Genomic DNA, 72089 nt, shown 5'->3' with positions numbered 1-72089 from the left:
AAAAAACATACTGCTATGTAGTGCTGACATTAGCGCATCGCTAATGTCAGTCAGCTACATAACAGTATTTCTGGTGGTAGAAAACCTTTAAGACAGTCTATTCGGGTGCAGATTTGGAGAGGTGTCATGCCCTGCTCAGATGGTGTGCGGAGGTCTGTCAGATGGGCAGCACGTGTCTAACCTTTTGTTTGTTTTGGAATCATGCTGGATCCGCCTTCCTTCAGGTGCTCTGGGTGGGATCATTGGCTTAAATTGCCTTCTATCCCAGAGGGCTGTGCGGGTTATACAATTCATTCTGGTCTTGGATTCAGGAAGGAAGGATTGTCTGTTCCAGCTCAGATAAGTTTTGTTTCTGTTTGTGTTGTTTGTGGTCTAGGCTATTTGTGTGTCTTCTGCCCCTTCTCCCCTTTCCCCAACTCAGGGATTCTAGGGTGTTTTGCAGTCCAGGCACGAGGACACTTCATACCTATCATCAAGGTCTGAATGTGGGCTTAGCAGCATAGGGAGAGAAGTCAGGGATGTGCTAGGATGTGACCTAGACACTTGTGTATTTGGTTGTCTGTGTATCTGAGTTCCTGTCCGCCGTGACAAGAGGGTGATGAAGCCTTTCACAAATTTGGAATGGTATCTGACAAGAAAGGTGGCAGGAACACTAGATAAACTCCAGATAGAATAAGGATGTACAGAAAATGTATCTACCTATGTCTAGGTGTTGATGAGATAGCATAATCTGGGAAGTGGGGGATGGGGGGGGGGTTATATTGCAAAATAGTGATGTTATGCATTTATTGACTAATGATTGTTAATATGTCATTATATCCTGATCATGTACAAAATGATGCATACATGATTGTATTTCATTTACTAATAAGTATAGTTGGCGAAAAATTGAATAAAAATTATATTTAAAAAATTAAATAAAATTAAAAAAAAAAAATTCTCAACATGACTAAAGCGTGTACACCATTATAAAATGACAGAATTTTGAAATGTATCCTCATTTGGAGATTTTTCTTATGAGCCTCACTTTGATTCTATTAATTATGTCCCAGTAATTACATTCAGTAAAATGAATAGCACTTAGATTTGCTTCAACCAACATCTAAAAAAGAGCATACAAAAATGCCAAAATTGTTAAAGGGTCATTGAGTTTCAATTAAAGTTTTTATACAGTATGTCATAAAAGTACCAAAAGTTCAGGAAATCCATTTATTGGGAACGGGGTCACTGGCGTTCGCAAAGCACTGGTTCCATTCTGGCCAAAACTGCGGAAGTTGCCATATTAATAGCTAAGACGTGCCTTTTACAGGTTGAGAGGACAGAGGCTGACGCACAGGGTCGCTACCTCATCCTCCATGGTATCTTACTGCATATGGCACGAAGGTGACTTTATGCAATGTATATGCGCCTAATTCAGGACAGATCTCCTTCTTTACCTCTGTCTTCTCAGCCTTGAGGCCATACCATAACACGGCCTTAATAATTGGAGGTGACTTTAATGTACACTTCTCAGATATAGCCGATAGAGTAGCGTTATATTCCTCCCCGCCTTCTCAAGCTTCCTCCCGTTTAGCTAGACAATTCCGTAAACTCATACTTGCCCATTCCCTATATGACTTATGGAGAATTGATAACCCCACTGCGCGTCAATACTCCTTTTTCTACCATCCACACCAAACTCATACGAGAATTGATTCTTTCTTTGGGAATATACTGACCCTCCGAGCGCTGACTTCAGCGACATTAGGTCCCATCTCCTGGTCGAACCATGCACTTTTGAGCTTGGATCTAAATTGTGAGGCTCCGTCCCCCAAACGCACCCATTGGCATTTAAATGAAACTCTATTGTCCAATGTAATCTCGAGGGAGGAACTGAAAACTCAATCAATTATTTCCAGATTAATGCACCCTCAGTCTCCCCACTTGGAACTCTGTGGGAAGCCCATAAGGCAGTCTTTCAGGGATGTGTCATGGTCTTACCTTCTTGCTGTTCTCCTTCGTTTGACATGTGCTGGCGGCCATCTTGGTTTCTGGGTTTCTTGTAGCCTCCCACCCTGCGGCTTCTCCTTCCCACTGGGAGGAGCTGAATGCCTAGCTCATATATATAGGAGGTCTGTGGCTTCAGTTCCTTGCTTGGTCCTCCTGTGTTCACATGCTTCTAAGACTGCTGCTGCTTCTGGTTCCTGATCCTGGCTTCGTCTGACTACCCTGCTGGTTCCTGATCCAGGCTTCGTCTGACTACCCTGCTGGTTCCTGATCCAGGCTTCGTCTGACTACCCTGCTGGTTCTTGATCCAGGCTTCGTCTGACTACCCTTCTGGTTCCTGACCTCTGGCTTCGCAAGACCCTGCTTCGGTTTAGCCATCTGTTTGGACTTTTGCCTTACAGCTTGATTTTCAATAAAGCCTTCTTATTTCCACTTATCTCTTGTTGTACGTCTGGTTCATGGTTCCATGACATTAGGACCAAGCCATGAATTCTGACGGTACAGGGCCATCCTCGCTACCTACGCTGGTTGCCAGACTTGATCAGCAGGATCACCTGTTGGGTCGGTTCGCTGTGGCGTTGCAAACCGTGCTTGAACGCACGGCTCATTTAGCTTCCGTTGCCGATGGGTCGGTTGTCGCTCCTGGGCCCGCTCCTACTGCCGCTCCGGTTGTTGCGCCAGAGTCTACCCCGACACCTGTTGCTGCGCCTGCGGTGTTTCGGGGTATGACCGGTTCTGCCCCCCTTCCACAGCGCTTTGGGGGAGAGCCAACTCAGTGCCGAGGTTTCCTTAACCAGGTGGGCATTTATTTCCAGTTGCTGCCACATGCCTTTCCTACTGAGAGATCAAAGGTGGGCTTCTTGATCTCGCTGCTCTCGGACAAGGCCTTGGCCTGGGCCAGCCCTTTATGGGAGAACAACAATCCGGTGGTTGCCGAGTTTTCCGGTTTTGTTGCTTCTCTTCGGAAGGTATTCGATGTGCCGGCTCGTGCTGCCTCTGCTGCGAAGCTCCTTATGTCCATCAGACAGGGTTCACGATCCGTAGCTGAATACGCCATTGAGTTTCGTACCCTGGCAGCAGAGGTGGGCTGGAATAATGAGGCTCTGGTCGCTGCTTTCTCTCATGGTCTCTCGGATGCCTTGAAGGATGAGGTTGCAGCTAAGGACCTACCAGTGGAGCTCGAGTCTCTTATTTCTTTCCTGATTTTGATTGACACCAGACTCAGGGAGAGACCTTCCTTTAAGGAGAGCCTGCGGAGGTCTTCTAACAGATTGGCGCCTACGTTTGCTGTCCCACCCGTGCCTCCCTCTCCTCCCATGCCTCCTGGGGATGACTTGTCTGGGGGTGAACCCATGCAGCTGGGGTTTGCTCGCCTGTCCGAGGGGGAGAGGGTACTCCGGAGACGCGAGGGCCGATGCATGTACTGTGGTCTCGGTGGGCATTTTCGGTTGGCATGCCCGAACCGTCTGGGAAACGCTCGCACCTGAGATCCTGTCGGGGGCAGATCTTGGGTGGAGTCTCCTCGTCCCCGGTTTCCCGTGTTGACAAACCACTGATTACTGTTGTCCTCTCCTGGGTCGGGGGCTCGGAGACGACCCAGGCGTTGGTGGACTCTGGTGCTGGTGGTTTGTTCATTGATAGTGTGTTCGCTGCCGCCAATTCCATTCCTCTGCAGCCTCGAGGTTCCCCACTGGCTCTTGAGGCGATAGACGGCAGACCCCTTCTGCCGCCACGCGTGACTCAGGAGACCCTTCCAGTGGGGATGGCCATTGGTGCCGTTCACAGAGAGTCGGTCTGTCTCCAGGTTATTTCGTCTCCACACTACTCGGTGGTCTTGGGGTACCCTTGGCTCCAGAAACATAATCCGACTTTCGATTGGAGATCGGCCGAGATCCTCTCGTGGTCCCCGCAGTGTGGGGCTAGTTGCATCCATGGGCCTGTCAAGTTGCTGTGTACTTCCTCGGACTCTCTGTTGCCTCCTGAATACGAGGAGTACCGGGATGTATTCGATAAGGTGCGTGCGGTTGCCCTACCTCCGCACCGCCCATACGATTGTGCCATAGAGTTACAATCTGGTGCCGTTCCTCCTCGTGGCAAAGTCTATCCACTGTCGGTAGCGGAGAATGAGGCCATGGAGGAGTACGTGAGGGAGGCGCTTTCACGCGGACACATTCGCAAATCCTCGTCCCCGGCAGGGGCTGGATTTTTCTTTGTGAAAAAGAAGGGCGGTGAGTTGAGGCCTTGCATCGATTACAGGGGTCTCAATCGCATCACGATCAAGAACGCTTACCCGATACCCTTGATTTCCGAGCTGTTCGATCGCCTCAAAGGGGCCACGGTCTTTACCAAACTCGACCTGAGGGCGGCATATAACCTGGTAAGGATCAAGGCGGGCGATGAGTGGAAGACCGCGTTTAACACCAGGACCGGTCATTATGAATCCTTGGTTATGCCCTTTGGGTTGTGCAATGCGCCCGCAGTCTTCCAGGAATTCATCAGCAATGTTTTCCGTGACCTGTTGCAGCAGTGTGTGGTGGTCTATTTGGATGACATCTTGGTATATTCTCAATCCATGGAGGCCCACATTCTGGATGTCAGACGAGTGTTGCAACGGTTACGAGAGAACAAGCTGTTCGGTAACCTTGAGAAATGCGAATTTCACCGATCCCAGGTAACCTTCTTAGGTTACATAATTTCCGCTGAGGGGTTCTCCATGGATCCTGAGAAGGTTTCGGCTGTCTTACAGTGGCCCCAGCCCAGTGGTCTTCGTGCCCTGCAGCGCTTTTTGGGCTTCGCCAATTATTATCGGAAGTTCATCAGGGACTTTTCCATGCTAGCCAAGCCTCTCACGGATCTGACCAGGAAGGGCAGTAATCCCCAGGTCTGGCCGCTCGAGGCCATCCGAGCTTTTGAGGCTCTAAAGTCCGCCTTTGTGTCGGCTCCGATTCTGTCGCATCCCAACCCTGGGTTGCCTTTTGTCCTCGAGGTGGACGCGTCTGAGACGGGAGTAGGCGCCCTTCTGTCTCAGCGTAGAACACCAGAGGGTCCTCTGCTTCCCTGTGGGTTTTACTCCCGGAAACTGTCTTCCGCGGAGTGCAACTATCAGATTGGTGACAGGGAGTTATTGGCCATCGTGCAGGCCCTTAAAGAATGGAGGCACTTGCTCGAGGGCTCGGTGGTTCCGGTTCTCATCCTGACGGACCACAAGAATCTGACCTACCTCTCTGAGGCCAAGAGATTGACACCACGTCAGGCCAGATGGGCTCTGTTCTTGTCACGTTTTAATTACGTGGTCTCCTACCTACCCGGTTCCAAGAACATCAGAGCGGATGCCTTATCACGGCAGTACTCCGAGCTGTCCGGGGAGGAGTCGATTCCGACTTCGGTCATACCTCCGAATCAGATCCTGGCCGCTATTCACACCAGCCTGACCTCTCCCCTGGGTGAGCAGATTTTGGCGGCTCAATCTGGTGCTCCCTCTGGGAGACCCAACGGCAGATGTTTTGTGCCTGAGGAGTTGCGCACTCGGTTGTTGCGAACCTACCATAACTCCAAGGCCGCGGGGCATCCTGGAAAGAATCAGCTGTCCTGGGCTGTTTCACGTCTGTTCTGGTGGCCTTCTCTACGTTCCGACATCGCCGCATATGTAGCGGCATGCTCCGTTTGTGCCCAGAGTAAGTCCCCTCGGCACCTTCCGTTGGGCCTTTTGCAACCCATAGCCACCGGGGAGCCTCCATGGTCACACCTGGGGATGGATTTCATTGTGGACCTCCCTGCATCCCGAGGCCATACGGTCATTCTCATGATTGTGGATCGGTTTTCCAAAATGTGCCACTGTGTTCATCTCAAGAAGTTACCCTCTGCACAAGAGTTGGCCTCGATTTTTGCCAGGGAGGTCTTCCGGTTGCACGGTTTGCCCAAGGAGATTGTGTCGGATCGGGGGAGTCAGTTTGTGTCCAGGTTCTGGCGCGCCTTTTGCTCCCAGTTGGGGATTCATCTCTCTTTCTCCTCGGCCTACCACCCTCAGTCCAATGGGGCCGCAGAACGATCCAATCAGGCCTTGGAGCAATTCCTTCGTTGCTATGTCTCCGATCACCAAGACAATTGGGTTGACCTCCTGCCTTGGGCTGAGTTTGCCAGGAACACGGCGGTGAACTCTTCCTCTGGGACGTCTCCCTTCATGGCCAATTATGGGTTCCAACCTGCCGTGTTACCGGAGGTATTCTCTCCCCAGGATATTCCGGCTGTGGAGGATCACCTTTCTGTCCTACGTGCTTCTTGGGTACAGATCCAGAGGTCCCTTGAGGTCTCTGCGCAGCGCCAGAGACTCCAGGCTGATCGCAGACGAGCACCCGCTCCTTCCTACCAGGTCGGAGACCGCGTATGGTTGTCCACCCGCAACCTCAACCTTCGAGTGCCCACTCCCAAGCTGGCGCCTCGCTTTGTTGGTCCCTTCCGAGTGCTTCGCAGGGTAAACCCGGTAGCCTATGCCCTTGCGCTTCCTCCTGGCATGCGGATCTCCAACGTGTTTCATGTCTCCCTGTTGAAGCCACTGGTGTGTAATCGTTTCACTTCCTCGGTTCCTCGGCCTCGTCCGGTCCAAGTGGGCAATCGTGAGGAGTATGAGGTGAGCAATATCCTGGACTCACGCCTGGTCCGCGGTCGGGTGCAGTTTTTGGTCCATTGGCGTGGTTATGGTCCAGAGGAGCGTTCCTGGGTTCCCTCCGCAGATGTCCATGCTCCTGCCTTGCTCCAAGCCTTCCACGCACGCTTCCCTCAGAAACCGTTCTTTACTCCGCGGAGGAGGGGCCCTTGAGGGGGAGGTACTGTCATGGTCTTACCTTCTTGCTGTTCTCCTTCGTTTGACATGTGCTGGCGGCCATCTTGGTTTCTGGGTTTCTTGTAGCCTCCCACCCTGTGGCTTCTCCTTCCCACTGGGAGGAGCTGGATGCCTAGCTCATATATATAGGAGGTCTGTGGCTTCAGTTCCTTGCTTGGTCCTCCTGTGTTCACATGCTTCTAAGACTGCTGCTGCTTCTGGTTCCTGATCCTGGCTTCGTCTGACTACCCTGCTGGTTCCTGATCCAGGCTTCGTCTGACTACCCTGCTGGTTCCTGATCAAGGCTTCGTCTGACTACCCTGCTGGTTCCTGATCCAGGCTTCGTCTGACTACCCTTCTGGTTCCTGACCTCTGGCTTCGCAAGACCCTGCTTCGGTTTAGCCATCCGTTTGGACTTTTGCCTTACAGCTTGATTTTCAATAAAGCCTTCTTATTTCCACTTATCTCTTGTTGTACGTCTGGTTCATGGTTCCATGACAGGATGCTGCATCTCAACGGCTCCTAAGATCAAAAAAGACAGAGATAGTCACTATAGAAAATGCCTAGCAGATCTGCACCAGGCAGAGCAAGACCTAGCAACTAGATCATTGAAATCCTTACTGAGGAGGATTCTGGATCTCAGAAGCCAACTCAAAATAATTGCACTTAATAAAACAGAGAAGTTACTGAGATATTCCAAACAGCATTTCTTCGACTTCGGCAATAAACGCCACACGTTATTAGCGAAACAATTGCGTGACCGGGAAGCTACTACTACCCCCCTGGGTATAAAGGATGCGCTGGGCACTCAATACTTTGACCCGGAAAAAATAGCAGCCATTTTCTAATCTTATTATACTAAGTTGTATTCTCTCCCTTCATAACTCCCTAGAGATCCTGATGTCAGGACCCAGATGTTGGACGAATATTTGTCTGACTGTACTTTGCCCACCCTATCCCCAGAGGCTTTAGCGGACCTGAACCAGCAGATCACACCGGAGGAACTGAAGAAGGTAATAAAGGATATTCCGGGAAACAAAGCACCAGGACCTGATGGTCTCACGTATCAATATTACAAAACGTACATTGAGATTTTACTTCCACATATGGTCACCCTATTCAACTCCTTTTTAGCAGGGGAACCTATTCCGCAAACTATGCTTCACTCTTCTATTACATACCTAAACTAGGAAAAGATCCCTCAGAATGTGCCAGCTACCGCCCAATTGGTCTGCTAAACTCGGATCTTAAGATATTTACCAAACTACTGGCGAATCGATTGAGCTACTGGCTCCCCCAGCTGATTCACAAAGACCAGGTGGGGTTTGTCCGGTTCCACCAGGCAGAGGTTAATACATGTCGGTTGGAAGACTTGATTGATGCGGTTAATAAGGTGTCAACAGAGGCTCTTCTCCTCAGTCTTGACGCAGAAAAGGCCTTTGACCGCCTTAGCTTGCCATTTGTTTTTCATACTCTGCAGAGGTTTGGGTTTACAGGCCCATTTCTGCAAGCACTTAGAGGACTCTACTCGGCTCCTATGGCACGTATCACTCTACCCCATGCCTGCTCCTCGGTGTTCCCTATTAAAAATGGGACCCGGCAGGGATGTCCCTTATCCCCGCTTCTTTATATACTGAGTATTGAGCCCCTAGCCTCTCGGATTCAGACTAACTTAGACATCACGGGCATTCAAATAAGGGACCAGTCCTTCACCAGCTCCCTTTTTGCAGACAATGTCCTTTTAACGTTAACAAATCCAATTATCTGGCTCACTAATTTTCATGCCACCATAGGCAAATATAGTAGGCTATCAGGTTATAAAATAAATAATACAAAAACTGAAGCATTACCCTTAAAAATACCCCCACAAACACTCTTATGCTTACAACACTCGTATAAATACTCCTGGCAAAACCGCTCTCTTAAGTACTTGGGTGTCCATATCACCCCTACTTATCTTGCTTTATATGGAACAAACTTGCCGCCGGTCATAGCTACTTAATAAGTGGAGACCCCTACATATATCCTTACTGTGTCGCATAGCAGCAATTAAGATGTCTATCTTACCTAAATTGCTTTACTTATTTGAAACGCTCCCAGTTAGAGTAACGGCGGGGACCTTGCAGCAAATTCAATCTGCCTTTCTTACATTTGCATGGCATAACAAGCGACACCGTATTGTAAGTCTGTCCTGACCTCGAATAAATCTCAGAGTGGCCTGTCCTTACCTGATATAGCCCTATACTATCAGGCCACACATCTCAGACACCTAGCCTCCTGGACTACCTTACATTTCTTCAATAAATGGATAGAAATAGAGAGTCTTTGGTTATCCCCTAATCATATGGGAGCTATGATCTGGGGACATCCGGTGGACATAACACCCCAGAGACTGCTAGGCCCAATGACATTCACTAGAAACCTATGGCTGACCTGTAGGATTAAATTCGGCCTCTCTACATTAAACTCCTCTCTCACACCGTTTTTGTTTACTCCGCATTTAGGTAATAGTAGCGAATCAAATATGGCTAACCCATGGATTCGGAGCAGACTCTTCAGTCTTCATGATTACGTAATCCCCTAACAAACCACCTTTTATCCTTTGCAGATTTACAAACTAAATATAGCCTACCCTCCTCCTCCAACTTTCACTACAACTAAATAGCAAATTTCTGCCATTTATTCACCACCTCCGGATCAATATCCCCCCTCACCTCTTGTGAAATTGTGCGTCCGTGGCCCATCATTTAGAGGTCTCATCTCGAATATATATGATCTGCTTCTCACCCAGACTTACTTACTGGGGGGAAAGCACTTATATATGCTAAAATGGGAGAAATGGCTAGATAGGGAAATCTATAAACCTCTGGTAGGTGATATGGGCCAGAGCTTTTGCTAGCTCATCTTTCATAACTTATACAGAACTTCAAATAAAATTACTGATGCACTGGTACCACACACCAGAGGTGCTGCATGCCTTAAATGGGAATATCCCTAATGTTTGCTGGAGATGCTCAGCCAATGGGGCTTCCATATATATCACATATTCTGGACTTGTCCCCTGGTAATACCCTTTTGGAGGATGGTAGCTTCTGTACTGCAGGACGTTTTAGGGCATTCAGTAAGTTTGGATCTCCTTTCATACTTGTTGAATGTCCCACCTAGGGATTGGAGGGGTTGCAACTCCGGGCTGCTCCTGCATCTTCTCACGGCAGCGAAGGGTTTGATAGCCCTCTTTTGGAAAAGAACCACTCCCCCGTCTAAGGCGGATTATTACTTCCGTATCTAGGTTATTTGCTCTTTAGAATATTATACGGCTTTGTCGCGGGGAACTGTGGACAAGTTCCTACAAACTTTGTCCTGTTGGGATCTCCACCACGAAGAGCTCCGCTTATAATGAGGGAGAGAACTCCTAGCTTCTTATTTTCTCCCCCCCTTCCCTTCTTTGGTCTCCCCCTTTATTTTTGTTTCTACTCTTATCTACATAGACTATGGATCGACTCTATCCATTTTTTCTAACAGTTGTTATTATGTAATCTTATATTTTGGCTACATTACCATAGTCATGTTGTCTGTGGAAGATTTTGCTTCATATTTTAAAACTTGGAAAATGAAAATAAAAATAAACATAAAGTTGAAAAAAAAAATACCAAAAGTTTTTATTGATGGGGGTTCATGCTCTGAGACACCCCCAATATCTAGAACGCGGAGAGAAAAGGTGTGTGCACATCAGACTTTCTATTGAGCCTGTGTCCTGTAGCGAGGAGAGAGAGTGTGATATGCACGTGCTTCTCTCTCCTCATTCTAGTTCAGTGTTTCCCAACCAGTGTGCCTCCAGCTGTTGCAAAACTACAACTCCCAGCATGCCCGCACAGCCAAGGCTGGAGGCACACTGGTTGGGAAACACTGTTCTAGTTTATCGGTGAAGGTCAGAGCTCGGATTCCCACAGATCAAAATTTTGATGTCTCTATAATGTATGAAAATTTTTACCAAACCTCAGTGAACCTTTAAACACTTGCACATTAATGGGGTCATTTATTAAACTGGTGTAAAGTAGAACTGGCTTAGTTGCCCATAGCAACAAATCAGATTCCACTTTTCATTTTTTGACAGCTCTTTTGGAAAATGAAAGGTGGAATCTGATTGGTTGCTATGGGCAACTAAGCCGGTTCTACTTTACACCAGTTTGATAAATGACCCCATAAAAGTTTTGGTTTAAGGAGTGTAGGCGCAGGTTTAATGTACATTGGATTTAAACAGTTAGTTATCTATTGATAGGATGGTTCATATTTACTAAGCCTGTAGATGGCGTAAACTTAGACAGGCTGTCTAGAGATGTCAATAGATTTATCATACCGGTTCATACTGGATGATAAATTTGGTGCACGGATGAACATGTTTATCTATCTAACTCTATACTAACTATAGGTTGGCTTACTTTGACACAGAATTTTACATAAAATTGATGTACAATTTTGGTGTAACGGCATCCCTTTCCTTTAAAGCGACGCCCAGTTTCCAATAAGCCACACCCCTTTTTGAAATAAGCACACAAACATTCTGATGTTACTTTTTAGCACAACTTATGCCAAAATCCAGGTGCACTCACATAAGTAAATGTGGGTCATTGTCTTTAAATGTATTTGGACTTCACTTTTCATATTATAGAATTTATTTACTCACAATTTGCAGTCAATATTTTGTGCAGATTCTGATTTACAGTCTGCGTTACAGTCAAGAGCTGCATTTAAAATTCTGCTGGCTTCTTAAGTAAAGGCTCCCAGGCTTCTCTGCTCGTTCAGTGTCTACACAGTTTCTTCTAGTGATTTCAAATCTAGGATGTCAGCACAGTAAGCCGGAGACATGCACACAGCGAGCCCTGACCTAGCACCCAACCTGCTTTCCCTGCCTACTTGCAGTGCAAGCCCTAAGCGGCAATTCCACAACTAGTTGATGTTCCCTGTTCTGCTAAGTGCAAGACAGACAAAAAGACGCAATCACACAGAGATTAGTTTTATGGAAAAAGGTCAAAACCAGGAGGACAATAGGAGTGCAAAATCAGAGGATGGAGGGTAGTCAAAATAGACAAGCCAAAGTCAGACCCAGGTGGGTATCACAGTAAAAAATCACAAGACAGATGAAGGTCAGATGCAAGCCAAGGTCAATATACTAAACAATCCATAACACTTACAGATACTGTAGAACCAGGAGCACAACAGGGAAGTAAACCTATCAGTGGCATTGGTGAATTGCCAGCAAAGGAAATTTTAAATTGAGCACCAAGTCCAAGGATCCGAACCTGATAGGTCATGACTCCATAGGTTGTGCTCCATTAGGCCTCGTTCACATCAGCGTTCAGTCCTCCGTTCGGCTTTCCGTTCTGACTTGCGTCCGTTTCAAAATTGAAACGGATTCATTCATAACGGAACGTAACGGACATATTTTGCTACGTTTTTAAACGGATACCATCTAACGGATACGTTAATAAACGGATTAAAAATGTCAGTTAATGTCCGTTCAATCCGTTTAGTTACTCCGATAACGGATCCGTTTTTTTTCCTTTTTTTTTTTTTTTCAGTTGTCCCTCCCCTATCTGCATGCTATATAAAAATGGTGCCATATTGTGACATCCAATTGCTGGAAGAGGAACAATGCTGCCTGCTCATGTCCTTTTTTCTGTGGACTATATGATATGGAAACTTCGAAAGATGCGAATGTCATCCATGAAAAGGAGACGGCGATATTGGGTGCATCCCATTACATCATGCCGAATGACACGAGGTGTATATTCGACCCTTTATCAAGAACTCCGAAAACACCCTGTCAAATTTGCAGAATATCTCCGTGTAAGTGTCGCAAGCTTTGATGACCTTTCCCAACGTTTACGTCGCCGATAGAGACGGAAGGATATGAAATTTCGTTGAAGTGTAACTCCAGAAGAACGACTCATGGTCACTCTGCGGTATGTATGCTACAACTTTCCATTATTGCTTCTACTGTGTTTCAGAGCCTTTTTGTTTTTATTATTATTGTGAGTATATGATTAATCTCAAGAGAAAAGTTTTTAAATATAGTAGTTACCTAAAATATGTAAATGCATCCAAATTTGATACCATTTTCCGTTCAACCGCTAGGTAATGTTGATCTGTTTGCTGTGAAGGATCTTGAATTAATGCTTGTGGGACAATCCAAAAAGTTGTTTTGCAGCAGTTTTTTATTGTGAATAGTATTTGTGTAACAATTATGTTAAATTTTTTTTTTTTTTTTTTGTAGGTTTCTGGCTAGTGGTGAAAGTTTTTCCAGTCTTCATTTTCATTTTCGACTAGGGAAATCTACAATATCTTACATTGTTAAAGATACCTGCCGGGCAATTTGGAATCTTCTGCGTGAAGAATTTCTTCCCCATCCTACTTGCCAACAGTGGATCAGCATAGCCGACAAGTTTTATGAGGTGACACAGTTTCCCAATTGTATTGGTGCAGTGGATGGGAAGCATGTGAGGCTCTTGAAGCCCCCACGTAGCGGATCCTCCTTTTTTAACTATAAAAAGTATTTTTCTGTGATCCTAATGGCAATTGTTGATGCAAATTACAAATTTGTGGCTGTTGATATTGGAGCTTTTGGACGAACAAATGACTCACGTGTTTTTAAAAATTCTAATATGGGAAAAAGGCTGTACTCCGGAAACTTTGGTATACCAGAGCCCAGGCCTTTACCAGGTACTACAAACCCTGCACTTCCATTTGTTCTAGTTGGAGATGAAGCTTTCCAAATGTGTGGAAATTTACTGAAGCCATATGCCAGCCGTGGTCTAGACTATCGCAAAAGAGTGTTCAATTACAGACTGACTCGAGCAAGAAGAATGGTCGAGTGTGCTTTTGGCATATTGACTGCAAAATGGCGAATATTCACTCGTCCAATACAATTGAAAACAGATACTGTGGATGATGTCATAAAAGCATGCGTTGTGTTGCACAATTATGTACTGACCAAAGAGCCTTTGCCTACGGAGCCACTGGCATTAAATCCACCAGGAGATAACATAGAAACTGGCCCAAGATCAACAGTTGCTGTGAGTCGCATGCGCAATCGATTTGCAGAATATTTCATTTCTTCAGCTGGATCTGTGCATTGGCAGGATGAACATATTTGAACAAATATTCTCTATTGTTTGTTACTGTTTGTTTATTAAATATGTACAGTTGAAAGTTGTAATTAGTTATGTACATAATAGTTTATTTTATTGTTTCTTCTTAATATATTGTTGTTTATTGTTGAGTCAACCATGATGTATCGGTCTACCTACATTTATTGCCTTGGATTCAGCAAAAGGTAAGCCTCTCCAAGCATCTCCATATCCCTTGTTTGTCGTTTTTAGTCTTGAAAGTATGAAAATCACTGACAAAGAATATTTGAAATTATAAAAGTATTTATTTAGATAAATACTTTTTTTTTAAACATATTTTTATATTTAAATAATCATTTGCATAAGTTTACAAATAAACTTCCATAAAAGCACGTAGCTCAACACAATGGAACTAGAATTCACATAAGAAAAGGATAAGCTCTACCGTACATGTAGGAATAACAAAATGTCCATTGTGAAAAAGTTGTTCTATCTGTGACTGAAGTGTACACCATTCTCTTGATTGCACATGCTATGTGATAGCATCATCATACCAAGTTCAGAATAATCACACTACAGTATGCACCGCGAGACATGTCTTCCTTGAGCGGGCAAGAAGTTATATGGTGACATGAAACATGCAAATGGAAGTGCACATCATCAGTTATTTCAATGCTGCTATGCACCAAACACAGGGCTACTGTGCATCATCAATATGATGTAGAAAGTGCTAGACTACAGCCATGTGGGTGGCACAACATGCAAAGAATCAGTGTAATCACTGATGGTGTGTCCTCCAGTACCCCTTTAAATTACATCAGCAGGTACAATTTTTTTTGGACAAACACCATGTCTCTGAGTGTGTTCAGTCTTGTGCATGAGACATTATATCAAAGAAAATAGTAATGACATATGCCATTTCTATTATTGTATTTGCATTGTTTTCAAGCAAGTGTACAATGGAGGATCACGATAGCGAGACAATAGCAATGGAACAACAACAGGTGGGAGACTGAAAAAGTCATCAGCTTTGTGCAGACCACGCAAGGTGGTGAATAAGTGACAGTATATAGATTTGTGTACTGTGTCACTCACTCACAAGTGGTAAACAAGAACTATCATCATAATCATTGCAGTCCATTACCGTAAAAGAGTTGAACCAATCTGAGTCTAGTCATGGTAGCTAATCTCTGTGTCTCTGACCCATGTGCTGATGAATGGCATTTTTCTCCTTAATATAAGGAAAACAGACTAGTTGGAAAACTGTAAGTCATCAGCACCTTGGGCAGGAGATAAAGAAATCATGAATAATAAGGCCAATTACTCTTTTTAGGGTCCAATCTGCTATGATTATCATGTTAGTTCTTGAAAATCTAAACGTCCGAACGAGGAAATCAAACCACCTGCCTATATTTAGCAGCTTGTATGGGCTTCTGAAAGCTGATAAGTGCACAATAATTACACACATATCTGAAACCTCCTTATTAATCTAATAATATAAAAGTATAAAACATATAAAATCTTTCAAGTTCAACATCATTAAAGTGCAAAAGTTGACACAGCGGTCAATATAAACCTTGTGAGGTACTTATTTATAAACTTCAACAAATTGACACAGTGGTCAATATAAACCTTGTGAGGTACTCATTTATAAACTTTAAAACATAATATATATTTTGTTAACTAGGGTGGTGGTTGAGTGAATGGAGCCTTTCCTGGGGCTGCAGTTGGGGACCCAGCATCTTCTGCACTTTGGTCTAGAAGTGATTGCATGAACGAATGTTGTGGTCTGACATATTCACCCTGTTGTTGATGTTGTGGGGTATGAAGGGAATATGAATCAGTATCAGATTGGTATGGAACAGATTTGTTTGAGAAAGGGGTAGTAAAAGTGGTTGGAGTGGGAAAAACGGAGGTGGAAACACCTTCGTTTATGGAGATTTTATTTTGAGTTGACATAGAAATCACATCTGGACTTGGTGTCTGTAGACGTGTTTGGGAACTTCCAGTGTTGTTGGATTGGAAAGGTGTTTGTGCAGAGACATAGGAAGGTAGCTGTGATTGAGATTGGCTTAAAGTCTCTTGAAAGGTTGATGCAGGTTGATATCTGACGGATGTGCTATGGCTTTGAGAAGGTGGAAATGTGTGAGCCGTTGGGTATTGGTGGGACGTAGGTTGTCTTTGGGACGGTGGATGGCTTTGGGATGGAATAAAGATGTGGGATGTTGATGGAAAGTTCTGTAAAGCTGGAAAGTTTTGTGCAGTGCCTACGTTTTGGGCCTGTGGGAAGTTGTGGTACGTAGGTAAAGTTTTGGATGGGGGAAAGTTTTGGGAGTGGCTAAAGTTTTGGGATAGGGCTAAGTTTTGTGACTGTTGAAAGTTTTGTGACTGTTGAAAGTTTTGTGACTGTTGAAAGTTTTGTGACTGGGGAGCGATATGTGGCTCAGAGTATGAGTGAGCAGGTGGAGAAGTCATGGATGTTGGGTAGGAGGTGGCTGGTGGATACGACTGAGCCAGAGGAACAAAATTAGAGGATGGTGCGTGTTTAATATTCCAAACAGTTTTGATCAATGTCACTCGACAATCACAATTCTGCTCTGGAGTCATGTTGTCCATCCAATGACTTAACGTTAAGAGAAACTGCTGATTATGGTTAAGGGGTTCTGGACGACAAACTACCTCGACATGATTGATCATGGAAGTTAACTCTAGCTTATACCGAGTTTGCTCCTCCTCTATTTTTAATAAACAATCTCGGAAGATCAGTGCAAGATCCTCAAAGACTCTATGTGGTCTTCGAAGTGGCCTCGGCCTACTTAAAACTCTGTCAAAGGCAGAAGAAATGAACTGTTGAGTATCTTCAATCTGAGCACATGTCTCAGTTTGCCGGCCGCGCGACTCCAGAGCAGAATCCTGTGACTGAGATGGTAATGAAGTTTGATCGGTAGATCGTCCAGACAATTGTTCGGTTGAGTCCTCATGTTCAACAGGTTCTGCTTCAGGAGGGAGTGTGCTTGAATGAGTCCTAAAATAGATAGGGAAATAAAAGGTATAATTTCTATATTCATAATTTTTTTTTGTCTTCTCTTTAGGAAATTTAACTCACATGCGCTGCTGAAAACAACGTTGAAGAAATTGAAGATGTAGTGCATATTGGTAAGGTTTCCTCCGAGAAGTACCCGAACCACTTGGCGCCGTTCGTTCATGATTGAGGTCACGCATAAACCTATCGCGTATTGACCTCCAGCGTGTTGATATGATTTCAGCTAGAAAATAAAGAACAATTTTAATAACCGTATATAATGTTATATATTCTTTTCTGTTGACATCGGATTGCATAAAAAACAGTTGCCCCAGGCAGTCCAAAATTCTGCATTGTATTTAACTGTTATTTTGCCCGGTACCTGAATTGGCTGTATCAGTTGTTGAAACAAAGTTTTCCAAACATAAAACTTATGCTCACTTTACTATTCTTCCAACTAGAAACATCACTATCAAATCTTCTAAAACCAAATGATTTAACAAAAGGATTGAAATTAATGTACCACAATTTTTTTTAGCCTGACGACTCAAATCGTTCCATGTGGGAACCAAATTGGCATAGACCTCTTGCCATTGTCGACGATTCGTGTTGTGGTCCGAGTGCTTGGGGTCTGTTTGGTCCCATAGAGCTGGCCTTGCTTCTACTAGCTGTATTAGCAGTTCACAGTTTATGATTGGGAGAAATTGCCTATCTTCCTCGTCCAATTCTTGCTGTCTACCCTATTTGGTTTAAAACAAATGTTATCATTACCTATAAAAGCTACCTGCAATTCCAATAGCACTTAAGTCTTTTGGATAAAACTTGTATAGCGAATATGTTGCATGTGCCAACCACTGCCCACTGCATCTTTTGTTTTAATAAAAAAATATAAACATTTTTTGTATTTCCTTGTATTTGGTCTTTGGGTGTGAACGGCTATAAAGATATAGACTTGGCGAGCGGGTCATTGCTTTTTATTTTATAAGAGAGTAGCCCCTGTTCATGGTATGTCCATTATGGCATAAGCAACCCTTAAACTTTGGTTTGGGTAAAACAAATGTCTCCAATCCTCATGGTCATTTGTTCTAATAATAAAAAAAATTTGAGGTATGATGGCCACGTTATCTTATAGGTGATATAAGATACTGTATACTGAGGGCAGTGTGGACAGCTCACATCACAGCACATGTGCTTACTCACACGGCCTACACGTCCACCACGACTGCCACGACCACGTTGTCCGCGACCACCACGCCTGGAAGTTCTTTTTTGAACAGGTGATGGATTTTCAATTTGACTGTTTGGCTCCTAATAAATAATATAGTTATCACAAAAGAAAATTGATTTAGTTAGAGAACCTAAGTATAGATACTCACATCATCGTCGTTATGACGTCTACTTCGCGGATTTTCTATTGAATGTGTACCCTCCTGTGTCTGAAAAACAAACACAGTTTTCTATTCAGTGAAAATTGCCATCTGCCTGCCCTGCAGCAACCAAAATGCCATATACACTATTTCAAATCTTGTTGCCAATACATTGGCCTATCTATCCTTTTGCGGTGTTGGCAAATCATGTACCTTTCGAGTTTATATCCATTATACCAATTATGGATGTGTAGAAACCAAAAAATCTAAATATAACATTCCACACTTACTGACTCCATTGGTTCAGGAGAAAAACGCAATTCCTCGCCAGCAGAGGATTCAGTGTCGGAGTGTCCCTGAAATATATAAATATGTATTGTGGTTCAAACATATTTATTATTTGGATCATTAATAATAGATTTTTATTTAAAGATTTTTACCTGCATGTGAAAGGAGGGGGTACTTCGACTGCAAACCGAAGGACAAGGCGAAGACATCTGAAAACGTTACAGAAACATTATAGACAAGAGCTTATAGACATATTTCAACATACACATTGGCACAAGATGCAACAAGGGTAAAAACAGGGATTAGTCAAAACACAAAATTGCTCCTCTGGTCATTAAAATTATATCAACCTTATAGCATTCCCCAGTAGCATTATAGCATCCCCCAGTAGCCTTATAGCATTCTCCAGCAGCCTTATAGCATCCCCCAGTAGCCTAGTAGCACCCCCACAGTAGCCGAATAGCATCCCCCACTTGCGCAATAGCATCCTCCAACAGGCTTCAACAGTAGCATAATAGCATTCCCCAGTAGCCTTATAGCATCCTCCCATAGCCTTATAGCATCCACAGTTTAAAAATATTTGCCCCCAGTAGCCAAATAACATGTCCCAGTAGCGTAATAGCATCTCACAAAAGACTAATAACATCCCCCATGTGCCTAATAGCATCCACAGTTTCAAGATATTAGCCCCCAGTAGCCATATAGCATGCACCAGTAGATGATCGAAGTAAATACTTTTCAATTGCATCAATTCATACCCTTTTCTTGAGACTTTCTCCAACTTGCACATCAGCCTTCAGAAATGGTGAGGAGTAGCGCTCACGTGACTGTCACATGACACTCCCTTGTTTCCTGTCTTCGTTTGTAAGTTCCTGTTTGTTCTGCGCATGTTCAGCAACAAAAAAAACGTACTTTAGGAACGCTATGTCCGCGAAATAAAAATTGAACAATCCGTTTCTCATTTACTACAATGAACGTGAATGGACGCTCCGTCAAGAATCCGCTTTTCTGAACGTAGAAAAAAATCCTGCAAGCAGGATTTTGTTTTCCGTCTGAAAAAACGTATTCCGAATGTATTACCAACTAACGGAGTCAAACGTATGCATACATACGTCAATTAGTTTCTATGGGAGGTTGAACGGATACGTTTTTAGATTTTTTTTTCTACTTCCAGACGGACTACAGGAACGGAGAGCTTGAACGCAGATGTGAACATAGCCTAAGTCAGACACAGGAACAGAACAGCTGAATTATCAAGCACTGCTAGTTTTCCTCCACCACACGCCTGCTGCAAGAGAAACCATTTTACATTTTTTTTGCCTTTGTGATACGTATTTCCTCTGTGTTTCACCTGTTAAAGACACTGTCTCACTTCAGCAAATATAATTTATTATGTAGGGGAACTTAATACAAGCCACTTACTAATCTATTGTTATTATCCATATTGCTTCCTTTGCTGGCTGAATCTTCAATAGAAAATGGATGATCAGGAACTCAGATGAGGACCCCACACCAGCTTTTCCAACTCCAACCAGATATATCAACCGCATGGTATGAAGTGTGAGTCCAGACTAAATAGAGGAGCAGTAATGACCACAAGTTACACCTGAGACAAGAGGTGTGTTCATTACCAACAACAACAGTGCAACAAGTGAAAACAGATGGCTGTCAGATAACCTAACGGGCAGCCAGTCTTTCAGATCTTCTAACCTCTGTCACAGAAGGGACCGTGACAGTAACTAAATTGAACAGAATGCATTCTGGAGCATTCCGTTCTGTTCAGTTTAGTTTTGTCCCCATTGACAATAAATGGGGACAAAACTGAACCGTTTTTTTCCGATTTTGAGCCCCTATGACGGATCTCAATACCGGAAAACTAAAACAGTAGTATGAAAGTAGCCTTATGCACTTTTCCATGGTTATGACCACCCTGCAATCCAGCAGCTGTGGCCGTGCTTGCACACTATAGGAAAAAGCATTTTATTATAGTGTGCAAGCACGACCACTGCTTATGTATTGCAGGGTGGTCATAACCATGGAAACAAGCAGCGTATAATGTGATGGAAAAATGAATCCAGCCAGCAAAGGAGTCAATATGGATAATAACAATACATTAGTAAGGGCCTTGTATTATGTCAGAATGGAGAACTATGATTGGATGTACTTTTTTGGGTAAAAAAAAAAGACAAAAACATACAGATTTTTCATGAGGGTAATACCTGTTTTTCAGTATTTGACTTCCAGACCGGGCCATTTACCCCCTTCCTGATTTATTAGTCTACTTTCACACTCACCTAATTTTGCAAATCTGATATGTGTCACTTTATGTGGTAATAACTTGGGAACACTTTTACTTATCCAAGCCATTCAGAGATTGTTTTCTCGTGACACATTGTACTTCATGTTAATGGTAAATTTGAGTCAATATGTTTTACCTTTATTTATAAAAAAAATACAAAAGTTGATGAACATTTAAAAAAATTCACTGTTTTCTAAATTTTTATCTCTCTGCTTTTAAGACAGATAGTGATGCCTCATAAAATATTCATTAATTAACATTCCCCATTTGTCTACTTTATGTTGGCATCATTTTGGTAATGTAATTTTATTATTTTAGGACGTTAGAAGGTTTAGAATTTTAGAAGCAATTTTTTAAATTTCCAAAGTCAACTTTTTTAAGGACCAGTTCAGTTCTGAAGTCACTTTGTGGGTCTTGCATAATAGAACCAACCCATAAATGACCCATTTTAGAAATGATACCCCTCAAACTATTTAAAATAAATTTTGTTAACCCTTGTTATTTCATAGGAATTAAAGCAAAATAGAGGTGAAATTGAAATTTTTGTTTGCAGATTTTCCATTTTATTTTATTTTTTTCCTAGAACACAGCAAGGTTTAACAACAAAACAAACTTAAAAATGTATTAGTCTACTTTCACACTCGCGTTTCAGTTTGTGATATCCGCTCAGGTCTCATAAGCAGTCCAAAATGGATCAGTTTGCATTCTAATGCATTCTGAATGGAAAGGATCCGCTCAGAATGCATCAGTTTACATCAGTTTGCATCAGTACAGTCTCCATTCTGCTTTGGTGATAGACACCAAAATGCTGCTTGCAGCGTTTTGGTGTCCGTCTGATGAAACTGAGCCAAACAAATTTGTCCTAGCACACAATGTAATTAAATGGGGACTGATCCGTTTTCATTGACACAATCTGGCACAATAGAAAATGGATCCGTCCTCTATTGACTTTCAATGGTGTTCAAGTACGGATCTTGGCTATGTTAAAGATAATACAAATGGATCTATTCAGAATGGATGCAGACAGTTGTATTATCGGAACTGATCCGTCCATGACGGATCCGCACCAAAGTGTGAAAGTAGCCTAACCCCGATTCTGCAGTTTGCAGAAACACCCCATATGTGGCCATATACCACTGTTTGGGCACATGACAGGGCACAGAAGACAAGGAGTGCCATATGGTTTTTGGAGGGCAGATTTTGCTGGAATGGTCTTTGGGCACCATGTTGCATTTGAAGAGACCCTGAGGTTCCCCCACAGTCAAAATCCCCTTAAAGTGACCACATTTTGTAAACTACACCACCCAAGGAATTTGTAAGGTGTGTAGCAAGCACTTCACTCAACAGGTGTTTCATAGAATTTTTAATACTTGAGCGTGAAAATGAAAAATCTCATTTTTTTTATTTTACATGAAAATGGTGTCTTAGGGCTAAACTTTCTTTTTCACAAAAGATGACATGAGAATATACCCCCAGAATTTGCTACCCACTTTTTTCTGAATACAGTAACAACCAAACTGGTCGTAAACTGTTATTTGGGGATACGCCAGGGCTCAGAAGAGAGGGAGCGGCATCTTGATTTTCTAACATGGAATTTTCTGTCAGGGTTTTTAAGAGCGTCTTTTTTATTTTTTGTTGAATGAGCTGCGTGAGGGCTTATTTTGTGCGGTACAAACTGTTGTTTTTATTGGCACCATTTTGGGGTACACTTTTTGTCTCATTCATTGCCTGAGCAATAGGTTTAGTAGATTTCCAGTTCCTGCTAAGGTATGCTGTATCTGATTGTCTATCTATAAACCAATTTCTGCCAGATACCAGGATTCTGACCTTCCACTGCTTGACCTGTGCCCAATTACTGAATTGACTCTTTGCTGTCTCCTTTGACCTCGAACCAGTGTCTTGGATTTGCACACATTCTTCCTGCCTGACTCCTTTGGGTCAGCAGCCAACCACACTGAGACTACTCCAAAAGGAAGCGACCTGATGCATTTCCTGCAGCAAAGACCAGATCCCTGTGGAGCAGTTAAAGGGTGAAAACCAGGGAGCCACCAGGATAATGCCCTTAGGGTAGGCCCAAAGCCAAGTCTGTTTCTTTGGCACAGTGGTTCCACCACTATAACAGCAAGTACTTACCTGCTGGACCCTGTACTGTTGCTTCATTTCTCCCTGTTGGGCTCCGTTTACCCAGCTGCAACTGTGATTTCATGTTGATAACACAAGACCATTGTAGCCAGTCATTGTCCTCAGATGTGTACCAAAGAGGCCAGTGATTGGCTGCAGTGGTCACATGTCAATATGTCATCACTGCTGCAGCACTCCTGCAGTTGCTTTTTGTAGGAGGATCCAATGTGTTGTTCGGTTTCTTCCTGGAACTGTACAGCCCCTTTAAGAGGACCTAGGCTTTTCATTTTATACAGAAAAGGTTAATGTTGTATAAAACTTTTAGTTTATCATTTTACCTACTATAAGAGTGTTTCTGCTTGCACAGTTTTCCACACTGCAGTGTCCCATGTTAACCTTAGATGTTTTGTAGTGTGATAAAATAACACAGGGATTCTGTTTGTTTTCATATGATAAAAGGTATTAAACCATGTAATTTAGGACATTATTCTTTTGTACCTGGATAACTCTAGAACTTATTACTTTTAATTCCTTAGAAAACCCTACAGACAAATCACTTTTCCAACGTTCATAGCATATGTTTTCTCTTTACCCAGTCAATTAATCCTTCATGCTATTATTCAAGTCATTGACAATTTTTTTGTCGTCCAAGTAATATGAATCCCGGCATATGCAGTGAAATACAAAGCAAATCCTAACAAAACTAATAGGAGATAAAAGAAAATCACGTAGGCCTTTGTTTTTGAACTATGCATGACCTTAAACTCTTCATTGGCCAAGCACCTTCACTACTAATATTATTTGACAGATAAGAATGATATAACTGCAGGTAATTGTGTTTAAGTAAGCAAAAGACAGCACAATCACAATAGAATCATGCAGCTGTATTTTCTGAAACATCAAACATAATAAAATTTGCATTAATTTTTTTAAAATAAAGGAGTGCTACATACTTCAACACTTGGAGCAACACTTGATCCACAGCAACTCAAAGCAAATAAAGAGTCTAGTATCTAATTAGCTTAATCTGTTACACAAAAAGTTATAGTCAGAAAATGCAAAAAAAAGATTTCCTCTGGCCAGGGGCGTAGCTAGAAATGCATGGGCCCCATAGCAAAAAAAATAATGGGCCCCCCCCCAGCTCCACATATCTATCGGGCCTCCCACCACCCCTTCCAGAGCTCCCACCCAAACACCCATCCTAGATCTCCCATGAGCAGTTTCACACTTGCAAGTAGTTTCACGCTTGCGGCAGGACGGATCCGACAGGCTGCTCAGCCTGTTGGATCCGTCCTGCTGCTATTTCGCCTTGCCGCCACTCCATCCCCATTGACTATACTGGGAACGGGGACGGAGCTCCGGTGCAGCGCGGCAGTGTGTGGTGAAAGGCTGGGGGACAAAAAGTACTGCAAGTCCGACTTTTTCGTCCGGTGGCCTCTCACGGCGCAGTGCTGTGCTGCGCCGGAGCTCTGCCCCATCCCCATTATAGTAAATGGGGACAGAGCAGCAGTCCAGCGAAATAGCGGCAGGACAGATCCGACAGGCTGAACAGCCTGCCGGATCCGTCCTGCCGCAAGTGTAAAAGTACCCTTAGTCTGTCATATAAGGGGGGGGGGGGGGATGAAACCCCAGAACTAGAGTGTTTCCCCCCAAAAGAAGGAAGGGGCGCCCTCCTTATCACTTCTGGCATCTCTTTTTACCTTCAGATCATCAGACTCTCACTTACTAATTACAGCACACACCCCTGTAGTGTCCACCATCAGACAGGGGAGGGAAGAAACCCCAGTTGGTGGGCACACTCTAGTTCTGGGGTTTCTTCCCTCCCCTGTCTGATGGTGGACACTCCAGGGGTGTGTGTGCTGTAAATTTGTAATTAGTGAGAGTCTGATGATCTGAATTCTATAGTTAAAAAGAGCTGCCTGCAGACCTACAATGATAAGGAGGGCGTACGGCATACATATTAGGACATCGTCAGACATCATCCACAACTCCATCCTCCGTCAGGCAAAACTCAATCAGACATCAGACAAAACTCCGTCCTCCGTCAGGCAAAACTCCATCAGACATAAGACAAAACTCCATCCTCCGTCACCCAAAACTCCATCAGACCTCAGACATCAGACAAAACTCCGTCCTCCGTCACCCAAAACTCCATCAGACCTCAGACATCAGACAAAACTCCGTCCTCCGTCACCCAAAACTCCATCAGACCTCAGACATCACACAAAACTCCGTCCTCCATCAGACATCACACAAAACTCCGTCCTCCATCAGGCAAAACTCCATCAGACCTCAGACATCAGACAAAACTCCGTCCTCCGTCACCCAAAACTCCATCAGACCTCAGACAAAACTCCGTCCTCCGTCACCCAAAACTCCATCAGACATCAGACAAAACTCCGTCCTCCGTCACCCAAAACTCCATCAGACCTCAGACATCAGCTAAAACTCTGTCCTCCCTCAGACATCAGCCAAAACTCCGTCCTCCCTAACTCAAAATACGCCCTACTACACACACTCTTCACCTGACGGAGCTGCTAGCTGCTGGAGAGGCAAAGGACCTGTGATGACGTTATGACCATGTGACGAGTCACGTGTGTGGGAGGGGTCAGATGTGCACAGCAGCTGGTAGAGTGTACAGAACAGTAGCCATCAAATAGAGCTCTGTACTAGAGATGTGTGTGTAACCTGCATGTAGCAGAGCTGTGTACTGGTGTTACAGAGATGTATGTGTAACCTGCATGTAGCAGGCTGTGTACTGTGTTACAGAGATGTATGCGTAACCTGCATGTAGCAGAGCTGTGTACTGTTACAGAGATGTATGTGTAACCTGCAGGTAGCAGATCTGTATGTGTAACCTGCAGGCAGCAGAGCTGTGTACTGTGTAGCAGATCTGTGTGTGTAACCTGCAGGTAGCAGAGCTGTGTACTGTGTTACAGAGATGTACGTGTAACCTGCATGTAGCAGAGCTGTGTACTGTGTTACAGAGATGTATGTGTAACCTGCAGGTAGCAGATCTGTATGTGTAACCTGCAGGTAGCAGAGCTGTGTACTGTGTAGCAGATCTGTATGTGTAACCTGCAGGTAGCAGAGCTGTGTACTGTGTTACAGAGATGTATGTGTAACCTGCATGTAGCAGAGCTGTGTACTGTGTTACAGAGATGTATGTGTAACCTGCAGGTAGCAGATCTGTATGTGTAACCTGCAGGTAGCAGAGCTGTGTACTGTATAGCAGATCTGTATGTGTAACCTGCAGGTAGCAGAGCTGTGTACTGTGTAGTAGATCTGTATGTGTAACCTGCATGTAGCAGAGCTGTGTACTGTGTTACAGAGATGTATGTGTAACCTGCAGGTAGCAGAGCTGTGTACTGTGTAGCAGACCTGTATGTGTAACCTGCAGGTAGCAGAGCTGTGTACTGTGTAGCAGATCTGTATGTGTAACCTGCATGTAGCAGAGCTGTGTACTGTGTAGCAGAGCTGTATGTGTAACCTGCATGTAGCAGAGCTGTGTACTGTGTAGCAGTGCTGTATGTGTAAACTGCATGTAGCAGTGCTGTGTACTGTGTAGCAGAGCTGTATGTGTAACCTGCATGTAGCAGTGCTGTGTACTGTGTAGCAGAGCTGTATGTGTAACCTGCATGTAGCAGAGCTGTGTACTGTGTTACAGAGATGTATGTGTAACCTGCAGGTAGCAGAGCTGTGTACTGTGTAGCAGATCTGTATGTGTAACCTGCATGTAGCAGAGCTGTGTACTGTGTAGCAGAGCTGTATGTGTAACCTGCATGTAGCAGAGCTGTGTACTGTGTAGCAGTGCTGTATGTGTAACCTGCATGTAGCAGAGCTGTGTACTGTGTAGTAGAGCTGTATGTGTAACCTGCATGTAGCAGAGCTGTGTACTGTGTAGCAGAGCTGTATGTGTAACCTGCATGTAGCAGTGCTGTGTACTGTGTAGCAGAGCTGTATTTGTAACCTGAATGTAGCAGAGCTGTATGTGTAATCTGCATGTATCAGAGCTGTGTGCTGTGTAGCGGAGCTGTATGTGTAACCTGCATGTAGCAGGCTGTGTACTGTGTTACAGGGATGTATGTGCAACCTGCATGTAGCAGTGCTGTGTACTGTGTTACAGAGATGTGAGTGTAACCGCATGTAGCAGAGCTTTTTACTGTGTAACAGAGATGTGTGTGTAACCTGGGAACTATAAAAAAGTGTAAAATAAAACATAAAAATTCAGATCACCCCCCTTTTCCCAAAATGAAAATAAAAGAACTAAAAAAATACACATCATGGGTGTCGCAATGTGTAAAAACACCCATTGTATAAAAATATATTCCCCATACGGCAAACGGCAAAACAGAAGAAAAAAAAAAGAGTCCAAATGTCCGATTCGCCGTTTTTGGTCGCTTCATTTGCTTAAAAAATGTAAATAAAAAGTGATCAAAAAGTCTTAAACACCCCAGAATGGTATCAGTAAAAAGTTTAGATTGCCCCGCAAAAAATGAGCCCCCACCCAGCTCCGTACACATAATTACAAAAAAGTTATGGGGCTCAAAATATGGCGACAAAAAAAAATCTGATATTTAAATTTTTTTATCACTATTAAAACGCAAGAAAAACTATACATATAAGGTATTGCCGGATTCGATCTGACCTGTAGAATAAAAGTAACCAGTCAGTTTTATCGCACATCGAATGTCGTAAATAGAAAATCACGTAAAACTGTGGTGGAATTGCTTTTTTTTTTTCAACAGGAAGAATGGGCAGTTTTACCATCTGAGAAAATAAAGAGCCTCATCCATAACTACCACAAAAGACTTCAAGCTGTCATTGATGTTAAAGGGGGCAATACATGGTATTAATAACTGGGGTGTGTAAACTTCTGATCAGGGTCATTTGGGGAGTTTGTGCTGTGATTATGATTTATAAAGAGTAAACACCGTTGTTTGACATAAATGGCTTCATCCGACCACTAACCGTGAGCGAGAAAAAAGTGTCCGTGTTATCATTCATATTCTCTGCACAATGGTTAAAGGGGTATTCTCATCTTAATGATCACTGTTACATCTGTTAATGATTTGACAGTGATAATTTTTCTAAATACATTTTATTACCCAATTCCCATCCTTTTTTAGAAAATAAGTCCCCTCTTACCTGATGTTGTCTTTGGTCTCTCCTGGTCACGGCCACCTCTCCTGTCGAATCCAGACGGGCCACGCTTGCGCAGAAGACGGAAAATTCTCTCCCGGCTGGGCCGCGCAATGTCCTGAACGCGCATGCAGCCGCGCATGCGCCATGATGACTTCTTTCTGGCCAGTATAGTACAGAGCCGCGAATGCGCACGCCGACTCTGTACTATACAGGCCAGGAATAAGTCACCATGGCACATGCTCGGCGCTGTGCGCGTTCAGGACATTGCGCGGCCCGGCCGGGAGAGAATCTTCAGTCTTCTGCGCAAGCGCGGCCCGGCCGGGAGAAGAATACAGGAAGTGAACGTCACGCTCAAGGAAGGTAAGTATGAAAAAGGGAAGATGAGAATACCCCTTTAAGAAATCATAAATTCTGCAAGGGTATGTAAACTTATCAGCACAACTGTAAGTAGCTGTGTGATATAAATCTGTGGAATATGGGAAGCACAAGAGGATGTGCACCTTAAATCCCATCTTTGTAAGGCCTCTTGCACATGGTCGCTGTGTGCCTGTGGTCGTATTGTGGACCACATATGGCGGTTCCGCAATACACAGGGCACCAGCCGTGTGCATCCCGCATCCGTGATGTCGACCCATTCACTTGAACGGAACAGAAACACGGATCGGATCCCCACAGAAGCACTACAGAGTGCTTCCGTGGTGTTTCTGGCCATGCCTCCGCACAGCAAAAAAGTAGAACATATTCACGGACCTATTCAAGTTGAATGGGTCTGGATCTGTCCTGGCCGCTGCATGCACGTTGCCCGTGCATTGGGGACTGCAAATTGCTGTCCCCAATGCATGGAATGGACCAACAACGTTCATGTGCAAGAGGCCTAACACTTGTGATCTGTGTGAAGCGGCATATATGCATTCATGTTGCATGTATTTATTATTTTTTTTTTATAGCGTTTATTTTGACATTTTTCAATTTGATACAACACTCCCAGAGGGAGAACAGAGAAGAAACAATTCTTCATGACACACACATGCACATCAGCAAGTATCATCATCAGCATAGATCCTGACCATAGAAGACAACAATGCGACTTCAATACAGGGTTTTCCTGTCATCACTAAGAGGTATCCACGCCTCGCTCAACCACATACACACTCTCATACACACGTTGGGTGATACAGTCGCCACCGCGATGACTCAAGTCGTACCCGCAGCCTGGACCCAAAGGCCCCAGATTTTGTCAAATCGATCAGGCAGTCCTCTTGCCTCATATGTCAACTTATACATCTGAAGGTCCTTATTAATGAGGAGTACCCATTGGCTCACTGTAGGACACTTGGGGGGTTTCCAGTTCAGAAGTATATTTTTCCTCCCATAGAACATCAACAATCGTAACAATACTCTACTATACTTGGAGGGAGTAGCTTCCGAAACTAACCCTAGCATACAGATTATCGGACTACAAATCCCTGGGAGCCCCAACTTAGCATTTATAAAATCGCATATGCCCTTCCAATACGTCTTCATCACCGGGCAGAGCCACACCATATGGAAAAAGGAACCCGTAGCCTCTCCGCATCTATCACAGCCTGGCGTCGGTAGTAGCCGCATCTGGTGAAGACGCAGTGGGGTCAAATACACTCTATGCATCCACTTAGCTTGAATGAGCTGATCCCTAGCACTTATAACCGATGTCCTCCACCTCAGACGCCACTCCTCCAAATGAGAGTCCTCCAACTCCGGGATATCTACAGCCCATTTAGCAAAGGACCGCTTAATAGGAGAATCTTGCATTTGGACAATTTCAGCATAAAAGGAAGAAATTGGTTTGTGTGGGAGTTTCCTCCTGGCTACTGATTCTAGCGGACCGCACTCTAAGTTTAAGGTCAGGGACTTAAACTGTTTCTCACAGGCATGTCTCAGTTGGAGGTAGCGGTAAAAGCTCGTCCGGGGCAGCAGGAAGTCAGTTCGTAGGGTATCGAAAGAACGGAAGATCTCTTCATGAAACAGTTGTGTTAGATATTTAAGGCCCCTCCTAGGCCAGAATTCAAAATCTGGGAGGTGCAAGAGCTCCGGAAAGAGCTTGTTACGCCAAAGTGGAATGTAAGGGGACCAGGTATCCCCTGTCTGATTCTCCACAAATTTTACCCAAGCCTCGATAACCGTTACCATACTATCCGTGTAAATCCCAGCACCTGTGACCTTGCCCCCTCTATATACGAGATTAGCTAGCGCTTCATAGGACCCGGTCAGCGCCGCCTCTAATACCACCGCTGGGTTATTAGCATCCGCCCTAATCCACCAAGATGCATACATTAAACGCGTTGCTATATAATAAATATACATATCCGGCAGCTGTAAACCACCCTGTGCATAGGAGGACTTCAGTGTCTTTCTCGCCAACCTTGGGGACTGATGATGCCACAAGAAACGGGACATGGTTCTATCTAAAGTGTCAAAATGGGAGTTAGGGATCCTCACCGGAGCCGCTCTATATACAGTACAGACCAAAAGTTTGGACACACCTTCTCATTCAAAGAGTTTTCTTTATTTTCATGACTATGAAGGCATCAAAACTATGAATTAACACATGTGGAATTATATACATAACAAACAAGTGTGAAACAACTGAGAATATGTCATATTCTAGGTTCTTCAAAGTAGCCACATTTTGCTTTGATTGATGCTTTACATACTCTTGGCATTCTCTTGATGAGCTTCAAGAGGTAGCCCCCTGAAATGGTCTTCCAACAGTCTTGAAGGAGTTTCCAGAGATGCTTAGCACTTGTCGGCCCTTTTGCCTTCACTCTGCGGTCCAGCTCACCCCAAACCATCTCGATTGGGCTCAGGTCCGGTGACTGTGGAGGCCAGGTCATCTGGCGCAGCACCCCATCACTCTCCTTCATGGTCAAATAGCCCTTACTTTCAAAGTTTTCCCAATTTTTCGGCTGACTGACTGACCTTCATTTCTTAAAGTAATGATGGCCACTCGTTTTTCTTTACTTAGCTGCTTTTTTCTTGCCATAATACAAATTCTAACAGTCTATTCAGTAGGACTGTCAGCTGTGTATCCACTTGACTTCTCCTCAACGCCACTGATGGTCCCAACCCCATCTATAAGGCAAGAAATCCCACTTATTAAACCTGACAGGGCACACCTGTGAAGTGAAAACCATTTCAGGGGACTACCTCTTGAAGCTCATCAAGAGAATGCCAAGAGTGTGGAAAGCAGTAATCAAAGCAAAAGGTGGCTACTTTGAAGAACCTAGAATATGACATATTTTCAGTTGTTTCACACTTGTTTGTTATGTATATAATTCCACATGTGTTAATTCATAGTTTTGATGCCTTCAGTGTGAATCTACAATTTTCATAGTCATGAAAATAAAGAAAACTCTTTGAATGAGAAGGTGTGTCCAAACTTTTGGTCTGTACTGTATATACAAAAGTTTGGGCAGCAACACCATTTTAACAATGTTAATTCTACCCACCAGGGTCAAAGGAAGGTTTTCCCAGGCCTCTAACTTTCGCGTGACATATTCCATGGTGGGTCTCAGGTTCAATTGACAGAACTGTCTAGGGTCCCTGTGAATATAGATCCCTAAATAGAGAAAACTTTCTACTACTCTCAGGGGAGACACCGGGGAAATGTCTACAGCTTCATCTACGTCAACTACGCATAAACTAGACTTGGCCCAGTTCACCCGCAACCCCGAGTATCCACCATATCCATTTACCACATCCAGGAGGGTCTCTAAAGAGGGGCCAGGGTCTGCCAAGTAAACTAGCAGGTCATCTGCGTACAGTGACACCTTCTCCTGAATCCCCGCTATCGTCCACCCTTCAATCAAGGAACTATTGTTAATCAGTTGTGTTAAGGGTTCCATTATCAGGGCGAACAACAACGGGGAGAGAGGGCACCCCTGTCTAGTGCCCCTATATAACCTGAAGGGACGGGAGAGAGCTCCATTCACTCTAATCCGTGCTGTGGGTGCCTGATATAACAATTGGACCCACTTGACAAAGGATGGAGGGAAATTTAGGCGGTACATTGTCTCCCAAATAAAGGGCCACTCTACCGAGTCAAAGGCCTTCTCATTATCAAGGGATGCCAAGACTCTTGAACCCGCATTGTCGTGTCTGACCTGCAAGTTTGTGAATAATCTCCTGAGATTTATATCCGTTGTCTTACCGGGCATGAAACCGGATTGATCCGGGTCAATAATGGACAAGACTACCCCACCGAGACGCCTAGCTAGGACTTTGGCTAAGATTTTTGTGTCTGTATTCAGCAGGGAAATTGGCCTGTACGATGCACACTGGTCCGGCGGCTTACCGTCTTTGTGAATCACCACAATGGTCGCCTCCCCAAAGGACGGAGGCAACTTCCCGGACTCGTATGCATGATCGAAAAGCCTAAGTAGGCGTGCAGATTGTAAAGTAACGTCCAACCTGTACCATTCAATCGGGAAGCCGTCCGGACCAGGTGACTTCCCAGGTGCCATGTCTTCGATTGCTGCCCTAATTTCCCCTTCGTCAATAGATCTCCCTAAATACTCACTATCGGCCGCAGCTAAAGGCGTAAGCGGGATGGATTGAAGGAATGAGCGGACCTCACCTGAAGAAGAGGTGGATTTAGAACTGTATAAGTCCGTATAAAAGTGAACAAACTGTTCACAAATATCTCCCGGCCGACATACCCTCAAGCCATCTCCACAGGTAATGTGCGGAACCGCCGTTTGTGGCACCTCAGTTCTAGCCAGGAAAGCTAAGGCACTCCCATTTTTGTCTCCGTCTGCAAAGACAAGGCGTCTCTGAAATAACAACCTCTTCTGGGTGTATTCTGTTAGATGCAAGTGAAGCTTCCTCTGCGCCTCATCCCATAGGTTACGAGTCACATCATTTGGTTCTGTAATATAAGCCTGTTCTTTCCTTACCACCTCATCCTCTAATTTAAGTCTAGTGGCATTCAATTCTTTCCTATAAGCTGCAATTGCCTGGATCAAAGTACCACGCAACACAACTTTAAAGGCCTCCCATTCCACCAGGGGGTCGGCAGAGCCCTCATTGAGTTCCCAATAGTCTTTCATCCCTTGCTGCGCAGCCCAGACCACTGGTAGTACCTCCAGCCATTTACTATTAAGTCTCCACAGCCTTTCAGCAGGTGCAATAGGCTGTCTCAGAACCACCAATAGTGGGGCATGGTCAGAAATACCTCTTGGTAAGTATTCAGTGGCTATCAGCGAGGGCACCAACTCCCTACTGAGAAACACTAAATCAATCCGGGAGAGGGCTGCATAAGAGGCCGAGTAACAGGAGTATTGCCGAAGATCAGGGTGCATATATCTCCAGCCCTCTGTTAGAGCAAATAACCCCGCCCAGGAGTTCAACGCGTCAGTATGTGTCCCACCAGGGCGAAGCCTATCCATCGACCGGTCTAATACCGCATTAAAATCCCCAAGCACAATCAGAGGCACCGGAGGGAATGCTGCCACACGTTTCATAATTTCGTCCAGTACGTCCCTCTGTAAAGGGGGGGGGACATAGACCCCTACCACAAGGTAATCAATGCCTCTGATTGCAGCGTGGAGGATCACAAAGCGCCCCATCATGTCAGTTTGAACGGAGTAAGAACGGAAGGGAAGAGACTTTGCCACCAGAATTGACACACCTCTCGCTCTGGAATTATATACCGCATGAAAAGCCGCTCCTACCCAGGGCCTCCTCAGCGCCAGCAGCTTCCGTCCCTGCAGATGTGTCTCCTGCAATATCAATATATCAGGGTTATGGTTCTTTACGAAGTTAAAGACAAGGGATCTTTTGACTTTATCATTTAGGCCCCTGACATTCCAGGAGACAAACCGACAGACTGCCATCATGGCGGTATGGCCAAGTTATATCCCACGAGGAAACTGCACCACCCAACCCATACACACACACAGTCACACCAGATTCTCACGAATACAGTAAAAACATCCCAATATGCCCAGAACTGCGGGCAAAACCCCCCACCCTGCCCAGATAACCCCAACATATCCAAGCTTGAAAACCCCTCGCTCAGCCTTCTCACAAGAGGAAAAGGACGGGGAGGCCCGTGTTACAGCCCACCACTCTAGGTAAACCAAGAACAGAACCTAGATAGTAGGACAACATAAGTTAGGTACAATCAGCTCCATCTTATAAAGTGACCAACTTAAACACAAATTAAGACTCTCAGAACACAAGTCCCAATATACTCAGCCCCTGCGGTCGAGCCAGTCGGACGCCTCTTCTGGGGTGGCAAAAAATTTCACCAGGTCTCCATCCTGGACTCTGAGACGTGCTGGATACATCATGGCGTAGACAAGACCTTTCTCTCGCAGCCGACCTCTCACAGCAGCAAATTGCCTGCGTTGCTTCTGGACCTCTGTAGAGAAGTCCGGGTAGAAGGAAATCCGGGCGTTATCGAAATGTATGTCCTTCAGACGACGGGTCGCCGCCAGAACAGCATCACGGTCTCTATAATTTAATACTTTGAAGATGAAGGGACGTGGCGGAGCCCCTGGGGGCAGAGGACGAGTAGGAATCCTGTGTGCCCGCTCCACTGCAAAAGTCACTGATAAGTTAATTGGGTCCAGGACCTGCTTAACGAGGCGCTCCGTAAATTCCTCAGGAGAAGGGCCCTCTGCTCTCTCCGGCAACCCCAGGATCCGAATGTTGTTTCTTCTATTACGATTTTCGGCGTCCTCCACTTTTGCTGCCAAGGTTTTAACTTGAACCTGTAGTGCACGGACCGCCGCATCATCGCGTTGAACATTATCTTCCACTTCCCCCAGCCTCCTCTCCACCTCAGTTGTTCTCTCTCGGATTTTATCAATGTCATGCCTGAGTAGAGTGAGGTCGGCCTGGACGTGGTCAATTTTGACCGTGAGTGCTGTTTGACAGTTAGTAATAGCCGCCATAACTTTTGCAAGATCCACCTCCGGGCGATCAGGAGAGGCCCCAGCCTCATGTTTATCTGTTTGGCTCATACTGTTCATCATTAACTTAGGAGGGATAGAGGGCCCTGAGGTGCCTGTTTTGCGGCCCATAAAACCTCCAGCACGCACTTCACTGAGGGGGTAAAGATCACTGCAGCCTATTACAGGAGTCAGGCTTCTTATCTTTTAGGTAAACGGAGCCACACAACCCCCAATACAACATCGCCCCACACCAAGGAAGTCTCTCATGCAATGCAGGGGGGAGAGGAGTCCTCACCCGGAGCGCTGGCCACAGAGGGAGGAGTTCAGCCGACCCCCGGTTTCGCGGGCAATATGGCGCCTGCAGCCGCTGCACGTGTAGGGGACGCGCCAGCCGCTCGGTCAGTGCAGTTATATGAAGAGCCCCCGGACCGAACCTCCAAGCTCCGCTTGTCCTCCGGTGCAGGTAAGTGCAGCAGGGATCCCACACCAGGCCTTACACCAGCAGGACAGGTCAGCAGACCGGGATGCAGGCCGACGCGCAGGCCCGGCCTTGCGATACTATCCGGCCGCGGCCGCAGGGAACAGCACCGGCTCGATTTAGGGGGGATCAGGTAGTGGGACTCACGGAGGGCCTTTTAAGTCCAGCAGACAGGATCCACGAGAGCAGATGGTCAGGATACAGTCAGGATAACACCGGAGCTGAAGCGACCTGCGTCCTCACTCCATGCCGGTCAGGCCACGCCCGGCATGTATTTATTAATTAGGGCGACCAATTCTGAGTAACTCGGAGTGACAGGAGATTTACAGAATCAGCTTTTCTTTTTTTGTCGTCATATTTTGAGCTCTATAACTTTTTGGGAATTATGTGTACAGAGCTGGATGGGGGCTCATTTTTTGCGGGGCAATCTGAACTTTTCACTGATACCATTCTGGGGTGTTTAAGACTTTTTGATCACTTTTTATTTACATTTTTGTAGCAAATGAAGCGACCAAAAACGGCGAATCGGACATTTGGACTCTTTTTTTTTCTTCTGTTTTGCCGTTTGCCGTATGGGGAATATATTTTTATACAATGGGTGTTTTTACACATTGCGACACCCATGATGTGTATTTTTTTAGTTCTTTTATTTTCATTTTGGGAAAAGGGGGGTGATCTGAAATTTTATGTTTTATTTTACACTTTTTTATAGTTCCCAGGTTACACACACATCTCTGTTACACAGTAAAAAGCTCTGCTACATGCGGTTACACACACATCTCTGTAACACAGTACACAGCACTGTTACATGCAGGTTGCACATACATCCCTGTAACACAGTACACAGCCTGCTACATGCAGGTTACACATACAGCTCCGCTACACAGCACACAGCTCTGATACATGCAGATTACACATACAGCTCTACTACACAGTACACAGCTCTGCTACATTCAGGTTGCAAATACAGCTCTGCTACACAGTACACAGCACTGCTACATGCAGGTTACACATACAGCTCTGCTACACAGTACACAGCTCTGCTACATGCAGGTTACACATACAGCTCTGCTACATGCAGGTTACACATACAGCACTGCTACACAGTACACAGCTCTGCTACATGCAGGTTACACATACAGCTCTGCTACACAGTACACAGCTCTGCTACATGCAGGTTACACATACAGGTCTGCTACACAGTACACAGCTCTGCTACCTGCAGGTTACACATACATCTCTGTAACACAGTACACAGCTCTGCTACATGCAGGTTACACATACAGCTCTGCTACACATTACACAGCACTGCTACATGCAGGTTACACATACAGCTCTGCTACACAGTACACAGCTCTGCTACATGCAGGTTACACATACAGCTCTGCTACACATTACACAGCACTGCTACATGCAGGTTACACATACATCACTGCTACACAGTACACAGCTCTGCTACATGCAGGTTACACATACAGCTCTGCTACACAGTACACAGCTCTGCTACATGCAGGTTACACATACAGATCTGCTACACAGTACACAGCTCTGCTACCTGCAGGTTACACATACAGGTCTGCTACACAGTACACAGCTCTGCTACCTGCAGGTTACACATACATCTCTGTAACACAGTACACAGCTCTGCTACATGCAGGTTACACATACAGATCTACTACACAGTACACAGCTCTGCTACCTGCAGGTTACACATACAGATCTGCTATACAGTACACAGCTCTGCTACCTGCAGGTTACACATACATATCTGCTACCTGCAGGTTACACATACATCTCTGTGACACAGTACACAGCTCTGCTACATGCAGGTTACACATACATCTCTGTAACACAGTACACAGCTCTGCTACCTGCAGGTTACACATACAGATCTGCTACACAGTACACAGCTCTGCTACCTGCAGGTTACACATACAGATCTGCTACCTGCAGGTTACACATACATCTCTGTAACACAGTACACAGCTCTGCCACCTGCAGGTTACACATACATCTCTGTAACACAGTACACAGCTCTGCTACATGCAGGTTACACGTACATCTCTGTAACACAGTACACAGCTCTGCTACCTGCAGGTTACACACACAGATCTGCTACACAGTACACAGCTCTGCTGCCTGCAGGTTACACATACAGATCTGCTACCTGCAGGTTACACATACATCTCTGTAACAGTACACAGCTCTGCTACATGCAGGTTACACATACATCTCTGTAACACAGTACACAGCCTGCTACATGCAGGTTACACATACATCTCTGTAACACAGTACACAGCTCTGCTACATGCAGGTTACACACACATCTCTAGTACAGAGCTCTATTTGATGGCTACTGTTCTGTACACTCTACCAGCTGCTGTGCACATCTGACCCCTCCCACACACGTGACTCGTCACATGGTCATGACGTCATCACAGGTCCTTTGCCTCTCCAGCCGCTAGCAGCTCCGTCAGGTGAAGAGTGTGTGTAGTAGGGCGTATTTTGAGTTAGGGAGGACGGAGTTTTGGCTGATGTCTGAGGGAGGACAGAGTTTTAGCTGATGTCTGAGGTCTGATGGAGTTTCGGGTGACGAAGGACGGAGTTTTGTCTGATGTCTGAGGTCTGATGGAGTTTTGGGTGACGGAGGACGGAGTTTTGTCTGATGTCTGAGGTCTGATGGAGTTTTGCCTGATGGAGGACGGAGTTTTGTGTGATGTCTGAGGTCTGATGGAGTTTTGGGTGACGGAGGACGGAGTTTTGTCTGATGTCTGATGTCTGAGGTCTGATGGAGTTTTGGGTGACGGAGGACGGAGTTTTGTCTTATGTCTGATGGAGTTTTGCCTGACGGAGGACGGAGTTTTGTCTGATGTCTGAGGGCTGATTGAGTTTTGCCTGATGGAGGATGGAGTTGTGGATGATGTCTGACGATGTCCTAATATGTATGCCGTAAGGGCGCCCCTTGCTTCTCTTGGGGGCCCCACTCTGCAGGCAGCTCTTTTTAACTTAAGAATTCAGATCAAGTATCTCAGAAATCATAAGTTTTCACTTTCTTTCACTTACTTTTATTTAGAGCACACTAGTCACAGCAAGCAGCAGGCACAGACTGGCAGGACTGGAGACTGGAGTGGAGACCAGTTGAGGAGGAGGCAGGAGCACCGAGCAGAAAGAAGAGGACCAGTCCAGGCACAGGCTGGCAGCAGTAACAGTGCGAGACTGAGACTGTGACACTCTCACTCAGTCAATCTCAGTCAGACACTGCTGAGCTGCTCAGACTGGTTTCCGGCAGTTAGAGAGCGGGAATCTGACTGGCACCAGTGCGGCTGGCGGGACCACTCCCTCTCTAGTCTCTCCACTCCAGGTACACCCCCGGCCTGGCCCCCTCCACCACCTGAGTCCGCCTCCCTCAGCTGCTTCTCCAACCTGGTGGCTGGCTGGCTCCATTCCCTCCTCCCTCCACTCAGGTACGCCCCCAGTCCGGACCCCTCCACTGCCTACCTCATATGTGCTGCTCACCTGCTCTGACTGCTCCTGACTCCTCCCCAGCCAGGCCCGAGCCGGCCTGGGCCACAGACATACCGCCCACTAATTTTCCCCACCCTCGGCCCTCCCCTAACCTGCCCTGCAGCTCACAATGGATTCCGGAACTCAGGATTCCTGCGCTGGTGCCGGGCCTGCGGTGCTGGTGCCTGGCTCCGCCTCTGTCCCTCAGGTACGTCCCCGTTCCGGCCCCCTCCACCGCCTACCTCATCTGCTGCTCATGCGCCCTGCTCCAGCCCTGACTCCTTCTCCCCAGCCAGGCCCGAGCTGCGGACCGCCCACGCCCCGCCCACTACACTAGTCTAGTGTATGGGCGGGTGGTCTGCGGCTCTGGCCTGGCTGCCTGTGTGTTGTGTGTGTGTAAACAAAAATAAAAAAACAGAAGGCGGCCCGGACGGGCTCCCAGTGGCGTAGCGCCCCAAAGCCACTGCTATGGTTGCTATGGCGATCCCTACGCCACTGCCTCTGGCATCTATTTGAGTTGTGTCTCCTATATTTGTGACAAATATTATTGATGGCCATTAAAGTGCCAGCTTTCTGACTGGTAGACTGAAAGGTCATTCATTAGTTTTTTATGCCATCATTAGTGCATTAGGTGGTCCTTAGTACAGGGGTCGATTCTGTCTGAATCATCAAAAAATCAAGACTGGTGATGGACCACTATTTTCAAATGTGTAACCTAACCTTACCCTACATTTTATTATTCAAGCCAAACTTCCAAAACCAATCCCAGTTACACCTCAAATCCAGTCTTAAGATAGCGATACTAATGATGCACCTCAAATTTTTTAGTAGTGCCCCATTGGACTACCCCTTAAATGGAAGGAGATTTATCAAGACTGTTGCATTCAGTACCAATCTTGATATCCTTTGCACTGTTGGAGGATATACCTAATTTATAATGAGGTGTACTCCTCATCATAATTTAGGTGCAGCTTCTGACAGTCCATGTTGCCATAGATTTTTGTCTGGGGTAAATGAAGATACATTTGTCTCAGCTGTTGCACATGCTCCTTTCTAACCTTTTCCATGTTCCCTTTTTAGAACAAAAGTATAGGGCTGTTGAAATCCAGCTGCCTGATCTTTATCTTCCCTGGGAGAGTAGGTAGAATCCCATATACATTACAAGGATGGCAAATCCCGCAGATATCGTTTTGTTCAGATGACATAAATCATATGTGTAGGCCAGCTTAAAGGGGTTTTCCATTTTCTAGATATTCATGATCTATTCTGAGGAAAGGTCATTTATATAATATCAGTGGGGGTCCGATACTTAGCAATCCTATCAACTGTTTTTGCCAGCCCCTGGGGGCTGGAAACAACACACTAAACATACTCAGAAGCCAAAAGCTTCATCCACAGTGTGGTGACTGTACCGGCTTACTACAGCTCAGCCTCCAGTCATTCTGTTTCTTCTCTAATAACAGGATAATGTAACCATAGACACCCAGTTCAGATTAGAATTGTGTTTTGTCACTAAATCACAAAAGTCATATTTAAGTATACAGACATTTCCCTTCTCTCTTTCCTCTTCTTCTTCTACATTTTCTAAATATCGGTCATCCACATCTGTATTTTAGCACGATTTTGTACAAAGTCATTATAGGGCTCCCATAGAGGCATGTGGGCTTCTAATGTACCTTGGTATGCATCCTTTTTCATACTGAGGCATTTTCTGTGCTGGGCCATAAGGCACATCTTAATGCTTTGAAAAAAAATATTCAGAGATCTGCTCATTCCCTTTCCCCAAATGTTTTCAATCAGCAATTTCCAGCCAGACTACTTGTGTCTGAAGACAAGGAAAAACACATGCAAAAATGGAAAGTGGCAAGGATGTGTTCAAATTTGTGTTGTAGTTTTTGTATGAATTTTTTATTTATTTTTTCAAAACTGGGACTGATTCAATAAACTAATTTTATGGATAAAATGTTTTATGTATGTCTTCTTCATTAGGCACAATTATGATTCCTGTGCTATATGCTAGGACATCAGAGATCCATCTTTACCTAGCATTCTATTTTGGATTAATTGTATACACTCATCTTGGTGAGTATTTGTGCAGCTCTAAATTTTTCCTGCCTTTGCCCTGTTGATATTTAATCATGAAGGAGTGAACTTTTTGCTTTCACTACATGTGTTCTAGAATTTCAATAATGTGAATTTTTCTAGTGTTACTCTTTAGTTCAAAAGTGCTGAATAGACAAATACTTTCCAGTGAAGGTTGTGTCTTCCTCTGCAGATGAAAACATATTATAACAGGAAAGGAACATTTTTTCCTGTGGACCCTCTTAACCTCCATCGCAGGAAACTCTTTGCAGCTGCACCGCAGGCCATCTGTGACTTCAGCACTGAATAGCTGGATATCCTGTTGTAGAACCTAGAGCTCACAATCCCAGCTTAATCACTTGAGGGTAACATTAACATTCCAGAGGCTTGAACATCCCATATTGAGTTATGAAGTAGAGCAGTTAGAGATAGCATGACGTTCCAGATGTTTGATATTTTGTCAATGTAGCATGGCCCATCCAAGATAAATAAATAATGGCAGGGCCAAGAAAGAAGGAAATGAAAGGGAAAGCATTCATTCAGGAGTACCTCAGTAAAACTACATGTATGGTTTATTTATAGTAGTTTCTTATTTTACTGCAATGCCGAATAGATTGAAAAATTGCATTCCTCATAAAAAGTTTCTGAAAGATAATTATGCTTTCATATATATGGTATATTTGCATCACAATTGCATTTACTTCAACTTAAAAGGATTTTGATTTAGACAGTAAATTTATGATATTTGAAGGTCCCATCTCTGGAACACCATATATCAGGACAGAAGAATCCCCGGACCCTGGTTCTGCCATGTGAGGTGGACATCTGTTGCCATGTTCAGGCGGACAATGAAGAATGAATACTCAACTATATCTGTAACTCCAATAGAATTAATGGTTGACAGCCATGTGACCATTTCTCTATTTAGTTTGCACAATCTGTGCTTGTGCCCCCCATTTTCCCATAAGTTGGGAGTAGAGATAAGTGAATTTGACACAAATTTAATTAGTTATGAATATCCTCAAAAATTTGGATTTCAACAAATCCAAAACTTTTGTGGTTCGTCCTGCACAAATCGTTAAAAATGGCGTCTGCCATACTAATGTTCAGAAGACAAAGTAGAAGGAGTTTTTGGAAACAGTTTTTAACTTAAAACATAAAAAATCCAACAGTGCAATGTTTTATTAAGCAGGCTGTTTGTTACCATTGACTACCATCCAGTTAACCATAATCATATATGTCACTGTCAGTTTGTCATTGTTACTGCTGTCTTGGCATTAAAAAGCTTGAAATTAGTTAGATACAGTTCTATGAGACCCCAGAACATCATACATGTACAGTATTTGGGCACTTTTGATTGGGATCAAATTTTTTCTGGCCTACAGTAATTGAATCTGCCGGCCACATGAATCAAATCAAACTCCAAACAAATTTTGGTAAATTCGCTCTTCTCTACTAGGTGGGAGTCCTTGAGGCTATACACCAACTATCAGAAATGTACAAACCGGATTCCAAAAAAGTTGGGACACTATACAAATCGTGAATAAAAACTGAATGCAATGATGTGGAGGTGCTAACTTCTAATATTTTATTCAGAATAGAACATAAATCACTGAACAAAAGTTTAAGCTGAGAAAATGTACCATTTTAAGGGAAAAATATGTTGAATCAGAATTTCATGGTGTCAACAAATCCCCAAAAAGTTGGGACAAGGCCATTTTCACCACTGTGTGGCATCTCCCCTTCTTCTTACAAAACTCAACAGACGTCTGGGGACCTAGGAGACCAGTTTCTCAAGTTTAGAAATAGGAATGCTCTCCCATTCTTGTCTAATACAGGCCTCTAACTGTTCAATCGTCTTGGGCCTTCTTTGTTGCACCTTTCTCTTTATGATGCACCAAATGTTCTCTATAGGTGAAAGATCTGGACTGCAGACTGGCCATTTCAGTACCCGTATCCTTCTCCTACGCAGCCATGATGTTGTGATTGATGCAGAATGTGGTCTGGCATTATCTTGTTGAAAAATGCAGGGTCTTCCCTGAAAGAGATGACATCTGGATGGGAGCATATGTTGTTCTAGTACCTGAATATATTTTTCTGCATTGATGGTGCCTTTCCAGACATGCAAGCTGCCCATGCCACACGCACTCATGCAACCCCATACCATCAGAGATGCAGGCTTCTGAACTGAGCGTTGATAACAACCTGGGTTGTCCTTGTCCTCTTTGGTCCGGATGACATGGCGTCCCAGATTTCCAAAAAGAACTTTGAATCGTGACTTGTCTGACCACAGAACAGTCTTCCATTTTGCCACACTCCATTTTAAATGATCCCTGGCCCAGTGAAAATGCCTGAGCTTGTGGACCTTGCTTAGAAATGGCTTCTTCTTTGAACTGTAGAGTTTCAGCTGGCAACGGCGCATGGCACGGTGGATTGTGTTCACTGAGAATGGTTTCTGGAAGTATTCCTGAGCCCATTCTGTGATTTCCTTTTACAGTAGCATTCCTGTTTGTGGTGCAGTGTCGTTTAAGGGCCCGGAGATCACGGGCATCCAGTATGGTTTTACGGCCTTGACCCTTACGCACAGAGATTGTTCCAGATTCTCTGAATCTTCGGATGATGTTATGCACAGTTGATGATGATAGATGCAAAGTCTTTGCAATTTTTTGCTGGGTAACATCTTTCTGATATTGCTCCACTATCTTTCTGCGCAACATTGTGGGAATTGGTGATCCTCTACCCATCTTGGCTTCTGAGAGACACTGCCACTCTGAGAAGCTTTTTTTATACCCAATCATGTTGCCAATTGACCTAATTAGTGTTAATTGGTCTTCCAGCTCTTCGTTATGCTCAAATTTACTTTTTCCAGCCTCTTAATGCTACTTGTCCCAACTTTTTGGGGATTTGTTGACACCGTGAAAATTTGAATCAATGTATTTTTCCTTTAAACGTTTGATCTGTCATCTACGTTCTATATGACATAGCCATATAAGCATGAGTGTCTCTGCAGCGTATTAATTCCGTATGCAGTGCTTTATTCTACAAAGAGGAAAGCTACAGTAGATTATTTTGAATGTTCAAAAACATTAACATTTTTCTAATTATAGAGAATTCCCAGAGACTCATCTCCATTAAGTAATTATTAGAGTACCTACAGTCAGGTCCATAAATATTGGGACATCGACAAAATTGTAACATTTTGGCTCTATACACCACCACAATTGATTTGAAATGAAACAAACAAGATGTGCTTTAACTGCAGACTGTCAGCTTTAATTTAAGGGTATTTACATCCAAATCAGGTGAACAGTGTATTACAACAGTTTGCATATGTGCCTCCCACTTGTTAAGGGAAAGAAGTGGAATGTAATGCAATGGCCAAGTCAATCACCTCACCTGAATCCCATTGAGCATGCATTTCACTTGCTGAAGACAAAACTGAAGGGAAAATGCCCCAAGAACAAGCAGGAACTGAAGACAGTTGCAGTAGAGGCCTGGCAGAGCATCACCAGGGATGAAACTCAGCGTCTGGTGATGTCTATGTGTTCCAAACTTCAGACTGTAATTGACTGCAAAGGATTTGCAGACAAGTATTAAAAAGAGAAAGTTTGATTTATGATGATTATTCTGTCCCATTACTTTTGGTTCCTTTACAAGTGGGAGGCACATATGCAAACTGTTGTAATTCCTACACATTCACCTGATCTGGATGTAAATACTCTCAAATTAAAGCTGACAGTCTGCAGTTAAAGCACATCTTGTTCGTTTTATTTCAAATCCATTGTGGTGGTGTATAGAGCCAAAAATGTTACAATTGTGTCGATGTCCCAATATTTATGGACCTGACTGTACTTTCTAAAGATTCCATCAAGAATTTTAAGACTCAGTGGGTCCAGAAACTGCAGTAGTATGGATTTATTGTGACTATGGGCCTACAATTTAACAGTTGATGGAATTTTCACCATATCTTTAAAAACTGTTTATATTTTCAAAAAATAAAATCATTGCATCCTCTGGACCTTAAATACAAACAGCATACATATGTGTTTTGACATAAGAGTTTATGTTCACAGAGAGGCCATACACTGCAAATTTGCTATACAGATTTTGATGGTGGAAAATCTACAGCTCATTGCAGTAATAGCAAACGGGATGAGATTCTACCAAATATCATCCACATAGTGTGAGAAAAACCAGTGTGGAATCTGCGCAGAAATATACCTGCTGTGCGAAATTATACTGCAAGTTTTCACTACGCTTTTTAACTTTTACAATCAATAGGGTGAAAACTGCAGCAAATGTACAGTAAAATCTACAACAAATATGTGACTCGTGGATTTTTACACGAGTCACGGTTGGAAAAAAACAAAGGTCCTTCAGGTCAGCCACTGTTTTTTCATCTTGTGTGGACACACTCTTATAGTCCTTACTCAAGGCTTTGGTTAATAATGCATAGACGAAGACCAAATTATTTTCATTTATGTAGTCGAGCCATAAAGCGTGATTGTCCACTAACACGTTACCATCCCCAATCACTTGGAGTGGTATAACTATGCCAGAGTCTACGCTGTATGGAAGGGCAATTTACCTGTCTTGGATTGTAGACTGCCTTCTTTGCTCGCCCCAAAGCACATGAATTAGCATTGAACAGGCTTTAGCCCACTGTCTCTTCTGTTCTTTGCTTTTAAAGGGGACCTGTCACTGGGATTTTATGTACAGAGCTGAGGACATGGGCTGCTAGATGGACGCTAGCACATCCGCAATACCCAATCCCCATAGCTCTGTGTGCTTTTATTGTTTAAAAATAACGATTTGATAGATATGCAAATTAACCTGAGATGAGTCCTGTACGTGAGATGAGTCAGGGACAGGACTCATCTCTGGTTAATTTGCATATGTATCAAATCAGTTTTTTTTTACACAATAAAAGCACACAGAGCTATGGGGACTGGATATTGCGGATGTGCTAGTGGCCATCTAGTAACCCCTAGTAACCCATGTCCTCAGCTCTATACACAAAATCCTGGTGACAGGTTCCCTTTAACCACCTCCCGACCGCTGTACGCACCGATGCGTCCGGGAGGTGGTTGATTTGTTCCTCCTGGACGCATCGGCGCATCATCTCGCGAGACGCGAGATTACGTCACAGCCGGCCCGCGCATGCGCATCGCGGGCCGGCATTTCGCAGCACAGTATTTCGTCAGCAGCCTGCCGGCCACGATCATTGGCTGGCAGGCTGCTGATTTTTAAAAAATCCACACATTCACTTTACACGCACTGCAACCGCAGCAGCCTCCGGTACTTCGCTAGCCTCCCATTTGTAAGACAGGCTTGCTTTTTTTTTCTTGGGTAGTCTCAGGGAATACCCCTAAATTTAGTTGCCCACATGTCTAACAGGGGGTATTCTTCTGAAGAGGCCTACAGGCTTCTGACCCAGTCGGATGAGGAGTGGGAACCCTCATCTGATGAATCCAGCGGGTCAGAATACGAACCTGTAGAAAGCAGTGGCTCTCTGACCCAAAGTTCGGACGAGGAGGCTGAGGTCCCTGATAGCACCAGGCGTACCCGGCCCCGTGTCGCTAGACCGCAGGTTGCGCAGGATCCGCTTCAAGAGCAGCAGAGTGGGGCTGGTGCTGTCGGATTACGTGGTGAGGCATACACCAGCAGCCCAGCCCTTCCTGGACCTAGTACCAGCACTGCCGTACAACCTGGCGAAGTAGCGAGCACCAGAAGGGCAGTTGAAGCTGGTACGGTGGCACGTGCAGTAGTGACCCCGTCGCAGCCACCGCAAAGACGTGCCCGTAGAGCCCCTAGAGTCCCTGAGGTGCTGGCAAACCCTGATTGGCAGTCCCCAACTTCAGCCGCACCTGTAGTTTTCCCTTTCACCGCCCAGTCTGGAGTTCGGGTTGAGACAGCTCAGATCGATTCGGCCCTGGGATTTTTTGAGCTGTTCTTGACTGCGGAGCTTTTAGACTTAGTCGTGGCAGAGACAAACCGGTATGCCACACAATTTATCACCGCTAACCCGGGAAGCTTTTATGCCCAGCCTTTCCGGTGGAAACCAGTCCAAGTTTCCGAACTTAAAACTTTTCTGGGCCTCCTCCTCAACATGGGCCTGACAAAAAAGCATGAATTGCGGTCATATTGGTCCACGAACCCGATTCATCACATGCCCATGTTCTCTGCTGCTATGTCCAGGACACGATTTGAGGTCATCCTGCGTTTCCTGCACTTTAGTGACAACACCGCCTCCCGTCCCAGGGGCCACCCTGCTTTTGACCGGCTCCACAAAATTCGGCCCCTCATAGACCATTTCAACCTGAAATGTGCAGATTTGTATACCCCTGAGCAAAACATCTGCATAGACGAGTCCCTGATACATTTTACCGGGCGCCTTGGCTTCAAACAATACATCCCAAGCAAGCGCGCCCGGTATGGGGTCAAATTGTATAAGCTCTGTGAAAGGGCCACAGGCTATACCCACAAATTTCGGATCTATGAGGGAAAAGATCAGACCCTGGAGCCGGTCGGTTGCCCTGACTACCTGGGGAGCAGTGGGAAGACAGTTTGGGACTTGGTGTCACCCTTATTCGGCAAGGGGTACCATCTTTATGTGGACAATTTCTACACAAGTGTGGCCCTCTTTAGGCATTTGTTTCTAGAACGGATTGGCGCCTGTGGTACCCCGCGAACTAGTCGCGACGGCTTCCCCCAATGGCTCGTTAGCACCCGTCTTGCAAGGGGGCAGAGGGCCGCACTGTGTAACGAAGAACTGCTCGCGGTGAAATGGAGAGACAAGCGTGACGTTTACATGCTCTCCTCCATTCACGCAGACACGACAATACAAATTGAGCGAGCAACCCGTGTCATTGAAAAGCCCCTCTCAGTCCACGACTATAACCTCCACATGGGAGGGGTCGACTTCAATGACCAGATGTTGGCTCCGTATTTAGTTTCCTGACGCACCAGACGCTGGTATAAGAAGGTGTCTGTATATTTAATTCAATTGGCTCTGTACAATAGTTTTGTTCTCTACAGTAAGGCTGGGAGAACTGGATCCTTCCTCAAATTTCAGGAAGAGATCATTGCAAACCTCCTGTATCCAGGAGGTTCCGTGGCCCCATCCACCATTGTAGTTAGCCGTCTACACGAGCGACACTTCCCCAGTGTCATTGCTGGTACCTCAAACCGACCGCCACCCCGAAAAAAATGTCGTGTCTGTAGCAGGAGTGGAATAAGGCGTGACACCCGCTATTTCTGTCCTGACTGTCCCGACCACTCTGCCCTATGCTTAGGGGAGTGTTTCCGAAAGTACCACACACAGGTACACCTAGCATAGGGATCATCTCACCAGGATAGGCACACAGGGCTATTAGGGCCCATTCACTCACAGCTGCTGCAAACGTCTCCTTTCACATGGGACAAAGTGCATAACGCACTTCGCCACATCTTTGGGCGATTTGCGCTTTGCACATTGACCCATGGGGAAGGAGAGGTTTGTTCTATAAAGGTAAAAAAACAAAAGAAAAAACAAAAAAAAACACCAGTAAGCAAACAGGTTAATGTTTAGTTCCAAAAGTTAAAGTTACATGTTCTGTTCCAAAGTTAATAAAATTATTGCGTTGTGGCCTGTTTTTTTTTTTTTTTACCTTCCAGGTGGACCAACCGATCTACTAGCTGCAGCACCGATGTGCATTCTGACAGAAGCATTGCGCTGCTGTCAGATTACACGCAAGTCGGTGTATGCGGCGCTGCAAGACGGGATTTTCTCCTCTGCAGTGACAGATACGTTTGCCGAGGCATACGAGCTGAGGAGGAGGCGGCGTTCCTATGCTTTGGCAAACACTTGGTATATATATATAAAAAAAAAAATCCCGGCAATGATTTATTCATCCACATCGATTGATGCGAATGGAGAAATCTGGTTTGCCAGGGCATACGAGCTAAGTGGGTATGGATGTAGGGCGGAGCTCCTATGTCCTGGCAGACGCCTTTCCCCTCCATTTTTTTTTTTGGCAGAGATTTTTTCATCCACATTGATCGATGCGAATGAAGAAATCTGTGCCGTTCATTTTTTTCTTTCAGCCCAGAGGCTGAACGGAAAAAAAAATCTCATTACCTGTATGCTCAATATAAGGAGAATAGCAGAAACTCCTAATGCTGGCCATACATGTAATGATTGCGGAGACCCTCAAATGCCAGGGCAGTACAAACACCCCACAACTGACCCCATTTTGGAAAGAAGACACCCCAAGGTATTTGCTGAGGGGCATATTGAGTCCATGAAAGATTTAAATTTTTGTCCTAAGTTAGCGGAAAGTGAGACTTTGTGAGAAAAAACTAAAAAAAATCAATTTCCGCTAACTTATGCGAAAAAAAAAAAATATTCTATGAACTTGCCAGGCCCCTCATTGGATACCTTGGGGTGTCTTCTTTCCAAAGCGGGGTCACATGTGGGGTATTTATACTGCCCTGGCTTTTTAGGGGCCCTAAAGCGTGAGAAGAAGTCTGGGATCCAAATGTCTAAAAATGCCCTCCTAAAAGGAATTTGGGCACCTTTGCGCATCTAGGCTGCAAAAAAGTGTGACACATCTGGTATCGCCGTACTCAGAAGAAGTTGGGGAATGTGTTTTGGGGTGTCATTTTACATATACCCATGCTGGGTGAGATAAATATCTTGGTCAAATGCCAACTTTGTATAAGAAAATGGGAAAAGTTGTCTTTTGCCAACATATTTCTCTCACCCAGCATGGGTATATGTAAAATGGCACCCCAAAACACATTCCCCAACTTCTCCTGAGTACGTTGATACCAGATGTGTGACACTTTTTTGATGCCAAGGTGGGCAAAGGGGCACATATTCCAAAGTGCACCTTTCGGATTTTGCAGGCCATTTTTTACACATTTTGATTGCAAAGTACTTCTCACACATATGGGCCCCTAAATTGCCAGGGCAGTATAACTACGCCACAAGTGACCCCATTTTGGAAAGAAGACACCCCAAGGTATTCTGTGAGGGGCATGGTGAGTTCCTAGAATTTTTTATTTTTTGTCGCAAGTTAGTGCAATATGAGACTTTGTAAGAAAAAAAAAAAAACATCATCATTTTCCGCTAACTTGTGACAAAAAAAAAAAAATTCTAGGAACTCGCCATGCCCCTCACGGAATACCTTAGGGTGTCTTCTTTCCAAAATGGGGTCACTTGTGGCGTAGTTATACTGCCCTGGCAATTTAGGGGCCCAAATGTGTGAGAAGTACCTTGCAATCAAAATGTGTAAAAAATGACCGGCGAAACCCGAAAGGTGCACTTTGGAATATGTGCCCCTTTGCCCACCTTGGCAGCAAAAAAGTGTGACACATCTGGTATCGCCGTACTCAGGAGAAGTTGGGGAATGTGTTTTGGGGTGTCATTTTACATATACCCATGCTGGGTGAGAAAAATATCTTGGTCAAATGCCAACTTTGTTTAAAAAAATGGGAAAAGTTGTCTTTTGCCAAGATATTTCTCTCACCCAGCATGGGTATATGTAAAATGACACCCCAAAACACATTCCCCAACTTCTCCTGAGTACGGCGATACCACATGTGTGACACTTTTTTGCTGCCAAGGTGGGCAAAGGGGCACATATTCCAAAGTGCACCTTTCGGGTTTCGCCGGTCATTTTTTACACATTTTGATTGCAAGGTACTTCTCACACATTTGGGCCCCTAAATTGCCAGGGCAGTATAACTACGCCACAAGTGACCCCATTTTGGAAAGAAGACACCCCAAGGTATTCCGTGAGGGGCATGGCGAGTTCCTAGAATTTTTTATTTTTTGTCGCAAGTTAGTGGAATATGAGACTTTGTAAGGAAAAAAGAGAAAGAAAAAAAATCATCATTTTCCGCTAACTTGTGACAAAAAAAATAAAAATCTAGGAACTCGCAGTGCCCCTCACGGAATACCTTGGGGTGTCTTCTTTCCAAAATGGGGTCACTTGTGGCGTAGTTATACTGCCCTGGCAATTTAGGGGCCCAAATGTGTGAGAAGTACCTTGCAATCAAAATGTGTAAAAAATGACCGGCGAAACCCGAAAGGTGCACTTTGGAATATGTGCCCCTTTGCCCACCTTGGCAGCAAAAAAGTGTCACACATCTGGTATCGCCGTACTCAGGAGAAGTTGGGGAATGTGTTTTGGGGTGTCATTTTACATATACCCATGCTGGGTGAGAAAAATATCTTGGTCAAATGCCAACTTTGTTTAAAAAAATGGGAAAAGTTGTCTTTTGCCAAGATATTTCTCTCACCCAGCATGGGTATATGTAAAATGACACCCCAAAACACATTCCCCAACTTCTCCTGAGTACGGCGATACCACATGTGTGACACTTTTTTGCTGCCAAGGTGGGCAAAGGGGCACATATTCCAAAGTGCACCTTTCGGATTTCACCGGTCATTTTTTACACATTTTGATTGCAAAGTTCTTCTCACACATTTGGGCCCCTAAATTGCCAGGGCAATATAACTACCCCACAAGTGACCCCATTTTGGAAAGAAGACACCCCAAGGTATTCTGTGAGGGGCATGGTGAGTTCCTAGAATTTTTTATTTTTTGTCGCAAGTTAGTGCAATATGAGACTTTGTAAGAAAATAAAAAAATAAAAATCATCATCATTTTCCACTAACTTGTGACAAAAAATAAAAAGTTCTATGAACTCACTATGCCCATCAGAGAATACCTTAGGGTGTCTACTTTCCGAAATGGGGTCATTTGTGGGGTTTTTCTACTGTTTGGGCATTGTAGAACCTCAGGAAACATGACAGGTGCTCAGAAAATCAGAGCCGTTTCAAAAAGCGGAAATTCACATTTTTGTACCATAGTTTGTAAACGCTATAACTTTTACCCAAACCATTTTTTTTTTTTGCCCAAACATTTTTTTTTTTATCAAAGACATGTAGAACTATAAATTTAGCGAAAAATTTATATATGGATGTCATTTTTTTTGCAAAATTTCAAAGCTGAAAGTGAAAAATGTCATTTTTTTGCAAAAAAATCGTTACATTTTGATTAATAACAAAAAAAGTAAAAATGTCAGCAGCAATAAAATACCACCAAATGAAAGCTCTATTAGTGAGAAGAAAAGGAGGTAAAATTCATTTGGGTGGTAAGTTGCATGACCGAGCGATAAACGGTGAAAGGAGTGTAGTGCCGAAGTGTAAAAAGTGGCCTGGTAATGAAGGGGGTTTCACCTAGCGGGGCTGAAGTGGTTAAGTAGGAACCCCACTGTTACTCCTTCTTGTATATCTAGCCCTCTGATTATGGGCCACTAACTTGGTAATGGCTGCAATGATCCCCCACACTATCCCATTTCCTTTTCCTCTCCTCCATTAGAAATCTAATCCATCAAACCCCTCTTTCCCTCTTTGAGAGTTTCCTCCCTCATATTTCCAATTGCACAATGGCAATTTTAGACCTTTTTGACTCACAAGACACAGTCCTGCTCGGCACATCTTACTTCTCTACTAGGGCTCTATTACCCTTATCCTTTTCTTATACTATTTTTAAAGTCATTTGTACAAACCATCATTCAGAAGGGTGATCTTATCAGACCAATTACTTGGATAGAGGATCTCTTTTCCTGTCCCTGTCACCCAATTAAACTGATATCCTCTTTCCACAAAACACTCAGTGCTCCTGTTCCACCAACCACCCCAACATTCGTGAGAATGTGGGAAAGGCAGGGTCGGCTCCAGGTTCATGTGGGCCCTTGGGCGATAAATCCCAGTGGGCCTCCATGAGGCATTTTTTTACATTGACATGTCCCCCTGTCCCCCTGATTTAGTACATGGATTGCAGGATAAAACTTACCAGGAAAGGTTAAAAGACCTTAATATGTATAGCTTGGAAGAAAGAAGAGACCGAGGGGATATGATAGAAACTTTTAAATACATAAAGGGAATCAACTCGGTAAAGGAGGAGAGCATATTTAAAAGAAGAAAAACTACCACAAGAGGACACAGTTTTAAATTAGAGGGGCAAAGGTTTAAAAGTAATATAAGGAAGTATTACTTTACTGAGAGGGTAGTGGATGCATGGAATAGCCTTCCTGCAGAAGTGGTAGCTGCAAATACAGTGAAGGAGTTTAAGCATGCATGGGATAGGCATAAGGCCATCCTTCATATAAGATAGGGCCGGGGCTATTCATAGGATTCAGATATATTGGGCAGACTAGATGGGCCAAATGGTTCTTATCTGCCGACACATTCTATGTTTCTATGTTTCTATGGCTCCCACACGGTATAATGACCCCCAGTGGCTCCTATACAGTATAATGACTACTCGTGGCCCTTCACACAGTATAATAACTACTAGTGGCCCTTCACACAGTATAATGAACCCCCAATCCCCCCCCACACTGTATAATGACCACCTGTGGCCCTGCATTCAGGATATTAACCCCCAGTCGCCCCCATTCAGAATAATGACCCCCCAGTAGCCCCCACACTGGGGGAATACTGTATGGAGGGGGCTCTGGAGGTCATTATACTGAATGGAGGGTCATTGGGGATTATTATACTAAATGGGGGACACTGGGGGTCATTATACTATGTAAAGGGCCCTCACAGTATAATGACCCCACAGTGACCCTCCATTCAGAATAATGACCCCCAGTCGCCCCCACACTGGGGGTTATACTGTAGGGAGGGGGCACGAGGGGTCATTATATTTAATAGAGGCTCTGGTGGTCATTATACTAAATGGAGGGTCAATGGGGATCATTATACTAAATGGGGGGCACTGGGAGTCATTATACTGTGTAAGGGGCGCTCACAGTGTGATGAATGACCCCCCAGTGGCCCCCTCACATACCTATCATTGCTGGGGAGCTGGTGGTCCTGTCATTCACTAACCGCAGCTCCCTGCACTCCTTCTCTCCTCCGGCCCGCTGCAGCAGTGAGACAGGCCTGGAGGAGAGAAGGACATGTGCAGTGATATAGCTAGAATTGACTGGGCCCCACAGCAAATTTTAGTACGGCCCCCTCCCCCCCATGTGTGTTCACATCACTCTTTTCCTATCGGTTTGATGTATACAAATGTGCAGCACTCCACATTTTTGGATCCTGCAGAGTCAAGTAAAAAATGCATACGTTAACGTATATGTTTTTTCTACCATGGAACTGTATGGTGAACGGACGCCACTGTACGGCATCAGTCTGAGGCATCTGTTAATGTACGCATTTTTGGTATACATCAAATGGATAGAACAAATGGGATGTGAACCCAGCTCTAGTGTCAGAATAAGCACCAGTACACAGCGGAGCAGCGTGGCGGAGAGGGGAGGCCGCCATGTACTGATAGAGCGCTACCTGGTCCTGGTGGTCAGGGATGAGGGCTATGCTTCCCAAGGATCATTTTCTACAGGGAAATACAGGGCACAGTATAATACACTAGAATCTATATACTATAAAGATATTAGCCCTACCCCCGAATAATAATACAATTAGGTGGTCATTTATTATATAGAAATACGTCTATATTAGGCGTATTTCTGACACAGATTGTGGCGCAAAGGTCCTTAGCACCGAAATCTGTATCTTTTCCCGCTCATGCCAGGTCTAAAAAAAGTGGTGTGGGCATGGAAGGGGATACAGTTATGGCCATGCAGTTATTGGATACCACCACCATATAGTGATAACACTGCCATACAATGATAAAACCACCATACAGTGACCGGATAAAAGGGTATAAGAGGGCACAGTACGGGTGGGGGGCACAGTCACATGACCCTGTGACGTTAGAAGGTCCTTATGGTGAATGCTGTTCAGATGCCACCATAATGAGAGGCAGAGGAGTGAGACAGGGGCCCTGGATGGACAGGAGGGGTGGACACAGCAAGTAGGTGGAAGGGGCTCTGAGGGGGATTCATACAACAAGTAGTGGCAGGAGGTCTGTGCAGGGCAGCAACAGGAGATCGGAGGGTGGGACAGGAGCTCTGGATACATGAGGGAGGAAAGGAGACAGCAGGGGCCCCATGAGGATGAGATAGGACAGGATATGTGGGGGGGGGCAGGTGTCATGGAGACAAACTGCTTAATGAAACAGTAAAACAACTAAATAGAATGAAGCAGCAGCAGATCGAAGAGTCCCCCCCCCCTTTCCTTCTGTCCCACAGACAAGAGACAGTCACAGTGCAGACTCACTCACAGACTGTCTTAGCACTTCTCTGCTCTAGCCCTCCGGTCTCTCTCCTCAGGCAGCATGTGTCCTGTGTAGAGGGGGCGTGTTCTGAGTCTCTGCAGCTCAGAGGGCCCACCAAAGGGGTACTGCGTAAGTGAAATGACAGCAGTAAAAGCTCCCATCTGTATTGATGGAAGTGCTCATAGCAGCTCAGTGGGCCCCCACAGGAGCATTGGGCCCCGGCACTTGCCCGGGGATGCCGGGTTATGACGCCAGCCCTGGCGTGGCAGGGTGCTGTACAAGTATGCCACCACCTGCTGGTTTAGGTCCTGCTCTAGGTCTAGCTGCTGCTGCTGATTAGTTTCTTCACTAGGCGGGTGAAGAAAGCTTCTCATCAGCGTCGCAACTCTAGACAAGTTGCTGCTGATGGAGCTGGAACTGCTCCTACCCCCCACTCTGTCACAGCAGCCATGGCAGAGGAACGTGAGCGTAGAGGGCCCTGCGAGAGGATGGACGATGGGCAGATAGGCAGTGGCCAACTGACAACATCGGATGTCTCTATAGTTGTTCAGTTAAAATGCCCCCATTTTGGACCAGTAGTGAGGGTCCAACAAAGTGGAGAGCCAGAAGTCATCCCTCTGCCGAATGGTGACAATTCAGCTGTCACTATGCAAGCAAGTGAGCATGCATCGGGCTATTTGTGCAAGTGACTACACTGCATACTGCCACGGTGTGTATAGGTCCTCTGCCTTGTCTTCCTCATTGCCTGGTAGCTCCTCTGACTGATCCTACTCCTCCTCTCCTGTCACCAGTGTAGAAAAACCACCCATTTTGCTTCACAAAGCTTGTGCTCCAATGTCTTCCTCCTCCTCCAGTTCAGCCCCCACAGGACTCATGTTGCTGTGAGATTCAGGCGCCACGTCTCCAGTCCCCTGACCAGCCAGATTTTCCAGCATCCATTCCAGGACATGAAGCAGTGGAATGACATTGTTCATCTCGTAGTCCCGGCGACTGACAAATAACATGGCCTCCTCAAAGTGCCTGAGCAAACGGCAGGTGTCACGTATGAGATGCCACTGGCTGACATCAAAGTCACACAGGGGAGTACTCCTGTCTGCTTAGATCATCAAGAAATCGTTTATGGCTTTTCTCTGTTCGTATAGTTGGTCTAACATATGGAGGGTGGAAATGTTGCATATCAGCCTATGTTAGGGGCTGCCTCTGCAGCTCAAGGAGGGTGTGCTTAGCAGTGTATGAGTGGCTGAAGTGCATGCAAAGTTTCCTGGCCATTTTTAGGATGGATGTCTTGCAGATGGGTGGAAGACTTCAGGAATCGCTTGACAACTATATTGAAAATGTGTGCCATGCAGGGAGCATAGCTCAGCCCTCCTTGACGCAGTGCCAACATCATGTTCTTCCCGTTGTCGGTCATCATGGTTCTGATTTTGAGTTGTCACAGAGAAAGCCAGGATTCGATTTCTTGATGAAGGACACGGAACAGTTCCTCCCCTTTGTGACTCCGTTCTCCCAAGCAAACGAGGTGCAGAAAAGCGTGACACCGCCATGCCCTGCACATGTGGTATGCTGGAGGGGCACTGTGAATTGTCCCTGCAGTGGAGGCTGAGGATACGGTGGAAGATGAGGAGGCAAAGGCGGGCATTATGGCAGGACCAATGGCGTGAGAACATGGATGCGGAAGCCGCGTGACCTGGCCAAGTTGCTGGAGTGGCTATGCACGAACCGCATTCACCCAGTGGGCCATAAAGGCCATGTCTTGTCTGTGACCTTAGTTAAAGCTCCACACATCGGCGCTGCTGTGCACTTTGGCAGACATCGACAGGCTCAAGGACTGGCCCACCTTCTGTTCTACATTCATGTGCAGGGCTGGGACTGCCTTTTTGGCAAAGAAATGATGGCTTGAGACTCTCCACCTCGGCACAGAGTCCACTACTTGGAAAGAGAGGGACTGAAGCATTCAGCTTCTGCCCCACTAGATGAGCGCACGCATACTCTTGGTGATCGATTGCTGACAGAATGACTGATGACTTCAATTAGCTCTGTTGTGGTATATTCGTATCTAAGATCACCTGTGCCGCAGAGTAGCTTGTGTTCTCTTAATACTCTGATCTAAATGGTACCTACTTTTTATATGTTTGTTTTTTTCCATTGCTTTGCTACAGTGATTCTCTGTACACATTTGATCCTTTATGATTGTACTATACTTTTTGAAGCAATAAAGTAAAAAAAATATATATATAAATATTGTATAGAATGCTTGCTTGTGTTAGTGGACCCTGTATATGTGGCCATTTATATTAAAATGACCACAGTTCCATGAGCATAAAGGGGTTTTCTTGTAACAAATAAAATAAAATAAAATAATAATAATTAATGCTTGTGCAGTATGGCCCCTGAAACCAGAGATTCACATTTAACTGCTTCACACTTCAGTGGTCTATGCTTCCTCCACTCTCTCCATCTTCCGATCCTGGCATTGTTTAAGGCTGGCTATGGGCATTGTCACATTCACCGCTCCAGCCAATGACTAGCTTCAACGGTAATGTGGCCGCAAGCAGCATGTCAATGCTGAAGCCAGTCATTGGCTGGCGCAGTCTATGTGACCATTCCCATAAGATGCTGGATGTAAACAGTGCCAGAACCAGAGGATGGAGAAAGCACGGAGGCAGCAAAGAGTACCAGAGCTATGTGGAGCAGGTAAGTATACATTTTCAGTTTCAGGGGCATGTTGTGGGGAACTTGTTAAAAAATAATTTTTAACAGAAAACTCCATTAAGAGATATTCAATAGATGGTATATCAGATTTTATTTTATTTATCTATTTTCTTTATCAGATGGCATAGAATACAATTTTTTAATCTTTTTAATGAGCATTGAGGGTAGACTTAGATAATTTAGTATTAGAACAAACCTACCAAAATGAATGCATGTAGTATATTACTTGTCTGGACAGTTCTTCACCCTTGTAATCAAAATATGGTTCAAATTAACCTCAGTTGAAGTTCAATTATTTATTGATATTAAGCAGTGTAACCAAATGTATGTTTTTTAACCAGATGTAGAAAACAATTCCCCTGAAACAGATACATCATTTGTGAATCACTCACAGATGACTAAATAGCAACCTAAGCTACATTTCTCCTATTTCAAGAAAAAGATGGACTGCAAGCTTTTATTTTCCATGAAATACTAAAACAAAATAGCTCAGCAGGAATCAGCTGCATTCCGTATATATTATCATTATTAATCTAGTGGTTGTAGCACTAAAGCTCTATACCTTCAACTCATAAAAATAGAAATTAAACAATAATAGCTTCGTTCATGCAAATGAAATCAACATCTTACCTCCATGAGCTCCTTGACCTTGTGATAATTATGTTAACCACTTCACGACCACCCATTGACTATAAACATCCTATGGGCGGTCGTTTATCTCTGAATGGACGTCCTGGAACGTCCATTCAGAGATGGCAGCTACACGCTAATCGTGCAGCTGCCAAGCGTGGGGCCCGCTGATCGCTTCCTGTCCTGGACCGGTGGTCATGTGACCACTGGGGCCGGGACAGTGTAGGAGCTGTCGGGTCTTCCACAGACCTCGATCAGCCCTGCACTGAGGCTGTACAGCACTGTATACTGCTGTACAGCCTCTCTGGGGGGTATTTCCACTGTAAGTGTGGCTACTATGTCAGCCCCAGTTACAGGAGAAATCAATAGTGAAAAAAAATAAAAAGTCAAGTTAAATGTCCCCTAGAGGTCTTGTTTGACCTTATATGGGGTGCAAAGTGTAAACTAAAAAAAAATAAAAAAAAATTGAAAAAAATAAATAAAATAGCCATTTTTGGTATTGCCGTGTCTGTGATGGCTGGCTCTATAAATATGATCCACCCCGTCCGACAAACACCATAAAAAAAATATATTAAAACTGTGTCAAAAAAGCTATTTTTGGCACCTTACATCACAAAAAGTGCAACACCTAGTGATGAAAAAGGCGTATATATACAAAAAAAGGTGGCAATAAAACAGTCACCTCATCCTGCAAAAAAATTAGCCCCCCACAAAAGAAAATAGCTTAAAATATTTAAAAAACTATAGCTCTTAGAACATGGAGATATTAAAACATACATTTTTGGTTTCAAAGATACTAATATTGTGTTAAAGTGAAATAAATAAAAATAAGTATACATATTAGGTATCACCGTTTCCCTAACAACCAGCTCTATAAAAATATCACATGACCTAACCCCTCAGATGAACACCGTAAAAAATATAAACAGTGCCAAAAAAGTAGTTTTAATTTGGTCACCTCTCATCACAAAAATTGCAACCCCAAGTGATCAAAAAGGCGTATGCCTCCAAAAATAGTACCAATTAAACCATCACCTCATCCCACAAAATATAAGACTGTAACTAAGACAATAGGTCAAAAAAAAAAAAAAAAATATAGCTCTCAGACTATGGAGAGACTAAAACATTATTTTGTGTAAAACTTAAACAAATAAGAAAAAGTATACATATTAGCTATTGCCACGTCCGTAACGATCTTCTCTGTAAAAATAAATAAATAAAAACTGCGCTAAAACACCAATTTTTTGGTCACCTTGCCCCATAAACTGTAATAATGAATCATCAAAAAATCATATGTTCCCAAAAATAGTACCAATAAAAACGTCTTCGTGCAAAAAATGAGCCCCTGCACAAGACTATTGGCAGAAAAAGTAAAAAATATGGTATTCAGAAAATAGAGATACAAAAACATTTTTTTTTTTCGAAAATCCTTTATTATGTGAAACTGAAACAAAGAAAGTAGACATATTTGATATCATTGCGTCCGTAACAGCCTGATCTATAAAAATAGAACATGATTTACCCTGTCAGATGAATGTTGTAAAAAATAAAAACAGCGCCAAAACAGTAATTTTTTGGTTACCTTGCCTCACAAAAAGCATAATATAGAGCAGTGATGAGAACCTTTTACAGACTGAGTGCCGAAACTGCAACCCAAAACCCACTTATTTATCGCAAAGTGCCAACACAGCAATTTAACCTGAATACCAACAGGGCCGGTGCAAGGATTTTTGTCAACACAAGCAAATCTACATTTTGGCGCCCCCCCCTATCATTTCACATTTCTGCCCCTCATGATTCATGTCCATTTCTTGCCCCCCATCATTTCACATTTCTGCCCCTCATAATTCATGTCCATTTCTTGCCTCCCCCCATCATTTACATTTCTGCCCCTAAAGCGTGAGAAGTAGTTTGGAATCCAAATGCGTAAAAAATGCCCTGTGAAATCCTAAAGGTGCTCTTTAGAATTTGGGCCCCTTTGCGCACCTAGGCTGCAAAAAAGTGTCACACATGTGGTATCGCCGTACTCAGAAGAAGTAGGGCAATGTGTTTTGGGGTGCATTTTTACATATACCCATGCTGGGTAAGAGAAATATCTCTGTAAAAGACATCATGATTCATTTAGCTATAATAGCCTGCCTTCATTCAGTTTGCTGCCTGTGCTGTCCCTGCACTGATGAATGGTAGGAAAAGTCAAAGGCATACTGGTACACCATAGACTTTTTCCAGAGTGTGGGTGCCCACAGGCAGGGCTCCGAGTGCCACCTCTGGCACCAGTGCCATAGGTTCGCCACCACTGATATAGAGCAATTAAAAATCATATGTACCCTAAAATACTACCAATAAAACTGGCACCTTATCCCCTAGTTTCCAAAATGGGTTCACTTTTTGAGAGTTTCTACTGTAAGGGTGCATCAGGGGGGCTTCAAATGGGACATGGCATCTAAAAACCAGTCCAGCAAAATCTGCCTTCCAAAAACCATACAGCTCTCCTTTTCTTCTGCACCCTGCCATGTGTCCTTACATTAGTTTCCGTAAACGTTTCCGTTATGTAAACCGCAGGGTCAGGGTAATAAATATAAAGTTTTGTTTGGCTGTTAACCCTCGATGTGTCCAAGAAAAAAATGGATTAAAATGAAAAATCGACCAAAAAGTGAAATTTTGATATTTAATCTTCATTTTCCTTTAATTCTTGTGGAACTCCTAAAGGGTTAACAAAGTTTGTAAAATCAGTTCTGAGTAACTTGAGGGGTGTAGTTTCTGCAAGGGGGTAATTTATGGGGGGTTTCCACTTTGTAAGCCCCACAAAGTGACTTCAGAACTGTACTGGTCCTTAAAAAAGTTGACTTTGGATATTTTCAATTTTTTTTTTATAATTGCTTCAAAAATTCTAAACCTTCTAACGTCGTAAAAAATAAATACAAATAACATTACCAAAATGATACCCACATAAAGTAGATATATGGGGAATGTTATTTAATTAATATTTTATGAGGCATCGCTATCTGTCTTAAAAGTAGAGAGATTCAAATTTAGAAAACAGTTAATTTTAAAATTTTCCATAAACTTTTGGATTTTTTACAAATAAAGGGTAAACATATTGACTCAAACTTTCCATTAACATGAAGTACAATGTGACAGTGTCACGAGAAAACAGTCTCTGAATGGCTTGGATAAGGAAAAACATTGCATAGTTATTCCAACATAAAGTGACACAAGTCAGATTTGCAAATTTAGGCCTGGTCAGTAGTGTTGGGTGAGCATGCTCTGCCAAACACTAATTTTGCTCGAGTCTCCTCCCTGCACGTTTGTTGGCTGCTATGCAGCCAATAAACATGAGAGGGGGTACTGACGCTCACTGTAATGCCGTAGACATGTTGGCTACTGGCAGTACAGTGATTGGATGGTTGAAACGTGTCATCGGGTGCTATATAGCACCCAATGACACATGTTCGGCTCAGTCTTAGTAAGGGAGAGCTGTGCTGAAGAAGGGACAGATAGTGTAGGGAGTGAAATAGTAATATTTTAGTGAAAAAACTTGTTAGAGACCCAAAAGTCCTTTTAAGGATTATTGTATCTGGCAGCAATATAATTTTTAGTCCAACCTGCGCTAAGCTGTGTGGAATTGTTACAGAGACCCAAAAGTCCTTTTCAGGACTATAGTTGAATCTGGCTGCAATATATATTATTAGTGCAACCTGCTCTAAATTGCGTGCAAATTTTAGTGCCGCTTCTGATAGTGACACAACCTCTGCTACATCTTTTATTTTACATTTGTGCAGCCTAAATATCTGTGACAGTCAGCGCAATTGTTTGGCCGATGGTGACAGCGACATTACCAGCGCTACATCTCCTGTATAACGTTTGCGCATCCTAAATATCAGTGACATTAATTCAGTATAATTTTTTATTAGCCACTGGTGACAGCGACATTACTTGCGCTATACATTCTGTATAACGTTTGCGCATCCTAAATATCAGTGACATTCATTCAGTGTAATTTTTTATTAGCAGCTGGTGACAGCGACATTACTTGCGCTATACCTCCTGTATAACATTTGCGCATCTTAAATATCAGTGACATCAATTCAGTGTAACTTTTTATTAGCCGCTGGTGACAGCGACATTACTTGCGCTATACCTCCTGTATAACGTTTGTGCATCCTAAAATTATCTGTGACATTTAGTGTACTTTTTTCATAGACGCTGCGGACACCGACATTATCGGTGCTACATCTCCTGGTTAACGCGTGCGCATCCTAAAAATATCAGTGACATTCTGTTTACTTTATTTGCGCGTACACTTACAAATCCTGCGCTACTGTACGTGTAACATACTTGCAAGCATATATACCATTTAATATGCGCAAGGCGAGCAGTAAGGGACGGGGAAGTGGCCGTGCTGTTGATGGTGCATGCAGAGGCCGTGGCCCTGGGTGCGGTGAAACTGTGCCTGCTGCCAGAGCACAAGAAACACACTCATCCACGATACCTAGCTTCATGTCCCACTTTGCAGGGTGGCGCAAGACACCACTCTAGAAGACAGACCAGTGCGACCAGGTGGTCGGTTGGATTGCAGCAGATAATGCTTCCAGTCGGTTAAGCACCACCCTGTCTTCCACAAAGTCCAGTCTCAGTATCTAAGAGTCTGGTCAACAGAATCCTCACCCTGATACTCCTTCCTCCACCAATGGAGAGTCTTGGCAATTAAGTGATCCCACACTCGGATATTCTGAGGAGTGTCCTGATTCCCAAACTCTTGAGCATCCACAGTCACAAGAAGATGACGGTTTGGAATGGCAATTAGTGTTTCATGAGGTGGAGGATGATGATGATGAGACACAGTTGCCAATAAGTCAACCGCATTTAGTGTCTCAAAAGGTACATGATGAGGATGAGACACAGTTATTAATAACTGAGGTTGTTGTTAAGTCAACAAGTCAGGAGTATAACCAGAGTTAGGAAGTGGGAGAGGAGGTGGTGGACGATGAAGTCACTGACCCAACCTGGGAAGGTGGCAAGCTGAGAGAGGACAGCAATACAGATAAGGATGGATCAGCAGCAATGCAACAGGCCGCAAGGGAGAAGGTGGGCCACACCAAACAGGCCTGCAACTGTTCCCCGGAGCACCCCCTTGCGGCAATCTCCCTTGCCAAGGGGTAGGTGTTCCGCAGTCTGGCGCCTTTTTGAGGAAAGGGCAGAGGATAAAAGAATTGTCATTTGCAACCTGTGCCATACTAAAATGAGCAAGGGTGTGAACACTAGCAACCTCACCACCCACCAATAGGTGGGCCAAATGCCTGGGTCCCCAATCAGTGTCTGCTGGTCACACCACTACCTACTCTTCTCCTGTGTTAGGTGCTGGCCAATCCCTTGACCAAGACGCAGGCCAGGATGCCTCCTGCCATGCACCTGGACCTTCACAAGCACCATCAGCTAGCACATCCACTTCTGCGTCCCAGTGCAGCGTACAGATGTCTATACCCCAGGCCTTTGAACGAAAGCGCAAATACCCAACCACCCACCCACAGGCCATAGCACTGAATGCGCACCTTTCTAAACTGCTGGCCCTGGAAATGTTGCCATTTAGGCTTTCCGCAGCCTGATGGCGGTGGCCGTCCTGCATTAATCTGTCCCTAGTTACCAATATTTTTACAGTGTGTAGTCCCAGCCTTACACCAGCATGTGTCCCATAACATCACATGTGCCCTGACCAACATTGTTATTGGGAAGGTCCACTTAACTACTTACACATGGACAAGTGCTTTTGGCTAAAGACGCTACATTTCCCTGATGGCAGACTGGGTGAACGTTGTGGAGGCCGGGAGTGAGTCATACTCTGGGATGGCACAGGTGCTACCGACGCCAAGAATTGCAGGCCCTACTTCCATCAGGGTTCCCGCCACCATCTATGTTAGTGGCTGCAACCCCCCCTTCTCCTCCTCTGCCTCCTCCTCCACTTCCACCTTTGAATTATTATCTTGCAGCACCAGTCTGACATCAATCAGTAGCTGGAAGTAGTGTAGCACTGCAGTGGGGAAGCGGCAACAGGCCGTGCTTAAACTGATCTGTTTAGGTGACAAACAGCACACCACCACAAAGCTGTGGCAGGGGAAAAGGGACCAGACTGAACTGTGGCTCTAGCCACTCAACCTACAACCAGGTATGGTTGTGTCTGATAATGGCCGTAAGCTCACACACATACCATGCCTAGCCCACGTGTTCAACCTGGTAGTTCAGCGGTTTCTCAAAACCTTCCCAAATTTGCCTGAGCTATAGGTGAAGGTGCTCCGCATGTGTGCCCATTTCCGCAAGTCATTGACAGCTTCCGCCGGTCTGGCAACGCTGCAGCAGTGCTTGCAATTGCCAGCTCACCAACTGTTGTGCGATGTGAGCACGCGCGGGATTTTGATGTTCCACATGTTGGCCAAGCTTTGTGAGGAGCAGAGGGCAGTAGTGTAATACCAGCTGCAACATGATAATCACCTTTCCAGTTAGCTTCTGCTCTTCACAAGCGACGAGTGGGCATTGGTGTCTGACCTCTGTGAGGTTTTGCGCAACTTTGAGGAATCAACACAGATGGTGAGCGGCGATGCCGCTATTATCAGCGTAACCATCCCTCTTCTGTGTCTACTCAAATGCTCACTGCTCACAATTAAGGCGGACACTTTGCATGGAAGAGGTGGAAATGGGGGAAGACAGTACACATGGTAATAGCCAGACCACCCTCAGTTCGTCTTCTCAGTGCAAATTGGATGATGATGAGGAGTAAGTGGAGGAGAAGCAGAGATACTTGCCTTCGCTACAGAGGGTAGTACCCATTGAAGTTTTATACGATCTGTTCAGCGTGGATGGGTAGAAGAGGAGGAAGAGGATGAGGAGATTGAGAGACATCCTCCTGATGAGGACAGCAAAGTCTTGTCTGTTGGGACTCTGGCACACATGGCTGACTTTATGTTTGCCTGCCTTTCCCGTGACCCTCGCATTGCACGCATTTTGGCCAACACTGATTACTGGCTGTTCAAACTTCTCGACCCCCGCTACAAAGAGAACTTCTCAATTCTCATTTCTGTGGTGGAGAGGACGAGCAAAATGGTGCAATACTAGAAGGTCCTTGTGGAAAAATTGCCAGCTGACAACGCTGGCTGTAGAGTACGTAGTTCCTTGGCCAAACGAGGAGGGGATACGAGGGGAACACACAGCAGTTCCAACAGAGGCAGGGCAACACTTTCGAAGGCCTGAGACAGTTTATGAAACCCCTCCAGCACCCTCAACCTGATGCGTGGACTAGTGTCACAAGGAGGGAAATTTTTTGGAAGATGGTGAAGGAGTACGTGGCAGACCTTGTCAGCATCCTCAGTGATCCCTCTGTGCCTTACAACTATTGGATGTCCAAGCTGGACATGTGGAACGAACTGGCGCTCTATGCCTTGGAGGTGCTGGCCTGCCCTGCTACCAGCATTTTGTCAGAGCGAGTATTTAGTGCTGTTGGGGGCATAATAACTGATAAGCGCATCCGCCTGTCAACTGAAAATGCTGACCGGTTGACTCTTATAAAAATAAACAAGGCCTGGATTGCCCCTGACTTCTTTACTCCACCAGAGGAAGGCAGCCGAACATAAAGGCACTCTAAATGTGGCTTTTATGGTGTATTGAATACACTGTATTCCCATGCACCCCTTTCACCGCTAAAAAGGGTATATGGTTCAATCTCCCTTTTCTCGTCCTCCTTCTCCTCCATCATATCAACATGCTTATTAGGCTACCTTCGCTCCTAATGTTTTAGAGGGTCAGCTCAGCAGAAGTCCCTCACCCATAATGTTTTAGAGGGTCACTAGCAGGCGCTCACCCATAATGTTTTTGAAGATCACTAGCAGGCCCTCAACCATAATGTTTTTGAGGGTCACCAGCAGGCCCTCACCCATAATGTTTTAGAGGGTCACCAGCAGGCCCTCGCCCATAATGTTTTTGAGGGTCACCAGCCGGCCCTCGCCCATAATGTTTTAGAGGGTCACCAGTAGGCCCTCGCTTTCTCAGTTTTTCCATCAACCCCCCCCCCCCACACCCACAGTTTCATCCTGCTGCCCCAATACTGTGCCCATTGTGCCCCCCAATGACCCAGGTACTATACTGCTGAAAAAATAGTGACCCGAGTAGACATAATTGGGGTCATTTATCAAACTGGTGTAAAGTAGAACTGGATTTCCAAAAGAGCTGTCAAATATAAAAGGTGGAATCTGATTGGCTGCAATGAGCAACTAAGCCAGTTCTACTTTTCATCAGTTTGATAAATTACCCCAAATGTCCCTATAGTGTCCACAGCAGCTATAATGTGTCCTAGAGTGCCCCCAGTAATAATAACACCCTATATTGTGCTCCAGGATATAATCCCTATATAGTGTCCCCAGAAAAAAAAGAATTGCCCCTACAGTGCCTCCCCAATAGCAACACCCCCCACACTGCCCCCATAGAGTAATTTCCCCCACACTGTCCCCACATAGTAATCCCCCATAGTAATTTGCCCCCACACAGTAATTTCCCCCACACTGACCCCATATAGTTATTTGCACCACACAGTAATTTCCCCCACACTGCCCCATACAGTAATTTCCTCCACACTGCCCACACACAGCAATTTGCCCCACACAGTAATTTCCCTCACACCGCCCCCATACAGTAGTTTCATGCACACTGCCAGCATATAGTAATTTGCCCCACACTGCCCCATACAATAGTTACCCCCACACTACCCCCACAGTAATTTCCCCCACACTGGCCCCCCACAGTAATTTCCCCTACACTGGCCCCCCACAGTAATTTCCCCCTCACTGCCCCATACATTAATTTCTCCCACAGTGCCCCATATAGTAATTTGCCCCACACTGCCCCATACAATAGTTCCCCACACACTGCCCCCACAGTAATTTCCCCCACACTGTCCCACAGTAATTTCTCCCACACTGACCCCACAGTAATTTCCCCCACACTGACCCCACAGTAATTTCCCCCACACTGCCCAATACAGTAGTTTCCCGCACACTGCCCCATATAGTAATTTGCCCCACACTGCCCCATACAATAGTTTCCCCCACACTACCCCCACAGTAATTTCCCCCACACTGGCCCCCCACAGTAATTCCCCCCACACTGGCCCCCCACAGTAATTCCCCCCACACTGGCCCCCCACAGTAATTTACCCCACACTGCCCCCACAGTAATTTCCGCCACACTGGACCCCCACAGTAAGTTCTCCCACACTGCCCCATACAGTAATTTCTCCCACAGTGGCCCATATAGTAATTTGCCCCACACTGCCCCATACAATAGTTCCCCAAACACTGCCCCCACAGTAATTTCCCCCACACTGCCCCCATACAGTAGTTCCCCCACACTGCCCCCATACAGTAGTTCCCCCAAACTGCCTCATATAGTAATTTGGCCCACACTGCCCCCAAGATAATTTCCCCCACACTGCCCCATACAGTAATTTCCCCCATACAGTAATTACCCCCACACTGCCCCCACACAGCAGTGCCCCCCACACTGCACCATACAGTAGTTTCCCCCACGCTGACTCTACACAGTAGTTTAGTAGTTTCCCCCACACTGTCCCCACACAGTAATTTCCCTCACACAGTACTGTCCCCCACACTGCCCCCACCCAGTAGTGTCCCCTACACTGCCCCCCACACAGTAGTTTCCCCCACACTGCCCCCACACAGTAGTCTGCCCCACACTGCCCCATACAGTAGTTTCTCCCAGACTGCCCCCACACAATAGTTTCCTCCACACAGTAGTTTCCCCCACACTGCCCCCATACAGTAGTGTCCACCACACTGTTCCCACACAGTAGTTTCCCCCACACTGTCCCCATACAGTAGTTTCTCCCAGACTGCCCCCACAAAATAGTTTCCCCCACACAGTAGTTTCCCCCACACTGTCCCCATACAGTAGTTTCTCCAAGACTGCCCCCACAAAATAGTTTCCCCCTACACAGTAGTTTCCCCCACACTGTCCCTATACACTGGTTTCCCCCACACTGCCCCCTCACAGTAGTTTATCTCACACTTCCCCCAGACAGGAGTTTCCCCACACTGCCCCCATAAAGCAGGTTCCCCCACACTGCCCCCATACAGTAGTTTCCCCCACACTGCACCATACAGTAGTTCCCCCCTACTGTCCCCACACAGTAGTTTCCCCCACACTGCCCCTACACAGTAATATCCCCCACACTGCCCCCACACAGTAGTGTCCCCCACACTATCCCCAGACAGTAGTTTCCCCCACATTTCCCCCACACTGCCTCACACAGTAGTTTCCCCCACACTGCCCCATATAGTAATTTGCCCCACACAGTAGTTCCCCCCCACATTGCCCATATAGTAATTTGCCCCCCACATAGTAATCCCTCCCATAATAATTTCCCCCACATAGTAATCCCTCCCATAATAATTTGCCCCCACACAGTATCCCACAGTATTTCAGGCACACCACTGCGTCTGGGTCCTGTCTACAGGACTTTGTTTTCCGTATTGTATAACGGGACCGAGACGGATCCGTTATGCTTTCCCATAGACTTCTACTAGGATGGAAAGCAAATGGAATGCCTTTTAAAGGCTTCCATTTTGCATTCTGTATGGGCTTTCCGTTATAACCATGTTATAACGGAAAGCCATAACGGAATCCCTAACGCTAGTGTGAACCCACCCTTAATGCCTGGCAGGTTTAATCCTGATAGTTATGTTAAATCCTGAATTGCTGGTGTTTCATCAATAGGTAATTTTTTATATTACAAATCTGTATATACCATGTCAGTCAATTGAGGTTGAAATATTTCAGCCTGATGTTTATTATGCATCATGCACAGATTTGTAATACAGAATTTGTCCTTGACAGATGTTATTCGCCAGTTGCACAAAGAAGTACAATCATCATATATTTTGCTATAATGATTTGAAGAGCATGTAAATATAAACCATATATGTACCTAAGGCAATAGGGGACTGTACAAACCAGCTTACAACATGAAGCACAATATTCTTTTACATATATTTCTGTGAAAAAATTAGATATTTTATAAGCCTAGAGAGGATTTCTAAACTGTTGAGCAAATGACATGGTGTACACATGTATTATATTACTTTGTTTGGCTTCCTAGTGTTGCTGGATGAAATATTTGAGGTTTCTTGTATGAGGCACATGACTTTCTGGTTCAGTTCATGTTACTTCAAATAGAGCTGACTGTGAAGACTAAGAATTTTCCTGTCAATTACAGGCATAACCATAGCATTTTTGAAAATCACTTGCCAAAAGATTGAAAAATACATTTTATTCAAATGGAATTATTCATTGCAATTTATTTTTTTCCTTATAATATTATTATTAGAACGATGTTAACTACTTGTAGGAACCTAAAGACTGCTTTGCATACTAGACAGAGATGACGGTCATACAATTCGATTTGGATCCTTTTAAATTTGACCCCCAAAAAAGGAAATAAAGTATATGAAATACATATGACTAGGGTTGAGCGAACCCGAACTGTAAAGTTTGTGTTCGTACCGAACTTTAGAGGTTTTTGTACCCGGACCCAAAACTGAACATTTTCGTACAGCGAATATATTTGTGGGTGCTATGCTACATTTTTGTACCCCTGAGCCCAGTGCCACAGAGAAATAAGCTTTAATCAGTCTGTTCTGGTAGCTCAGTGGGCAACATCTAGGCATTTTTTAAGGACACCTGCACAGCATATGTGCCAGGGGAAGGGAAAATAATATAGGTAATCCGTCTGTGACTTCAGGGCCCCGGGGGGGGGGGGGGGGGACATATTCTCATTTTTTTCTGTGAGGTACCCCTGTGCTGAATATCTGACAGGGAAAATCTATTCATTAAATCCTTCTGTTAGATTCCAGGGGGACAAATTCCCTTTTTTTTGGCGGTCAAGTACCCCTGCGGCCTGCAGTGAATACTTGCCAGTGAAAATAATTCAATTACATTAGTCTGTCATATATTTGTGTGACCTAAAGTGATTTTTTCTCTTTCTGACACTGGCACTGCATATCTAGCAGTCAAATAAAACCGTTAAATACTGCTGTTACATTGTGGGTTGAAAAAAAAACACTTTTTGTGCTAGATAGTACATTTGCGGCCTGCGCAGAATTTCTGACAGTCCAATAAAACCAGTCAATACTGCTGTTACATTGTTGGTTGACAAATTCAAATTTTTTGTGACCGTGAAGTAATTGTATTAAATTTGCCTATCAAGAAATTTTTTCTCTTTATGACACCGGCACAGGCTTACTATCAGTGAACTTCATTCTTGACTATTGGCGGTTACATTGTCGCCTGACATAAACCATATGTTAGTTTGGTGGGTGAACGCAAAGAATAAGGGGAGAGTGTCGAATAAGGGACTTGGCCCTGGTCGTGGTGCTGCTGGTGTTAGTAGAGCTCCTGTTGCAGGGAGAGGACGTGGTTGATCTGTGCCAGCTACACGCACAAGTGAAACACCTTCCTCAGGTGCGAGTAAGCGACAGAACCTTCAGCGTTATTTGGAAGGCCTGAATGCGGCTCTACAAATGGTGAGGCCAGAACAAGTACAGGCCATAGTAGATTGGGTGGCTGATAGTGCCTCCAGTTCCTTCACATTGTCTCCCACCTAGTCCCCTGCTGAAAGATCACCTTACCCCCTTGCAAATTAGCCAAGCAGTCTGAGCCCCAAGTCATGCCGCAGTCTCTTCTGCTTTTTGATGACTCTGCTATCAGGGTTTCCCAAGGGCCATCCACATAGCCCTGCTCCAGAAGTGGAAGAGATTGAGTGCACCAATGCTCAACCACTTATGTTTCAGGATGAGTACATGGGTGGACCACTGCAGCACGTCTTGGATGATGACGAAACACAGGTGCCAACTGCTGTGGCTTTCTGCAGTGTGCAGACCGACAAGGAGGGCAAGGGTGAAGACTGAGTGGAAGATGATGTGGAGAACGATGAGGTCCTCGACCCAACATGGAATCAAAGTCATGCAAGTGACCTGTGTAGTTCGGAGGAAGAGACGGTGGTCGAACAGAGCCACCAGCACAGCAAAAGAGGAAGCAGGGTGCAAAAGCAGAGAAGCCTGCTACTGCCCAATAGTGATGTCACGCACATAAAATTTTCCATTCGCGAACGGCGAACGCGAATTTCCTCAAATGTTCGTGAACGGGCGAACCGGGCGAACCGCCATAGACTTCAATAGGCAGGCAAATTTTTAAACCCACAGGGACTCTTTCTGGCCACAATAGTGATGGAAAAGTTGTTTCAAGGGGACTAACACCTGGACTGTGGCATGCCGGAGGGGGATCCATGGCAAAACTCCCATGGAAAATTACGTAGTTGACGCAGAGTGTGGTAA

The 72089-nt window shown here is 44.8% G+C and overlaps 2 long non-coding RNA genes across 2 annotated transcripts; both read right to left on the bottom strand.

Moving 5' to 3' along the window:
• Positions 1–16796: 16796 nt before the first annotated feature.
• Positions 16797–18256, bottom strand: LOC122933730. Its single transcript, XR_006388543.1, has 3 exons — positions 18155–18256; positions 17039–17198; positions 16797–16957 (listed from the first exon to the last, which is right to left on the bottom strand). It is a non-coding gene; the product is annotated as an uncharacterized LOC122933730 (long non-coding RNA).
• An 84-nt stretch (positions 18257–18340) lies between these two features.
• LOC122933772 lies at positions 18341–19638 on the bottom strand. The gene is made up of 4 exons (XR_006388555.1): positions 19368–19638; positions 18762–18818; positions 18612–18677; positions 18341–18390 (listed from the first exon to the last, which is right to left on the bottom strand). It is a non-coding gene; the product is annotated as an uncharacterized LOC122933772 (long non-coding RNA).
• Positions 19639–72089: the final 52451 nt, after the last annotated feature.

This window comes from Bufo gargarizans, chromosome 4 (genome assembly GCF_014858855.1).
Source record: "Bufo gargarizans isolate SCDJY-AF-19 chromosome 4, ASM1485885v1, whole genome shotgun sequence".
NCBI lineage: Eukaryota > Metazoa > Chordata > Amphibia > Anura > Bufonidae > Bufo > Bufo gargarizans.
The sequence above is the reverse complement of the archived record's forward strand: the minus strand, read 5'-3'. Positions and strand labels throughout refer to the sequence as shown.